The sequence below is a fragment of the Pleuronectes platessa genome, chromosome 11 (assembly GCF_947347685.1).
Source record: "Pleuronectes platessa chromosome 11, fPlePla1.1, whole genome shotgun sequence".
Classification (NCBI taxonomy): Eukaryota; Metazoa; Chordata; class Actinopteri; order Pleuronectiformes; family Pleuronectidae; genus Pleuronectes; species Pleuronectes platessa.
Genome location: NC_070636.1, coordinates 21,741,843 through 21,813,931, shown reverse-complemented (window position 1 = coordinate 21,813,931; position 72,089 = coordinate 21,741,843). Strand labels below are relative to the sequence as shown.

The window sequence follows — 72,089 nt, the reverse complement described above, 5'->3', positions numbered from 1 at the left end:
GTGATGGAAGATTTAGACGAAGATTTAGACTTAGATGAGACCCGTGTTTTTCCAAGGGGGGAAACATTTGAAATACTATCATTGGGTTGAATCTCATCCTCCTGGTCAACATTTGGTTGAATCTCATCCTCCTGAAGTACAGACTCTTTGTCACAATGTGTTTGAGCATCCTTCAACCATTTATACACATCACAAATGAACTTTTCATTTGCTTTAAATTTCTGTTCAAACCATGTTTGCTGCCTTTTCCATTCTTCTTCAGGCAGTGGCATTTCCATCAATGCATCATGAGTTTCAGCAGCAGCATCACACAGTTTATTAAACTCCTTTATAAGATTTTTAACATTGCTCAAAGAATCAGTTGTTATTTTGACAGATAACAGATCATCGATCTGCAACTTGATTTTGGATGCTTGATTCAAGGTTAACTTCCGGTTCTTTTGTAGGTTTTCGATTAGTAATGAAACACCTTTTGCAGTTAATTTTCTCTCTCTTTTTGCAACATCACTTTTTACAGCACGTTCTTCAAGTTTTGCAACATCACTGTTTGCAGTTGCAACATCACTTTTTGCAACACGCTCCTCAAGAATAACATTTTCAACATCAGCATTTTTCTCCATTTCCACACTGTCAATATGTCAACATGTGACGTCAGCAGACAATAGCAGTCATTCACAGGTGATGATCATTTTCCTCCATTTTCCAATTAGCTTTCCATTTTCATTACCTTTTCCATTCATCAACATTCATGACATCCAGTTCCAAAATCCAATGCATCAACACAGTCCAGTTCCATTAAATCACTCAAACAGGCTCAGTTTCTTTGTTCGTGCAGTTTTATTGTCTGCTGTTTCCTTTACCTTTCTCATCTGGCTCTGTCTGGTGAAGAGGGGGAAGGGGTTGCAAGCTCCATGGCCTCCTCTTGATCCACACAGCAGCCTCTTTCCATCCAAGGCAAAGCTCCTTACTTGTCCTCCATCCAGGGCAAACAGTTTTTACTTGTGTGGTGACTATTCAAAAAACAAAACTTGTCACCTGATGGTGGTTTGGGATGGTTCTTAACTCGATTCCAGAGTGAATAAAAAAGAAAGGTTGCGAAGGTTATGATGTCTTTGGGTGAGGTTCCCGTTTATTTCAACAAAAAGAATAAGGCAAGTTGACAAACAAAAAGCTTCTATTGATTCTCTGGCTGTCGTGTAAAAACTGTGTCTCTCCCACCACCACTCAACTCAAACTAATCAGCTCTCCTGATCTCTAACAGCTGGGGCAGATTCTGGGGTAAAAGAAAGGAAAAGAAACAATACTGCACCCTTGTGGAAAAGTAAATACCTACACAACATAAAAAATGGCTCCTACACAGGGTATAGTCGGAAGAGATGTGTTTTTAGTGCGCGGCGGAAGATGCATAAACTTTCTGCTCCGACACAAATCTTCTATTGATATCTATGAGAAATGCCTTCCTCACCTGAAACCTGGATATCTACCTTTTTGTTGTTACTTTATTCCCTTTAGCGTTGGCAACAGATTAATCTTAAGCAAATTTTTTCTTATTCTCTTATGAATCTATATCTCCTTTCATGTACTCATGAAAGGTAAGACTACTTGTCCAGAATGACAGTGAAGGTCGTGTTTGAATTAGTATGGATGGTCAAGTCTGACTGAGATGTGTCTCACCTCCAAAAAGAGTACCCTTCCAAGTGCATGCAGAGATAAGCTGAATGGGTTGGACAGCAACGTCTCACAAGTCTGTCCAGCCAACCAGCACACTGACACCCAAGCCTTTTACACAAGACTCCAAAGCACTTCGCTAGATGTAAAAATAGAACAAAGTCAGAGGGCAAGTATCAATGGGGGTTGAAATTCTCAGAGTAGAAATGCTGACTAAATGTGGGCTTTCATAAAACTTAAACTTTCTAATGCTAAAGTGAGTTAAAGTTCTAAAGAAATAGTCTTGAATATAATGATCCTTCCTGATCCAGTCATAAATCATATCTGTATCTCTCTGCCTCACCATGACTCCCACATTCCCAACACATTCCAGAGAGAAGTCCACTCCTCCATCAGTCATCTCAGCGAGAACTTGGCTGATAGGTTTATCTTGATCGTTGGGATTCACGTAGTCAGTCGCTCCAAACACTTTGGCCAATCCCACAGCTCCCAGGCCAAACACAGCACACGTGGAGCCGGGTTCCACCTAAAGTGACAAAAATTCTGGTAAACATGGTAGCCCTGAATACAGTGGAGCAACATTTTATTAATTCCATTTCCACTGTCATTTGTAATAGTTTGGAAGGATTTCATGTCCATGTTGGCCTGTAAAACCTACACACACCTTAGCAGTATTAACTGCTGCTCCAAATCCTGTGCAGACTCCACATCCAAGGAGCCAGACAATCTCCCGAGGGGCAGCAGGGTCGATCTTAGCCACAGCCACCTGGTTCACCACAGTGTACTCTGAGAAGGTGCTGGTTCAAATAAACTGCAGAATCTTCTTCCCCTTACAGGTAAACCTGGAGTCTTCAACTGCCATCACGTCATGACGACCATTAGCACTGAATAGAGAAATTCTGATTTTGAATTTGTGCCGTGCTTCTGGGACTAAGAAGTTTCTGACTAAATGAGCAATAAGGCAAAAAACAAATGTTCTGTCATCACATAGCATTTTCTGTTGTGCCAACATAATGTGAGAGTGAAAATGTGTTAACATGATTGTTAGTGATGAGCGAGTACACCATAATCTGTATCTGTACCGGACTAAAACCGGAAGTGGTCGGGCGTAAACCGGAAGTTGGTATTTTAAGCCTGACATGGATATGGGTTGATTAGAAGTTGCCATATTTATTGTTTCTTAGAAAACTATTTACAGAACAGCCTTGGATTGAGCTTCAGGTCAAGTTTTTGTTTACAAGAGTAAGAGAACTATTTAGAACAAGTTTTTGATAAACTTCATTGAATAAACACACGCAGTATTTTAAAATGCCTGTGTGTGTGTGTGTGTGTGAAAGAGAGAGGAGCGCCGGGCTTTGTTGAACACATTTTACTCAGATGGTACTCGTGCTCTGTAAAAGTACATTATTCATACTGGATACTCCCTTCATCCGATTATTGGGCGAAACCCTAGCAAATACAGATTTGTGTTACTGCGTAAACAAATGGTTATTATATTTTTGGTTTCTATTATTCTGTTTGCAAAGTTATGCTCACCATCCTTTTACACACTGGTTGGTCTTGGGACTCTTACAGAAGCGACATTCTCTACACTGGGATATGGACAAAGGAATCACCTTGTCTCCTGAAATCAGAAATACATTTGTCATGTCAAATACATTCTAGGTCAGCACACAAAATAAACGAGATGTAAAAATGTTTGTATCCTAATAATGGACATAAATTGATGAAGTATTTTTGAACGTCACTTCATGGACTTTTGAAAATCTAACCGTATTTGTATCAACCAGAAAAAAGGGTTATGTGAAGCATAATACACGTATTTGTACAGGCACAAAAGCTCAAAAAACATTACACAGTGCTGGTGGGTATTCACCGAAGTATTTCATAACGTAGAATCCAATAATCCTTATTTTCGCTATCTAAGCAAAAGTCATTCAAAGAACCCATTGCCTTCAAGACATGACAACCAAAGAGCAAAAAATCCATCTTATTTCTGGGATTTATTATTCATAATTTGTAGCACGCTTAATGCTTTAATCGTAGCATTGCTACTAGTAAGTCGAGCATGTATCGAAACCTGAGTTAGTTACTGTCTGGAATTCAGTCACTCCAGGCCCAACGATGCCAGTGACCTCATGTCCAAGGATGACTGGGAAGCCATCCTTATGCATGCCCTCAAACAGGTGGTAAAGGTCTGAATGGCACGACCCGGTTGTCACAATCTGCACAAAAGAGAATTTACAAAAAAAGGAAACATGCTTCTTTGATTGACCAGAAAATTAATGTTTGTTCTTAATAGATGCCATAGCAATCGAGTTCACATAAGTGTGCATTGGACCTCTGGGGTTTCATACTACTGGACTACTTTGATCTAGGCTAAGTTTATTCTTCAAATAAGGCTCTCTGCTAGAATACTAGTGTATCTGCTGTCTTAGGTTAACTATATTGCTAGTTTGTACTGTTTTGTCTTACTCTGAATTGTATGAGCTAGGATTTTTTTTCACTCAAGTGTTTGAGAGTTAAAGAGAACCAGTTAAAGAGTTAAAGTGCTTGACTTTTATTACAATTCTGTTAAAGACTAAGTTCTAACCCTATAGTACTAGCGTACAGGGCTGCGAACGGATCAGTTCCAGTCTACATCCATGAAATGGTCAAACCTTAAACCCCAGCCCTAAGTGGATATATATGTATATATATAGATAGCACTTTAGTCGCACTTATATGGCACTTACATTTAGCACTTTGTAGTTTAGCTTTCTTGAAGAAAATTGTACTTTCTTGACTCTTGTTGTTCTGGGTTTGTGTGTCGCTTTGGATAAAAGCGTCAGCTAAATGAAATGTAATGTAACATAACTGCTACGCTGAATACAGAGAGGGTGGGATCATATACCAGGTTCAGACCTGGTATTAGCTTAATTACATAAATGCAACACATTGGCATGTTATTTGGGATACACTCTTTTAGCTCTGTGAAAACAAATATGTCCCAGGCACAATGCAGAACCACCTGCTCAGCTGCCATCCTCTGACAGTTTTTACACACACTTGCAACAATGGATCAATCTGTTTAGTGTGATTGGCTAAAAAATAGTTTGATCTTCTTGAACAGAAATTACGTATGTGTTTATTGGCACTTCTAAACATCCCTGTTTGGAATGGATAGACCTCTTGGTCTGTTTTAGTGCTCCGCAGCAAGTTCCAAATTATTCCCTGTTATTTGTGAGTCCTCCTCTAATAGACCTACATGTACTGTCACTTTTTTATTGTTTGGGTCCTGGACATTGTGTGCAGAGCTTTTTATCAGTGTCTGATGCAGAATGCAGTTAGAAAATTTGAGTCCATCCTACCGTGTTCATCTGCAATGAAGATGTTTTCCATCAAATGTATCTCAAATTTCTTTATAACTGTTCACATGTGTGGTTTAAACATACACATTTTTAATGATTATATTTGAATGACGTTATACCTGATGGGGCACTTCAAACTCAGTCACTGCTGTAGGTTATCAGAGGACGTAGAGTGAGACATGTTCAAGTCAGTCCACACAATAACTGTTAACCACCCCTGAAAGATTAATAGTTGGAAAGGAATGTATTCCACATTCATACAGATGTTTGTGGTGACAGGTTCAGACACGTTCAGGATATACAAAGTAGTGTTACCAGACAAGCTTAGAGCTGTACACTTGTAATCGGACAGTAGGTCTGAATACACTCTGGTCTTAGTCCTTCCAAAAGCCCATACGAGTGTTCAAGTGTAAGGAATGTCCAATGAGTATTTATCTGTACGTGTGTCTTAATACTGGATGTTTCTCACCTTGATGCGGACCTCGTCGGCCTGGGGTGGGGCTACCTCTATCTCTTCAATCACCGGAGGCTTGTTGGGCTCCCAGGCCACTGCTGCCTTGCATTTGATGACCTAGAGGACAGTGACCCCGCATAAACTAACGAGCAAATATGCACAGCCTGTCTTAGCCTGTCTATATATAAATTTATCATATCAAGAGAATTGTAGTTAGCATAATATTATATATACACCACCAGTACATTTTACCTTTCTATACCAGTGAAAATAATAATTCTGAGTGGATTTCAATTCAATAATTCATGAATCAGCAAAGAGAACGACATTAAAACACTGCACATGGGAGCACTACATTTTACTCCATTCCAATTAACAGCTTCTGACTTATCACATACACAGAGATAAAAGGCACAGTGACACACTATTCCATAAATGTATGAATGTAAGGTTTGTTGCATTGTTTTCTTATGTTTGGTTTCTTGCCTGACTTGACAATACTGTGAAAACATCACAGTTGAACCTCAAAGTCCCATATAGAATAATGTACCTACCTTGCCAGCTGTGTCCATTTCTGCAAAGAGTGAGAGAGAATTGGTGAAGAGTAAAGACAACTGCAGCCCAGCAGGAGAGACACACTGTGTTATTTGTTAGCTTGGACTTTGAATGTTGCTGATTCTACATCGTTCATGGTCAAAAACCACCAAGACAAATAAGAACCAGCATAATAACAGCTCCTTACACCAAAATCCGGACACCACATGTGAAGAGGTGAGGACAATAAAGACGGGTTTCTTATTCATTAGATAAAAACTATATATATATAATACGTAATAATAAGCTTAGCTAAAAATGAAACAATCATTATGGAGAGGATTTAACTCTTAGTTGTAAATGAAGTGAAATAGGCTGATGAATGATAATTCTTACTAAAACGTTTTATAAGAATACTGCAAACCAAAACTTTTGAAACCGTTCATGCAAAAATACATTGACACAGTGTGTGGGAGATTGTAGTAGAGATTGAGGGGCGCATATTTTCTTATTTGGTTTGCCTCATCAAAAAGAAACGACACAAATGTATTAAACAGTTCATCTACCAAAGCACATTTGAGTACTGAGGAGTATGCTTGTGTAACCCACAGTAGTAATGTTGCATTACTTCCAAGGCCGAGGAGCCTGAACCTTGCCTCCAGCTTATTATTCTATTGACCAACTAGGGTATTGGGGCTTCAGGTTATGTTTTAAAGAGCCTGTCTGTTAATATCTAACAAATTCACCGTACCAGTCCCATTCTGAGTGTAGCTAAACATTAGCAATTCTGTATTGTTATTCATTGGATTTGGAGAAGTTTCTCTCCAGCAACCACAGCCAGTGTTGTCGGAGATTGGGACTTCGTTCGGAAAACACAGAGGAACCTTCCTTAGTGAAATGACCCGGAAAATAAAAATTGAATGGTAACATGTGTCATGTCTTGTGTACAACACAAACACGGGTGCTTTTGAAAGGCTAGCACTTCAAATAAAGAAAACAGAAGGAACATAAATCATTTTCAGAAATGCATATTAATATATCATATATTATATGTCAATTTTTTCCGACCCCAAGAAGGTTATGTATTTGTCAGTTTTACACAGGATTGCACTCAAACTCTTACATGAACTCAAACTTTTGTGGAGGGGTGGAAATCTAAAATGAAGTTCAGACGTACTGCTCTTTCTCACCAAGGTAACCTAAACCAATGTTTAAATATGTACAGTTATTACTTTTCTTGTAGGTAATAATCCTAACATGCATCAGATGTGTAAATGCAAATGTGTGGTGAGTTTTGAAATGTGTAGCTGGTGAATAATTGTCTCTTCCTTACAGCAAACATTTAAATAACAATAAAAAAGCCATACACATGGGTCATTTTAATTACACAAATTACTTTTATTCCAAATAAAAGCCAAAAACAATGGAAAATAAGAAGTTTTGATGATGAGAAACAAGTTAAAGGGAAATCCATGGAATACTGGAACGTGATTTATTTTTGTGCCCCAGAAACACGATGGTCTCATTAGTGAGAAAAACTCAAAACTGTCCGGATGCTGTGGAGCAAAATCAAAACAGACACTTGTTAAATTCTTATTTCTGTGACTAGGAGAATATAGAGGAAAGTATAAACATACCATTTGCCATGCTTCATCAGTTCAATGGCGTCATTGATCTGGTCCAAGGTCATCTTGTGAGTGATAAACTCATCCAGCTTCACCTTCTTGTCCAGGTAGGCTTTAACCATCTCAGGTACACCATCCCTACTCTTGAATCCTGAGCCACAGAGGACACACACTTAATGCATTAAGAACCAATAGAGTCATATGTTAAAAGTCCAGTGTGTAGAATGTAGGAGAATCTATCGGTAGGAACTGAAAATAATGTAAATAAATGCTTCCATAAGTGTAAAATCACCTGGAACTAAGATTCTTTCTGTTTTTGTCCCTTTAGGATGACATTCTTATACCTATAATAGAAGTTGGTCCTATTTCCGCTTTGCTGCACAGTAGTGTCGTGTATTCGTTAGAGTGAAACATGTTGGTATGTGCATAAAACATAATGATAGGCTTATATTTATGATGCCTGCCTTTTGGACTCTCAGACATTCTCAGAGAGTCCTCCAGATGTTTGCCTGGTTTGTTCTCTAACTTTTGAGGATGACCTTTGACTTCGGGTGTTGTCTCCGACCAGCTGGTGGCTGAATGCAGATGGAATGTTTTTGACCAATGCGTCTTCATGTTCGGACACAAAAACGTGCCCTTATTTAGTCAAACGTCCCATAGGGGACGTCATTTACCTGAAGTCAAGGGCGGAACCCATGTCCCTATATAACTGTGTGTAAGACCCCCGCACGTCAGATTTTCACCATTTAGCTGTGTGATGTCTCCGGGTTCTAGATGCATGTCCTGACCTGTGAAACTTCTGCTTAATAAACTTTGTTATACTGAAAGTATTAGGTCCTCGGAGTCCTTCCTTCATCATCAACAACTTCTACAACAACATCTACCTCTCGGCTACATAGAATATACGATAGTAGCTCATGCTTGCCAAAGGCTGTAGGGAGGGCCTTTTGGGTTTTTACGCTACTGAGGGCGACCATAGGAAGCGAGATGATGACAATCTGCAATTTCTTACAACTAGCTGATAGCAACAACAACCACATTACGAAACAACTGTTTGCTTCTTATAAAAAGCTTTTAAATATGGCAAGTGTGTTTGTGCTCAGGGTAGACCAGTGTTTTTTGATCCATGCTGTACTCTATATATCTATATATGTGGGTTCATGTACTTGCTCCTCATGTAAGATAAGTACCACCTTCTTGAGACTGACTACTTGTTCAAAATGACAGTGAAGGACGTGTTTGAATTAGTGTGGATGGTCCTGTCTGACTGAGATGTGTCTCACCTCCAAAAAGAGTACCCTTCCAAGTGCGTCCAGAGATAAGCTGAATGGGTCGGACAGCAACGTCATGCAAGTCAGTCCAGCCAACCAGCACACTGACACCCCAGCCTTTCACACAAGACTCCAAAGCACTTCGCTAGAAAAAAAATTGAACAAAGTCAGAGGGCAAGTATCAATGGGGGTTTAGGGAGTAGAGATGGTGACAAAATATGGGTTTTCATAAAATGAATGCAGTGCTTGAGTTAAAGTTCTAAAGAAATACTCTTGATATAATGATCCTTCCTAATCCAGTTAACATCACATCTGTCTCACCATGACTCCCACACTCCCAACACATTCCAGAGAGAAGTCCACTCCTCCATCAGTCATCTCAGCGAGAACTTGGCTGATAGGTTTATCTTGATCTTTGGGATTCACGCAGTCAGTCGCTCCAAACACTTTGGCCTTCTCGAACTTCTCTGGATTGATGTCAACAGCAAAAATCCTCTTGGCTCCAGCAGCTTTGCAGCCCATGACTGCAGCCAATCCCACAGCTCCCAGGCCAAACACAGCACACGTGGAGCCTGGTTCCACCTAAAGTGACAAAAACTCTGGTAAACATGGTACTTTACACAGCACTTCTTGATATTCCATATAATAATAAACAACAGTTAGCACTGAATACAGTGGAACCACATTTCGTTTTTGTATGTCTTGAGCTACTACGGATGTAATGTCCATTGTGGACTAAATACAAGCTGTTTTCAGACAGGACCTGTGATTAAAGTACGCAGAATAAGCTACAGAGTTTTTGCCTTTGACACATGCACAACGCAGCAGGAGGTGTTCTGCACAGACGCGTTCACAACAGCATCAAATCCTCCGCATTATTTTGGCGTGAGGGGGAGCAGCCAGGTGCAGCAGAGGCAGGAAATGACGTATGGCCTCTGAATCAGACATTCACATTCACCCATGCAGGATCTGCGGAGTTCAATGCATATCTGAAAGCAGCTATACACACACACCTTAGCAGTATTAACTGCTGCTCCAAATCCTGTGCAGACTCCACACCCAAGGAGACAGACTTTGTCCAGAGGGGCAGCAGGGTCGATCTTAGCCACAGCCATCTGGTTCACCACAGTGTACTCTGAGAAGGTGCTGGTTCCCATAAACTGCAGAATCTTCTTCCCCTTACAGGTAAACCTGGAGTCTAGAGATGCCATCACGTCATGACGACCATTAGCCCTGAACAGAGAAATTGTTAAGATGTAAATACAATTACCAAAATTGCACAAATATCTGTAAAACAAGCTAAATGAAAACAAATGAAATGTTCTGTATCATTAGTGTATACTTCATTTCTGTCATTTAACAATAACTTTTATTTTTGTATCAGCTGAGCAAGGGGGCATTGCTCAGGCAGCTCATGGCATTTAAAAAGGGGAGTGATCAGGCTGAGCAGAGAGTTTATGAGGAATATATGAAAGTGTAATGACTTGATCTGTGTTTATTTAAAGGCTCAGTGTGTAAAATCTAGGTGAAAGGAATCAATTGGCATAAATTGAACATAAAATAATCCTAGTGATGTTTTCACGAGTGTGTTTCATCTAAATTCTACAATTTATTGTTTTCTTTACCCAAGAATGGGGCCTTTATAAAAAGATAAATTATATTTACATTGGGAGTGGTCCCTCTCTACGGAGGCCGCCATGTTTTTTACAGTAGCCCAGACTGGACATATGACACATCTTTTGAGTTTTTATGACAACTTAAGGTTACCACAGGTTCTCGTTCATGTTTGGAAGGGGAGGGTGAGGTGAGAGGTATTCAGTTGCAAAATGCAACTTCACCACTAGATGTCACTAAATTCTACACACTGAACCTTTAAGTTTTGAGGAAAATCCAGAATGTGTTGACAGTTTTCTTTATTCTCTCTCACGAACAACACTTATAATATTGAAGAGTATGGCATGGGTCTGTACCTATGGTCTGTGCCTTGATATAAACCGGATGAATAAAACATGAGGAGAAAAGGATAAGCTCACCATCCACTTTCACACTGGTTGGTCTTGGGACTCTTACAAAAGCGACATTCTCTACACTGGGATAAGAATAGAGGAATCACCTTGTCTCCTGAAAATCACAAAACAAATGAATTTGTGAATTGGTTCCCATTGGCTTTTTGGAGTTAACTGTTGATTTTGGATTAAAGTGGAAATCTGAAAGTTTTGATCAGCAATTTAATCTTATATACACTCCTGATCAAAATCTTAAGACCAGTTAAAAAATTGCATGAATTTGCATTTTGCACTGTTGAATCTTAGGAAGGTTCTAAGTAGAGTTTCAAAATGCAAAAAGAAGAAATGGGAACAAGAGCCCAAAAGTTGTGAGCAGGCAATTTATTGAAAACAACAATTTAACTGAAGTAGGCTGTTCATCAGTTGATCAAAAGTTTAAGACCACAGCTAAAAAAATAAAAAAAACTCCTAAAACAGAAATTAAAGACTGACTCAGTAATGAGCAGAGTTGGGCAAGTTACTGAAAATTAGTACTTAGTTACAGTTACTAGTTACTTCTTTTAAAAGTAATTGAATTACTTCACCAGTTACTGTATATCAAAAGTAATTAGTTACTAGGCAAAGTAACTTTTAAGTTACTTCTGTTATTTTATTGTGAAAATGTTTTATTGTGAAAATGTTACATGATTTTATTTTGAAACGGTTCCGGTAGAGTCGCGGACATCCTGTGATGACTACAACGGCGCTACGGAAAAGGTTTATGTTTTTAGCAATCCTCCGAAGAAGCACAATGTCTTACGGTGTCCACGGTTGTTTTAAGGTGTTTCTAAGTTATTCAAAGTTGTATTAAGGTGTACGGTGTTACAAGGACGGCTCAAATAAACGACCAGAACATCAGTTTAAGTCTCGACCATCTTTCGGGGGATCTGCTTCACTTGTCTTCTTGTCTGCAAGTGTTCAGTTTTCTCAAAAGAGAGTAACGCGAGTAACGAACTCATTTAAATTTCAGATATTGTAACTGCGCTACTTGATTAAAAAAAATACTTCGTTACATGCTCGTTACCGCTAAAAGTAGTGGAATTACAGTAACGCGTTACTTTGTAGCGCGTTACTCCCAACACTGGTAATGAGTAGCTCCACCATTATTGTTGATCACTTCAAAAATTCGTTTTGGCATGCTTGATGCAAGTGTTTCCAAAAGGCTAGTGCGAATGTTGCGCCAAGTGGTGAAGATGGCTTCACGAAGGGCATCCACTGTCTGGAACTGAAGTCCATTTGTGTAAACTTCCCTTGCCATCCATCCCCAAATGTTCTCAATTGGATTAAGATCAGGGGAACACGCAGGATGGTCCAAAAGAGTGATGTTATTCTCTTGGAAAAAAGTCTTGGTCAGACGGGCATTGTGAATTGGAGCGTTGTCCTGCTGAAAAACCCAGTCGTTACCACACAGACGAGGGCCCTCAGTCATGAGGGATGCCCGCTGCAACATCTCCACATAGCCAGCTGCTGTTTGACTCCCCTGCACAACCTGGAGCTCCATTGTTCCATTGAAGGAAAAAGCACCCCAGATCATGATGGCGCCCCCTCCACTGTGCCGCGTAGAAAACATCTCAGCTGGCATCTCCTTGTCATGCCAGTAACGTTGGAAGCCATCAGGACCATCAAGGTTAAATTCTTTCTCGTCAGAGAATAAAACTTTCTTCCACCTTTGAATGTTCCATGTTTGGTGCTCCCTTGCAAAGTCTAAACGGGCAATTTTGTGGCGTTGAAGGAGACGTGGCCTTTGAAGACGTTTCTTGTTTTTGAAGCCCTTCCTTCGCAGATGCCGTCTGATGGTTATTGGGCTGCAGTCAGCACCAGTAATGGCCTTAATTTGGGACGAGGATCGTCCCGTGTCTTGACGGACAGCCATTCGGATCCTCCGGCTCAGTGCCGGTGAGATTTTTTGGGTCTACCACTTGATTTTTTTGTTCCATAACCCTGAGGATCTTTTAAGAAATGCAAAATGACTGTCTTACTGCGTCCAACCTCAGCAGCGATGGCACGTTGTGAGAGGCCTTGTTTATGCAGTTCAACAATCCTACCACGTTCAAAGACGGTGAGCTTTTTTGCCTTTGCCATCAAGAGATCTTCACAGTGTGATTATTTGACAGGAAATTACATGGAATCCAAATTTTTGCACAGATTTTGGCTTTTAAAGGCTGTGGTCTTAAACTTTTGATCAGCTGATGAACAGCCTATTTCTAGTTAAATTGTTGTTTCAATAAATTGCCTGCTCACAACTTTTGGTCTCTTGTTCCCATTTCTTAATTTTGCATTTTGAAGCTCTACTTAGAACCTTCCTAAGATCCAACAGTGCAAAATGCAAATTCATGCAATTTTTTAACTGGTCTTAAGATTTTGATCAGGAGTGTATATAAAACCACCAATGGTAAAAAGCTAATGTGATGCTATACAATAAATACACCACTGTCACATGATTTCTGCATCACCACTAATAGTCCAATATGGGATTTGGTGCCTGTCTCTAAGACATGCACTGAATGGAAATTTTCCCTAAGTTTTCCAGAGGGGCTGTACGTGAGACTGACATTTTTTCTTTTCGTTCAAGACCCCCAGCAGGAAAATGTCTGAAAAACTCACAGCAAGCAAGCATATTTTATGACATCTTTAAAATGAAATGAAAGCAAAACTGTAATATGCCAGATTGAAAAGGAGGCCATACATATTGTTGAGATATCTATGTTTCTCTGTATCTTGTGATTATATTTTACCTATATCCTGTGAACAAATATTAGCTGTATAATCCATATAATCAATAATGCTACAACAGTTACTTTTAGTTAGAATGATGTATAATCTTTTTGACTCAGACGCAGGGTCAGGCCCAGAGCACGACCACAGAAAGAGCAGGTGTCAACCTGAATGTCAATCTGACCCAAAATACAATTCGGAGAAAAGTGTGTGATGGAAATTCATCTTGAGATTTGAAATAATGAAAGCACGGATGCTCAGAAAAGAGAGAGGACGTGCCAGAACTAATACAAAAAGGTGCTTCATGAAATATGGTGAGAAAAAGATATGAAATCCTCCGGAAAAGTATTATCTGCTGGGTCTCTCCACTGTGGCAGGCTCCCTGTTTGCCAAGGCCACAGTGGTGGGACACCTGGTCAGTTGAAAGTGATGTGCTTGCAAAAAACTGCACTTTGAGGAAACAGTATACATCTGGCCAATAACTGGCCAGATGAATTCCCTCAAAGAAAAAGAACCGCCTCTGTGCCCACCCTGTGTCTGATTATATATACTGTGGACTTAGGATTGAACGGGGCTTCTTCTCGACATGATCCACTGAACCTGGTGACGTGTCCGGCAGAACCCCAGAGACTCTCTGTAAGTATTTCAGTGAATACAATAAATGTTCAATTTCCAGAACTTCATGTATAAGTGTCTAATTATTCCTTCTCAAATCCTGGATCAACAAACACGCTTGTCCAATCGCCGGAGGCGAGTTCAAGTTTAAAAGCCTGGCGACGACAATATTCAGAAAATGTAAACTTGGAAAGACGATAAGATTCAAGAACTTTTGCTTAGTGTTCAATGCAATCATGTAATTACCACGATGGTATTTATACGACATCTTTCGCCTCCTGCATGATCTTCCTAGCGGCCACTCCTCACCTGAACGCTGCGGACAATCTCCTGCTGCATTCTTCATTTGGCAAAATGTCCAGAAAATCTGGTTTGGCTGGAGTTCATGTTGGAAAACGGCTTTAAATGCAACTTATTTCTGGGGTTTATAACTCATTGCTCTAGCACTCTATATACTTTGATCTAATTCTTGCTACCAATAGGTCGGGGAAAGAAACTCGATTACGCATGCTTCAACTCACCTGGCTGGACTTCAGTCACTCCAAGCCCTACGCTCTCAACAATACCCGCTCCCTCATGTCCAAGGACGATTGGGAAGCCATCTTTATTCATGCCCTCAAACAAGTGGTAAAGGTCCGTGTGGCAAACCGCGGTTGCCACAATCTGCACAAAAGAAAGATTCAGAAAATGCTATTGAAATATAATGTAACAGTTATTCTGAACACTAAGGAATATTGAAGGTGATGTCTCTTGAAGAACGCCAGAACAAAGGAATGGATTAAACTGTGTGTTTATCTGCACTGCCTCCAGGTACAAGGAGTATATATTTTAACATTATTTGAAAAAAGAACGTTTCTCACCTTGATGCGGACCTCATTTGCCTGGGGCGGGGCTACCTCTATCTCCTCTATCACCATAGGCTTGTTGGGCTCCCAGGCCACTGCTGCCTTGCATTTGATAACCTAGAGGACAGTGACCCCACATGAAATACCTGGCATGAAATGTTACACTCCTGCATGCTCTCCCAGGCGAACTTCACTTGTACGGGTTCCTGGTAAAGTCCCAAAGGGCAATTTCCAAAAACCCCTCAAGCTTCTAACCCAGAATTTGATCAATTTCTAATCTCTTTGCATTTTATTCTGTCAATGTATAGTTGAACGGTGGATTTCAAGTCAAACACCTGTTTATGTGTATCATTGATAATAATAATAATGTATAATAGACAGTATTTCATAATGTTATAATAAAATAAATGTAGGCTGGGTATATTTAGTATTGCAGAGTTTTTTCTGGTTCAAAGTGTAAGCAATGAATCCTTGAACCCTTGTCCCCCTTCAACCCCGCTCAGGCGTGCCAATATCCACAGTTGTGTAAAACTGTCTGGAAAGTTTCTGACTGTGTGCCAAGTCAAATCCCAACGAGATATTTCACTGATGCAGAGGGGACAGAAAAAACTAGCTCTAATTTTATCAGAATTTTTACTAAGACTATTATAAATTAATAATAGCAGTAAAAATAATAATTCTAAGCCGATAATTCACATATCGTCAAAGAGAATCACATTAAAACTCTGCATATGAAAGCACCGCAACTGTTTACACCCATCCACACCACAGGAAATTATCCTAATGATGTTAAATGATCCCCGAAGAATCACAGTATAATAAAGTTAAATATATTTATGTGAGTTCTGCTGCATTATTTTCTAATGTTTGTGATCTTACCTTTCTGACTTTACCACACTGTGAAGAATTCATTCAAACAAAAAACTCATACATGATAATTCCATATTGAATAATGCACCTACCTTGCCAGCTGTGGCCATTTCTGCTGCAAAGAGTGAGAGAGAAGTTAACGAAGAGTTAAGACAACTGCAGCCCAGCAAGAGAGACACACTGTGCTGGAGTAAGCTTTATAAGGCTGCAATGAAAAGCAGTTATGTAATCATTCAGATGGGCTGGGACTTAGAATGTAGTTGATTCTATTGGTTCTATATTTTTTTTATGAAATCAAGGACATAATGTTTCGAAAAGGTTTATGATTTCAGACTTCAGCTGTACGGTAGATTCCCTCATATGGTTAGGGAAAAGCTAGTGACTTTAAATTTACATAAACACACTTTTTAAACCTATTAGACCTTGTAAGGGAAATGTAACATGTGACCACAATATGATCATGTTAATTTCCCCCTTTGATTGATCATGATTGAATCTCATACAATGTAACCTTGATCATGCTGTATCCTGTACTACTGAATGAATCTTGGCCTGATTGCTTTAACTAGGCATTGTTGTTTTCATGTCATCAGAAGATCCCAACCTTTGACTTTGTAACAACCCCAACCAGAGTGGGAGGGGTTAGCCAAATGTATAAAGGCAAAGAACTGTTTCCCATCGGTGTGCATATTACAAACTAACCTTTGTCCTATGCATCATGCTCGAGCATTAAAGGTGACAATACTGTAACAGAAATTTGTGTCTCGTTTCCTCGTTGGTAGAGTGGGATTGTAAAAATTGCCATCGTTGTCACGTCTTATCAAGATTCTTTATATTATTTTTTGTGTTTGTTGTCCTACAACCCCATGCCACCACTTCAACAAGTGGAAAAATTCAAAAGTTTGCCATGCTGAGTAATGCTTAACCAGTGAAGAGCAGTGCTGGGGGTGGCCGTAGGGGCGGCTGTGGCTGTGGGCAAGAGCGGTATTCCTCCAACCAGAAGGTTGGCAGTTTGATCCTTAGTCTCCCCATCTGCATGCCGAAGTGTCCTTGGGCAAGATACTGAACCCCTTAATGGCCCCTTATAGATGTTGAATGCACTAATTGTAAGTTGCTTTGGATAAAAGCGTCCGCCAAATGATGTTATGTAATGAAGAGAAAGAAAACCAACTAATAAGTGAAAATAGAAAGCATCATGACCTAATCAAAACACATTCAAACTGTTAGAACTGTGTAAGGCAAACTGTGTGTATTGCTTTAACTTGAGGAAAAAAACCCTGCCCTGTCTTTATGAATTAACGACTTAATTATCGTATAATTAATTTTATTTGTAAAATTATATATTTAGTTATAATAAAAACAATAAAAAAAACACACTCAAAATCCTGCAAGAAGCCGTCACCAGCACAGGAGCTACAGTTGTTGTTGTTGCATATCAGCACAACCCTGATAAGCAACCCTCTGGCAGTGCTGTGCGGTTACAAGTACGGCGTCAACAGAGGTAAGGCACTTAAATAACAGAGGAGCTCCAAACGTCTCACATCCAGAGCAAAATAAAACCGGATTGGACTACACAGGTGGGACATGAGCCTCTTGTTGGATTATACAGTAGACTGTTGTTAATTCAGCTGTTATCTTCTAAATTCAAATGATGTTGTTAGTTCAGAAAAACATCTGTGTTTTTCAAAGTTAACATGCCAATTTTCATCATTACTTCAACAAAAACTGCAGATTTTCTTTTCTCAAGTGAATGCAATACGCTTCCGTCAGTGCAGCATGTGCCGGGTGAGACTGCAGTGAAGTGTTCCCTCTTATGTAGTATTTGTTATTATCCAGCAACAGAATTCTGGATAAGTTTCAACCTCTCAATGGATTTTTTTAAGGAGACCAGTCATAAGTTGCATTGCAGTCTTTTTTTTTATCGAGAAGAAAGCATGAATATTAAAGGGGACATATTATGCCCATTTTACCACAAGCTGATATGGTTCCTTGGGGTCTTAATGAAATGTCTCTAACATATTTTGGTCAAAATACCACAAGGATCATTTAAAACAGCACCTTTTTACCCTGTCTAAAACAGCCCTCCCCAGATCGACCTGTTTTGAGTGCCTGATCCTTTAAAAGCTCATGAGCCAGCAGTTTTGGGGTTGGGAGACACCGCCAGATACCCAATTGAACATATAGAAGCACTCAGCGTTCTGAGGGACAGTTGGCAGGTCAGGGGTGAGTTGGGCGCCACCTAGTGTCTAAACTGAGAAGTACAATACAGTGGGCCATAGTCCATTACATTAAAATTCCTTTAGCTGATGCTTTTATCCACAGCGATTTTCAATCAGTGCTTTCAAGGGTACCCGAGGGTACAAACCCAGAACAACAAGAATCAAGAAAGTACAATTTCTTCCAAAATAGAGCAAAACTACAAAGTGCTATAAGTAAGTGCCCTTTAAGTGCTACTAAATTGTTAGTTTAAATATTTTTTTTTAAATTTAAATTTAAATTATTCTATTTTTTTTCGAGGCGGGCCAATTCAAAATGGATGGCGGGACGCAGATGGCTCGCGGGCTGTAGTTTGGACACCCCTGCCCTAGATGAACCACAGCAGAGGGGCAGAAGGGCAAGGCAGCTCCCTTGTGCAACTCCAGCATTATGTCATGTTTCTCTGACACTCAGGCCCCCAGATGAAGACAAAAACATATTGCTGTAATGTTTGTGCGGAACTAGTTTCATGCGGAACCATTGTGGAATCACCAATCATCTTTGAGAGAGCAGTCTATCTGCTTGATATGGAATACAGGGTGTGAAATGGAAGATTTAGTATGGGCCTATTGTTGCTGAGGTTCAACCAGACTAAAATTGGATTGCACTTCTTCAATAGAGGTTTCACAAGAGCAGAGTTGAAGGCCTTAAGGAAACAAATATTTTCTGGACAGAAGTTTGGGTAGAAAGAGTAGAGAAGGGATCAGGTCAAGACAGCAGGGCAATGGTTTGTTTGGAGTAAAAAGTTCTGTGGTTAAAAAAAGTTGCCTTTTCTTATGGTTTCATAAGAAAGGTTGGAATCAGGGGGCTTCTGACAGGCTCCAGTGGTATTTACTATTTTGAACCCGAGGGAGAAGCATACTACCTACCCTCACTTGGCTGGTCTCTGGACGGCCACCAGCAATATAAAAAATGAGGTCCTTAAGCAAAACTAAAATTTCAAGACAGACTGGAGCATGAATTTAGCAATCGACAGAGAACTCCCCATCTCCAACGAGCTGAGCACATGTTTCCCACTCGGCACTTCGCTGCAACTCCAAAGAGCTGCCACAATACCCACCCTCTGGAAAACTGCAACAATAATACCAGTGCCCAAAACATTCAGATCAACTGAACTTCATTATAACCGCTCCCTCCCCCTCACATCCACAATAATGAAGTTCCTGGAGAAACTGCTGCAACAAACCATCCTGCCATATCTCAAACCTCCTGGACCCCCTCCATCTTGTCTATAATGCCAAAAGAAGACCAGAGGATGCTGTGGCCTCCCTGCTGCACCTCTCCTCCTCCTACTTCAGCCAGGATCCTCTGCTTTTAACACTACACAAAGCCACATGCTGATCAGGAAGCTCCCCTCAGCTGATTCCTATCCTGCCCAACTTCCTCATGAACAGGCAAAAAGCAGTTTGGGTAGGCACCATACCCTCATGAGCACTGCCGGGTTGTGTGCTATGTCCATTACTTTCCATGCTTGAATACTGAAATTCTGTCTCTCATCACGAACAACAGCTCCATATTGGACTATCCCATTATTATTATTCTCTCCACTTGGAGAGACAATAATTACCTCCACATAATGGCGATAGGGAGCCAATCAGAACCCTATCCGCATCAACATGGGAACTGTTTAAACGTTTGACAGCTTCAACTACCTTGGACTCACACAAAACAGGAAACAGCTTTGAGCAGTACACAAAGGAAATACAAAAAAAGGAGCCACCAAAGACTAACTGTCACCCACAAAGGTAAAAAAGGCTCACACATCATCTTCTGCTGTTGTACAAAAGTATCATCCAGCACATTCCGCTTCACTGCTCAACGTCTTCCTTCAACCTGCTTAGTTAGTCGGACAACACTAACACATGTAACCCCAAACTACTCCCAATAGAACAGGCTCTCCCACACCCAACCTGTCCGAGCTCAATGCCATCAAGACACAGGAGCTGGTTGATAAGTTGCTGCTGTAACCTGTAGCCATAGTAGTGCTTGTCTTTGTTACTGCTGCTGTTTAATGATGTGGACTGCTTTTTATTTGTTGCAAGGGATGTGGCATGTGGGGATCAATGTGCGCTGGTTGTGATTTTATTGCGTGGCTTAGTCGTACAGTCGAAAACAGATTCCTGGAGATTTTTTTTTAGATATTCTGTCATGATTTTAGAAAAAAATCTGAACTTCTCCACTACCAGACCCTCTTCGTTTTTCTGGCGGAGACTTGAACTGACCAGAAGTCGATTGGAGCATACGATGACATGCTGTCGCGCTGATGGCTAATTTTGAATTGTGTAAAATAAATTGTCAGAGTATGAAAGTGTTAAGCCACAGCCCAGGTGCTCTGTGACCTATACACCTGTCGTTTTATGGGTGTAAAAGTCTAAACTAAAAGACGATTAAGTGCAGACGTCGCACCCACGCTCAAGTCTTACATAAAAGAAAACACTCCCTGATAGAGTCGCCCACTCCCGTTCTCTACTTTAAATACTCATTCTACAAAAATGAACCATTAACAGACCCGTTAAGAAACCCCATACCATTATTCAAGTTAATTTGACATTTTTTAGATGAAACAGTTGTCACTCCTCCGCTTGAGAAGTCCAAACATTTTCGAAAGTCCATAGTTGAAGCTACAGGCTTGAACTCAAATGTGATAAAGAAGTTGAAAGGGGAACTGTACTATAAGACTGAAAAGGTTAAAGGTGTAAAAAGGGAAGGAAGTCTTTTATCAATGAGTTGTTTCTTGTGTCCCTGTTTGGTATCATGTCTGTCAACTGACAATCTGCATTGATTCATTACTGTGAGACGATGGAAACCAGTTGCTTCCTCGTCCATTGAGCAGAAGATAAAACTCACGTCCAACTTATCAGGCTGTCAGGGGCCGAGCAGGTAGACCAGAAAGGCCCAGGTAGGTTTTTTTAAAAGTGTTTTTGTTTTTATTAACATAAAGGCAAAACTAAACTTGGGTACCAAGTCAACAGCACAAACTAACACATCGGGGAAACATATAGTGACTGATCAGGCCACTCAAACACAAAGGGGGATAGACATTCTAACATTTAAACGAATTACAGCAGCCATAAAACATGCCAGTATTATTCAGTCTAATATTAACTAAGGAACGTTTTTTATATCAAACAATATCAAAACAGTAGTCAGAAATTAACCAACTTAAAATCTAAATAACCAAACAATGTCCCTCCCCATGAACATGGTGCAGTCCAACTACTTACCAAGATCATTTAAGTCTGTCTGCTGCAGCTGGACCTCCAGGCCAGACCACTCCAGCAGCAGCCACCCCCAGGAACTTAGAACTAGCAGAACTCAAGGCACTTCAGTCACTCACTAAATAAATAACTTGTGGTTGAAACCAAAATATATGTGTCTAGTTACTTATCTGTTGCTTGTGTGTGTGTGTTAGCAAAAATAAAAATTAAACCGATGAAAGAAAGGTTCCCCCCATAGTGCCGAGGTTTAGTGTGCGGCCATCGCACAGGTCATGAATAAACAGTTTTTAGACTAAAGATCTGGTTTTCATTTCTGATAAACCCAACTGCTTTTTAACTGGTTTTACTTTCATTGTTACTGTATTTCATAATGTCATCTTTATTCTTCTCACATCTATTTTAGTATTTTTTTATTTTGCTTACTGGCATTTAGCACAATATATATTTATATATTTCTTATATGAGAATCAGTCCTTGACAGACAACATTGAAAGTGTTAAACAGTTGATCATCATATTTACTTGAGTTGAGAAGGATGCCAACAAATTTGAAGATAATGCAACACAGTTTTGTTTTTATTCTTTTAATGATTTACCATCATTAACATGGGTGACACTTGACAAACAGTATTTATTATTATTTTTTCACAATTATTATTTGCTGATATGTTGCAAATAGTGCGTTTTCTATGATCAAATGCATCGCCATTAGTCAACACAGAACACACCCAGCGCTAATAACAAGCACAGTTGTATTAAAAGAAACCAATAAGACTAAAAGATGAACAATCCAAGTAAATGACACTTACTCTCGTCTGAATTCTTAGAAAATCATTGGCATCAAAAGGCACTGTATCAGAAATAATCATCTCTGACTTGTGATAATACGCCGATGGAATAATTGCCGCCATTATTGGCACGGCTCCAGTACTTTTGAAAAATGCTGCCTGTAATAGTGGCGACCATTTTTCTCTGGTGACTTAATAGTAAACAAAAAATTGTCATCAACCCTAACCCGTGGAAACAAAATAAACTTCGTACAAAATAGTGGGGCCCTCTTCCACTGCTCTCTTTCAACAACAAAGCTCACAGATCATAAAAAAAAAAAGGCAGGAAGGTTAATCTGCTCCGTTTAATTCAGACCAATGTGGCTTAATTGTTAAGATAACCGGGGAACATGCCTTGGATTTAAAGTGTCACAACATCTTCTTATTGTTTGTACAAGAACTAATAATCATGAAGGATTCTCTGAATTATATCTAAATCTGCTTCATTAATCAGACATGAGGCCTTGAAGTTTGGCGACTTAACAAATAATGTAAATGTCATTTTGATATACAAATATGTTGTGAATGGCTGCTATCCTCAGAATAACATCGTCACTCTTTGCTTCGAGCAGAATAACACTGACACAAGCACCACTGTAACAGTGACAGATCGAAATCAATTTGAAATAAAACAAAATCAACCTTCCTGGACCCAAACACACACGTTAACGCAAACCTTCTCTGACACTAAGCAGATTTTTATCACAACATTCAGAAAAAGTCATATCATAGCAGAAGTGTGTATATACCAGTATCTGGCTGTGGTGTGGAGCAGCTGTACATGCATCGATACATGGAACAAGTGCTCACATGATATTTGCAAAGTCGCACAAGTGCAAGAGTAATTGTATGTATGTGGGACCTTTTTTTTTTTATGTGTATTTATGTATTTCTTTACAGCTGCCTTCTTTAAGGAGTTTAAAATCTCCATAGCACATTGTAAAGATAACTCGAGAGTTCAAAAGACAGACGGCTTTGTACAAGAAAAAGCAAGAGACACACACACGCACACAATTTAAAGTTATCCATGACGTTTGAGTCACAGCAGAAAGATAACACTTGGTTTTGCAAGGCATTTTAACAATATCACAAAGCAGCAAGGTCAGTACTAATAAGCACCTAGTACGGAGGCCCTTAAGTCCCAAATGGTGATATTCACACAAGATAAATAACTTGTCTGCACACAATACATTGCTTTCAAATGCGTCTTTCCTGGCTTCAGATACACACAGCCACTTGATGGAGAGTACTCAGCTCATCGTGTTCTATTTTCACTTATGTCATACAATGAAACTACTGCAGCTGTAAAAAGCTTTGAAGCTACTTCCCTGTGGTTTTCAATACATGCAGACTGGACTATACAATTACTAACTTTTACCACAAGGTTATCTTGTGCAAACAGGATTTTGACCACGTGGGAATGAGTCAATATCTTGCATTAAAACATAATAAATTAGGTCACGTTACAAAATCCACAAAGTGTTTTTAAAACTCGGACTAGGCATAAAATCCGTTTCAAAACGGAAGATATAATACGTTTGATGTGTAAAACCAAAGCTGAAATAGGAAAATTAAAACCCAAATAGAATCAGGGAAGGCTTCACAACACCTAGTCGGCACCAAGATATGTATCTATACAAGTTATCTTGTGGGCACAAAAACCACACAAAAATATATAAAAATCACCTGTCAGGAAATTAGCGGCTCCGTACCAAAAAAATGAAGTGGAAATGCAGGGTATTTTTATCAATGCTGAATTCCACCCAGATCACTCTAGTCCTCTTAGTATTCTCCTGTCAGGCCTGGAGATATGACGATATAAATATAATATCTTTTTTGCCTCCATTCCTCAAAATGACTTAACTGACCTTCAACACTTAAGTGGAGAACAGCTTACACTTGCATGAGCCTTTCAATCAAAAACAAATTAAAGTAAAAGGCTATTGTTACAGTAACAACTCCGCCTTTGAATTGTGTGAAATTAAAAACTGAACAAACAAACAAAAACAAATCCCCTGGATACACACGATGCCAGTGATGATGACATGTAACAGTAGTGGTGAAAAGAGGCTGACAACATTAATGAGCATCTAGGATACAATTTCATTTCTTACCATTTTCAATGGCAGCAGTTTAAGGGTCTGAATAAAAGTTTTACTCTTTTAGTTGATCCTTTATAAAAACTGGTGTTTTTTTTTAGTCTATAAAAAATCTAATTTTTAATAAAGTGTAGCCACTGAGAGCAAGTTAAAACTTAACTTTAACTGACTGATATAAATTTGGATAGATATAAACTGTAATCCTGTTGGATGAACCCACAAAATGTGATTATTATTATTCTTAGTTAAACTGTCAGTGACAAGGCAACTCAACGATCATTATTTCTAACTTGAAGGCGACAAACCACACTGTTTGGAACAGGGACTGTAGATTTGTCGGTGTTTAGCTTTTTCCATTTACAATGGAATCAGACATAATCAATGAGGGGTGTGCAGCAGACTTTGGTTCAATCTACTGCACATTTTGACTTTGTGTGGTGTGTTTGTTATAGAATCAAAAGTTACAAATTACAATTGAAAGGCTCAAGCTTCATTTCAACTGTAAAAGCTTGAGAGTATTGATTTGGGAACTTTGGGAACAAAGGAGATATGTCTATTTCCTGAAAGGTTTGTATTCCAAAATCTATTAATTGAAGTCATCTTCTGTTCAGCACCTAATATTTGGCAATTGTTTTTGTATACAACATTAATTGTCAGGAATTCCAGACATGGAAGTGATGTGTCATTTTATGTTGTAACTTGTATGTAATTTTGATTAAGGAACAATAGGAACAACATCCCCATTTGGAAAGCTCACATCTGTCCACCTCACATACGTGGCCATAAGGTTTAACGTGACGAATGCTACAGGCACTGCAGACGCACACACAAACACACATAAACCAACCCCCTGAAAAAAATTCTTAGATGCACACTTATAAAAGAGAAATAAAAAGTTCACAAACAAAAGCAGAGGTGCGCTTTTTCAGTGAGTTTTCCACAGGGTTTGCATGTTTACGTAAGGCAAAGTAGAATTAGTTCTAAATGTGTTCCCTCTTGTTGGGGTGGGGAGGGGTACGTTATGGCAAGCTAGTGACAAGGGGCACCTGTGCACATCTCTCTCCTTGTGGAAGACTTGTGATCTGTCTCGACCCATTCTGTATTTCCCTGGGGCTGCGGAGGCCCAGGCCATTTCCCGAGGGGAGTCAGTCGTCAATGTCCTGGTACATGTTGTCGTCAGAAGGCCGCCCAAACGAAGGCTGTATTCTGTGCCGGGAGTACTTGAGCTGAAGCAGGTCTCCTACCTCGTTGATGACACACAGAGCCTGTCGAGACATTCACACGAGAAGAAAAGCTGACAACGTGAAGGGCGATATGTGGCAAAAGGCATGTAGCAAACATAAAGATACACCAAGCAGGATTTTAACAGAACTGTCTCCTAAGATTAAAGCACAAACAGAAAAGACTTCCATCTCTAAAGCTGCAAATGGATGGAATATTTTGGTCCTACTGTGAAGGTGAAGCAGTGTTTGTTCTGGCTGAAACTCAGAGTTATAGTTTATTCAGAGTTAAATTCAAACTTCTCTACATTTGAAGCTGGTAATAATAAAATGACACGGGATGACAAATTTGACGTCACATCCGTCTTTTGACTTAAAGCTGCATTTATAGTGTTTTGGCCACTTGGGGGCAGTGCAACAAGTTGGCAACACAACAGGCATGTACAATCACATTTTAAAGCTGATATGGTGAATGTGACAAGATCAATACTGTAGGCTACTTGATTTGTATCATGTTTGCACAGACATTAGCATTGACTGCAATACTAGCACCACCAAAAACAACACAGCTGGTGTTGTTGGGAGAGAAAATGGCAGTGACAGTGACACATTGACAGGTAAACACTTCTTGCTACAAAGATCCCTAACTGCACCTGGGTTGACTTTCTGAGACTTCCACCACTGGTCATGTAATGATTTGTAACCTCATGGAGAAGTCCTGCTCATTTACGTGCACAACCAACATCCCTAGGGAATGAAGGGGATGCAAGGGAGCCAGAATGTGCAAGAGAATGTGTCACCAAATCAGGTAAATGGGTGACCATGGTTTATTGTATCTGACTTACTAGTTTATCTATACTCTATAACTCTACCTTCAGCTCTGCTTTAATATTTACCAACTCCTGCTAAAAAAGGTTCACAGGCATGTTTCTAACAGTGTCTGTCTGTGGCTGTGTGGTGCTACACAGGTAGTGAACCGTGGTTCTCACCGAGGACACTGAGAAGAGTGGTGGAAATGAACCAAAACAGTTGTGGGCTATAAAACGCAAAGAATAAACTGATCGCAGAGTCTGGTGATTATTCTCCCTCTCCTTTCTCCTCACACATTAGAGCCATTAATTCCATTGCCAGAAGTGATTAGTGCAACTGGAAGGAGACGCATCTTTAAATGAGTTTGCAGCAAATGTGTCTATTCGTCTCCATCCTCGTCTGTCCATTATCTTTGTGTGCATTAATGCATCTGAATGGCGGCGGCACGGAGGCCACAGAGTGATCTCAATTGAGTCCTCATGTCTCTGATCTTATGGTGCGTTCATGTGGTATAATAAGAAAAACTGAGAATTCACAATGCCATCTCAAGTTTAGCAGCTTTTCCACCTAGAGATAAATTCCCCAAACCCAGATCTGAATTAATGGGTAGTTACTCGAAAAATATACTTAAGTACAGTAACAAGGTGTGGGATTTGTTGGGTGTTTGAAACTTGAATATAAATGGACACAAATAAAATGAGTGTGGAGAAGAAAAACAAAAGTTACAATGACATATCAAAGTGTGAGAGAGTGACAGGAAGGAAGGGTTAGTTATTAACAGAGAGGTTTTAGCACCAGGACAGACACAACCCTCCTCCGGTCTGCAACTTATTTAATTTTACTTTTCCGTTCAAGAAGAGGAACAGGAGCTGATTACTAGACAGCACTTCAGGGAAAGTTCAGCCGCTGCGTGAGATGATCTATATTTATGTCTGAGTAAGAAAAGGACTGAGGAGAATCTTAGTTTGAGATGGTGAGTGGAAAAGGAAGAGCGGTCAGCCCTGCGGTGAGCTCATAACAGTAAAGTAGAGTGGCCTTTTTGAGAAGTGTCACAACATCTTCTTATGTTTTGTACAAGAACTAACAATTCTGAAGGATTTAATTTATTTAAAGCTGCTTCATCAATCAGACATGAGGCCTTGAAGTTTGGGGACCTAACAAATAATGTAAATGGCATTTTGATATACAAATATGTGGTGAATGCCTGCTAAACTCAGAAAAACATCATCACTCTGCTTCGAGCAGAATAACAAACTAATCCATTTTACCACAAGGTTATCTTGTGCAAACAGGGTATTGACCACGCGGGAACGAAAAAGGAAGAGCGGTCAGCTCTGCGGTGACCTCATATCAGTAAAGTAGAGCGGCCCTTGTTGAGAGGAGTGGGCAGCTATTGTGATGTGATGCCTGGCCAATCAAAGATCTGCCCTTTTGTGGAGCAGCACAATGAGTTTATTCATTCCAACTCATCTTCTCCTAAATCTCAGGTCTTACAGGGCCTCCCTTATAATGATGTCAGAGTCAAAGAGGCGGCAGCGAATCAGTGTGTCTGGAGCTACGCGAAGAATTCTGCAGATCTTTAAACAAGACTCAGCCTGACAGAGGAATATTATAGAACACGTAGTACATATTACTGTGTCGCTCAGCATTGAGAAGTAATATTTACCCTGTCGAGTATCTCTTTTGTGTGGGAGGCTGAGATGCAGAAGCGTGCCCGGGACTCAATGATGGGCGTGGCTGGGAAGCCCACCACCACCACCCCGATGTTCCTCTTCAGCATCTCCCTCCCGAATGCTCTGGTTGGACAAACATGGAGGAGATGAAAAAATAAGGGAGTTACAGTGGGTTGTACAGAGTGGAGGACTTTAACAGCAGGGGACTGTTATTTGTATTGTTAATAATTTTTTCCAGCAGGGAAGGGTTTTATACTCAAGATTGTGTTTTTTCAAAATACTGTTACGTCAAACTCAACTTTCACCCTTAAAGATAAAAAATACACAGATATATATATATATATACATATATATATATATACATAAACTTAATGTAGACATTTCTAATGAATACCTGTCTTCTAGATTTCATGAGATGGTCTTTTATTTGAATCTATGTAATGTGATATAATTGAAACTGTACATAATGCAATCGGTTTTTTAATCTACTGGAAATTATGATTTCTTTTTAATACATTTCACAACTGAAAGTAGCAGCTATGAGCAACAATCAAATTAAATCAAAGTGGCATCTGAAGAAATGAAATTAATTTGGAAAGCGTCACTACTGACATTTCACTCAAACTAATTATCTTTTAGAGTCGACATGATTTTTCAAAAGGCACAGCTTCCTACCTGTCATATTACTACTCTTTCAGAGAAATGAATTATCTGATGGTGATAATTACTTCATCACTCTGACTATGCTGTTATCAAAGACATTCAAAATAAATGTGCAGTATCCAGTTATATATTAATCACTGTGTATTGATTTAAACTGTCCAGAGGGAGTGGGGAGTGGGCAGACCAACCCCCCCCCCCCCCACACACTCTCTGGGCAGCAGCCAGTTAAAAGCTCCAGGCTCACCCTATCTTTGCAGGCATGTAGAGCATCATGGGTATGACAGGAGAGTCGATGTTGCCGTAGATGATGAAGCCCATTGCTTCAAGCCTCTCGCGGAAATAGACTGTGTTTTCTGCCAGCTTCCGAACACGATCACAGCCTACAGATGATAAGAAGAACACATACTGTAATTGTGAGATATACTGTGTGTGTGTAATTAATTAGAAGTGTGCTGACCAATAGTTTAAATAGCAGGAATGCACGATAATATCAGATAAAGGGAAAAATATCAAGTCAAGTCATCAGAAAAGTTTTCTTAGCCTCCTGAAGACTCACAATTGATACGTTTGTGTATGTTTGACCCTTTAATTTTCTCCACAGGTAATAATAAAGTATCCACCCATCCATCCATCCATCCATATGAACAGTCAGAGCCAAAACCCAGGCCGGGAGTTGTAATGGTTCAGATTCATTCAGGTTTTATACAGAAATGATCTGGGTCAGGTGCTTGGGTTGGGTAAGTGAGGCACAGGTCTGGGTCCCAGCTTTCACATGAGGGACGGGTTCCTGTTAGGTTTGGGTAGAGCATATGCCGGTCTTTTTGTGGAGGACTCTAAGCTTTAATATTACATGGTCACGTTCAAATTCAATACAGAGTTTTGTTTTACCACTGACACATGGACCTCTGCCATTAGCTAGCATCCTCGGTTAAATGTATCTCAGTGGCTGGATACAGACATGAGGTCATTTCTGTTAAGGAATTCTTGACCATCCTCACACATTACTGTATGCCTCTATATACTGTATATCATATTATATCTGTGCAGGAGAATAGTGCCTGTCTAATTCCACAGATATTCCCTTCCCTCTAAGCAGTACCCAAGGTCAGGTTATAGATAAAGGGCCAACCAACAGTACATTGTAGTGTCTACGCTCAGAGACTTTCAAATCTAAACCAGATGTGCGCATCATTAGTCATCTGTAATAAAGTTTCAGTCAGATGTTTCAGTTTAAATAAAACTAAAAAGATCCATATAACAAGAAGCGCAAGAGTTAAAAATGACCCTTACAAACATGCTTTCTTTATCAGATTTAATATTTCTGGTTCTAAAATGAAAGGAAATCGCTCAGAGCTCGGCTGATGCTGATGCTTTGAAAAGAAGAAAATTGACAAGCAGCAGAAAACACATTCATGAGACGAGTGTGAGAAAACATGATCCACCAGCAGCCAGGCACCATGGGGGGATACAGTTCTGAGCTTCACTGTATTGTTTTTCTTCTCCCACAGCAGATATCTACACTGCGTTCTTTGAAAAGCGACGGTTGCATCGAACACAAGGCACCAATCTCTTGTTTAGTGTGCACACACATTACTTCCCTGACTACACACAGAACTATTACATGCTGACTGTTGCAACCAGGTGAGAACAGATGACAAAGTGCTGACAGAAAAATCTGCTTCAAAAACTGAAAACCATTTTGGGAATAAAAGAATATTCTTACCTAACTAACATTTATCTGGATGAGCTTTGCCACAGTGCAGCGGAGTGGAAAAACTCAAACAATCAAAGTCCAGGTTATAACGTTTCACCCACTCACAATAAATAATCAGTGGGTTAACTTTAGGTTTAAATTATAGCTGTTGAGACGTTATCAGGACTGTCCTTACAACGACATATTGCCATGGCTGACTTTCAGTTCAGCAAGTGAAGGAGATTGACTTGTGCACAGCCGGGGGGGGGATCAGATCGAGAGAATAAGACTGCCAAATAGTAATTGATAAGAATGGTCTATATTACTTATCCATTAATATCCACTGAAAATCGCATTTCAGTAGACGTGCATTTACCCATTTACACACACACACACACACTCAGAAAGCATTTCTGTATACAGCGCTTTTTCTACCACATCCTTCATACACTGTGGACACAGCCGTCAGGAGCAATTACGAGTTCATTGTGTTGTCCAAGGCCACTTTGAAATGCAGACAGGAGGAGCTGGGGATCGAGCTATCCATCTGCTAAGTGGACCACCCTCTTCACCTCCCTAGACACCCGCAAAATATAATGTTGGACCCTCTGGTCATCGAGTGTTTCGGGTGGCCAGCAAACCATGACATGGATTAAACAATAGCTTCATCAGCATTCAAAATAAAGAACCTACTTATGTCAAAAGTGGCATCTAAGCTTAAAGAGACGAGTGGAGGTTTTTTTACGTTTTCCACACAGAGCAAACTACAGATTTTGTCTTACTCTGTCCCTAGCAAGCCCAGTTATTGCTTGGAGGCCACCCTGCACCGTCGCCAAAACCAGCATGTGGACAACAGGTGCCAGTGGAGCACGTCCCTAGAACTTGTAGGCTATGAGAAGATTTCAAGAGACAGGCCAGGTTTAAATAATACGTTGATATAATACCAACACCTTCCAAAAAAGGTAGATCAAATCCCTGAAGCTGTTAGTAAGAAAATCTGAGGTAACAAGAGCATGATTCAAATAAACCCTCGATTAACTAAGTTTACTGCAGGTTGGAGTTGGATAATATGAGATTTACTTCCTCTCCCCTGTTTGCTGAATAGCTGATAAAAGATGAGGTAATAGAGGTCAATGTGGAATTTGACTGGTTTGCACTGACACCTGGTGGCATATGATGAGAATTGCAGCTAGGATAAAATTCCAGCTAAAATTAATAAATTTAAATCTTTAAATGAGTCATAAATGCATCTTTGAAAATTGAATGGTTAAATTAGCTTTTTGAGTTCAGCGTTTGAAAAAACTCATGTCAATAACTTTATTAGGCATGACAGCTTTCTATTGTGAACACATCAAAGGGCTCATCTTCTTGTTGTGGCAGGAAAACAGCAAAAGCTTGTTTCTTCTTATTTCCCCAAGATTTGACTGTCTTGACATTGTCTTTTAGAATCTGTCAGAACTGGCTCAATACTTTATGTCACTAACATCTCCACGGTTATCTTACAAACTCAAATAGAGCTGCTCTTAACCACAGAATCCTGCGGTAAATCAGAGTGCTTAGAAACCATTTTTAAAGAGTGGAAAATTAGGACTAGTGTAATAAAAGATAGAGGACATTAGATCCAGTTAATGGTGCTTCAGAGATTAAATGATTTTACACATTATGTGAACATCTTTTTTTATTGGACTTACCTATTGTTGTGCCATCCTCTCCCATAATGCACTTCATAGAAGTGATGATTTGCTCCGCCACAGGAGGAGACATGGAGGCGGCGTAGACTGCACTGTGGGAATGGGAGCGCAGGTACTCAATAAGATCCTAAAGCCAGCAAATACACAGGAGGTTTGAGTAAATATTCATGAACAAAACTGTTTATATTACTCTACACTCTGAACCCTGAGCACAGGGTTCTTTACATGTACTGCTTTACCCGTATTTCCTACTGGTTGAGAATATGCTTGTCGTATGCTATGATTTACAGATTTTCCCTAAACAGCTGCTCACAGACTCTAGTTTCAACTCAGTTACTACAGTGCATACATACAGCACAGACATTTCTTTGTCAATTAATGAGTTAGTTTGAACTAAGGCCTTCTGATTTACCAAAACTGAATGATTTGATCTATTTTTATCAATTTACACACCTACATTTTCTTAACATGAGTCCAAGGTTGAAAAATTTCCCTTTAATCTACCTCGGAATCTATATGGTGTGAAACAGATTGTAAGAATATAAAAAGCTCAGACATTCAATGCAAACTTTTATGCAGTAAAGTTGAGGAAATGTAGATCTGAAAAAAAGCTATAAAAAAATGACTCCTCAGATGTTTGTCCTTCCAAATCCAGGTTATTTGCTCCTTGTTGTCAGCTACATCCTACAGTTTGATGACACCTTCCTACACTAAACACTCATGCATTATGTCAGCTTTCAGAAAAAGGAAAAATAATAACTGAGAGACTGCCGTGAAGATGGTAAGAGGAGCTGACAAGACGCCATTTCACATTTTCATTTGTTTTAGAGTCAGCTACACATGTGCACCTGCTCACATCTCGTTGAGGAACGTTTGAGATCTGAGTGTCTCAATCTGTTCAGCATTTCACTGGGACCTCGTCTTGAAAAGCTGCTGTCACTCAGCGATGTGACATGGAAGAGGGCTAATGCAGCGTGGAAGAACAGAATGGCTGTAAATGCACATTAATGACTGTCACTCGACACTAACTTTTGCACCTAAAGCCCTTTTGGTAAAAAGCAGTACTGTAAAAGCACTGTTCAACACGAGTATTCGATTTACACTGGGTCATTAAACTGTTAACAGTAAATACTGTGACTTGCTGACCGGAGTTTAGCTGATGCTACTGAATAATGCCTCATCTTAGAGAACACATGCCCCAAAAATAATAGCCCACAATCCTTCATCCTCACCCGTTTCCCTGCAATGTATCCCCCTGCAGCACCAAAGCTCTTGGTAAATGTGCCCATCATGACATCCACATCGCTGGGATCCAGGCCAAAGTAATCGACCACACCTCTCCCTCTCAGCCCCAGGGCCCCGATGCTGTGGGCTTCGTCGACGTAAAGGTAAGCCTGGTAGCGCTTCTTGAGGGCGATCACCTCTGGCAGGCGGACTATACTGCCCTCCATGCTGCGGGGCGGAAAAGGCAAAGTCTTACAGTCAGTGTCACACAAATGTCCTGATGTGTTCATGTTCATTGTTTCCTAAAATGTGAGCTCAAGGAAGCACTTTATGTCGCTGAATAAACTTGATCGGTATGAGCAACACATAACTCCAGTGTCATCTTCCTACTAATTACACAAAGGTCTGTCTGTCCATGGAACACATATCTGATGGACTGTTGAGCAATTGCATGAGGAAGTGCAACGTTGACATGCCATAAGTTTAATCGCAGTAGAATGTGAATAAACAGGTGATCAGTGCTCTGTAGCGCTCTAACATGGTGGTTTTGACAGTTGGCAGATATGAAGCTGTTTCAATTCTCTTGTAGCTAATTTGCTACTGCATCTGTTTGTTAAGTCTTATAAGCCCATTTTGGTGCTTGACACCTATAAAAAAAAGGAGACCTTTAAAGCATCTTATAAGGAGACTGGATGAATTACCTGAAAATGCCCTCCACCACTATGAGGATCTTCTTCCATGGTCTGTGAGTCCTGGGCTGCCCGTGAACTATGGCTTCTCTCAGCAGTTTCTCAAGCTTCTGCATATCTAACAGGAGTCAAGAGGCATTCAAAAATGAAAGTTGTGGTATCAACAGAGTTGGCCGACAGGACAAGCTACATTTGACAAGTTACCGAACTGACTAAGGAGTAGAAATTGACACAAAATTGGTGCCAAACGGAGGGGTGTGATTTATTAGCTGGAAGTTAATGGCTGAAAATGTTGCTAACCATCAACTGCTAATAACACAAATATAAGTAATTAAATTTAAACAGTAAAGATAAATACAAAATTACTCTAGTTTCATAGATCCTAATCCAGCTGGATTTTCACAAAATGACGCCAAAAATGTTGTCCGTTAAAAAAAATAGGCAAAGGTTAGCTGGGTAATATAGCCCACATAATATAATGATATGATTTTAGCTTTATTTATTATAGTATAAAATAGTGGCCAATAATTTCTTTACATCTAATAATACACACAATCATATATACTCATAATGTTAGTGTCTCACGTGCCATAGGAACAAGATCTACCCTTATGAGCAAGTGTCAGGATAAACCACAGACTGTATATGAAGATGGACGATATGACTGCTCCCCAAATGGAAAGCCAAGTATCTAAAAACCTCCTCCATATTAATTGATGGGACGTGGACCAAATTAAAAAGTAAAAGCACACATTCAATAATTTTTTCTCAAAGATGGATTTTGTTATCTTGCGTAGTTGTTATCACACTGATGGATGTCCAAAGGCAAGCAAAGTGATAGACTGAAATGTCATGATTGACACCTGAGACTGACTTGCACGTGCACCTTTTCCAGCTATCTAACTATTTTTCTGCATCTGATGTGCATTTACAGATAATGTTGATGTGTGACCATCAACGTTTGTGATAATATACAGAAAGATGACATGTTGTACTGAGTGTCAAGATGACTGTCAAAATGACTTATATTTGGGAAAGTACAGGTGTTTCAGTAAAGCACGACAGTTTGACTAGGAGCCAGCATGTCAAAATACCAGGTTCCTGAAAATGAAGACGCTATTCACTAATTTCTCAGCATTTATGCATTTCACACATTGTCATGTAAAAAACATCTTCAAGTTATATAGATCTAATGCTTAATATAAAGTACTAAAGTACATCAGTATGTAATAAACATTTTGGCTGACCTCTAAAATGAAATAATGATCTGAGAGCCATAGAATTCACAGTTAGCTTCTCAGCAGTGACAGTGACATTATAATGGGACTTACTTTACTCTGTATAAATGAATGTGATGAGAACAACAGTGACATACAGCATTTGGAGGGCTACGTTAAATAACAACATCATTACTCGAGGTGTATCGATGAACTGGGACGATAAAAGTAATGAGAGAAAGATGCAGTTGGTGAAGATAAAATCAAAGCACTTGAGCCGAGGAACTGAAATAGACACAAGACTGCTGCTGGACCGAGAAAATAAATGGAGCTATAAATGTAATTTATAGTCAGACAGAGTCGGACCTGTTTGTAAGCACAGACTCACTGTTGTGTTTGAAGACTCGAATGGTGGACCCAGAGAGTCTGGCTCCCAGGACCAGTGACGCATGGTTCAGTTCATCACTCAGGATCAGACAGCCCTGCAGGGAACAACACCAACATCAAATCACATAAATTATTTATATATATATTTTTACATGCTTTTATAAGCACACAGTGTTTTTATAAGCACATAATGTTACACATGTTGACCTACTTAAAAATCTTGCTTGGTAAAAATCATTTTATGCTTGGTTTGATATTTAAGGTGAGCCGCTGAGCGACTATGTGCAATTATCACCAGCAGTTTTGCATATTTTCAAAGCAGCAGTCTGGCACTCTCAGTAGAAAGTAGGAGTGCTTTACCAAACAACACCAACTAGGTGTTGACAGTATCTACCTGCCAAACAACATCAGCAGCAATGTGACAAAACAGACAAGGTGAGAAATAACAAAGCCCTCACACCAAATACACAATTGATCTAATCACGACTTCAAACACAGAGTTTCCTCTTGATATGATGCCAGGCTGTGGTCTTGTGTCTCTGTGTATTTAGTGCTGCTGGTGACCTGTTATGGAATGTTTTTTACAGATTGTATTTAACACTTTACGAACCAGAGTTGTAAACATATTTCAAACTTAAATCCACTAAATTTAAAGAAAGGAGTGATAGTGAAAGTGCTGCAAAAAACATACAGGACATCTGGTTGGGAAATAAAAAGGAAGCCGAAGAGTGGAGATAAGAAATAGGTGCTGCAAGAATAAATCCCAGCTCTGCAAAGGAACCACCTGCGCTCTTACCTTGCCCACCAGTGCTGGTATGTTCATGGAGTTGGTCGCAAACCCCATCCCAAACACCATAGCTGACTCCACGCCAAGGAACTCCGCCATCAACTTCTCCATCTCCTCGTGACAGTCCAGGTTGCCTGAGATACAGAGACATGGGAGGTCACCAAGAGCACAAACCAATAAGCAGGGTGGAACAAAGTTCAGTTACTTCATTACTGTACTTCATGCATTTGTACTTCATTTGAGTAGATTTATATTTTAGGAGTTCTGTCACTGATCTGGATCAAGGGGTGGATCCAGGAATTTCTTAAATTTTCTTTAACAGTGCAATTTTTTAACATTTTTGTTGATTTCTTAGAGAGAGTGAGAGACGGTGTGTGCAACATGGTGTTAATCCAAATAAAAATCTGGATCTAGTGAATTTAAATGTAGTTTTATGGTAAATGGTCTGTATTTATATAGCACTTTTATAGTCTTGATGACCACTCAAAGCGTTTACAGCACAGTTTATTGCCATTCACTCATTCACACACATATGAAAGGTTCAGTGTGAAAGAGGTGAAGGGAATCTATTGGCAGAAATTGAATAAAAGATAATCCCAGTGATGTTTTCACCAATGTGTTTCATCCAAATTGTTTTCTTTACCCTATAATGGGCTCTTTTTTAAATACTTTATATTTACATCTCCACGGAGGCCGCCATGTTTTTTACAGTCGTCTAAAGGTGACGTGAGGTTAGGTGGGGGGTATTCAGCTGCAACATGCAACTTCAACACTAGATGTCACTAAGTTCTACACACTGAACATTTAATACAGTGCATCTATGAGTAGCACTTTTTCTTCTATAAGGGGCAATTAGGGGTTAATTATCTTGCCCAAGGACACTTCGGCTGGAGATGAGGAAGACTGGGACCAAATGCCTGAAGGTCACAAGTGCTCTACCCCCTCAGCCACGGGCACCCTCTCATGACGGCAATGTTGGGCCTTAGCTGACGTACGGACTCTACTGAGTGCCGTTCTAGTTGAATATATTTCGAAAAGTAATCAATAACGAGAGGGGAATTGGGTTAAGGGTAAGATCCACTGATCCAATCAGAGTTGGCAGATAACATTAGACCCCGCCTCTTGCAGCAGCGTCACTGAAATTGGTTCAGAAGAGGCCACCACAGTCATGATGATGAAGTAGACACATACACAGTACTTTTAGTACTTCAAGCATATTTAAACGCAAATACTTACTTTGACTCAAGAAGTGAAGGGGTACTTTTATCATACTACAGTTTTGTCTATTCATATGTGCTTTTACTCAATAAAAACGTTTGAATACTTCCTCTGCACTGCTAATAAGAACCTCTGAAGACCAGTGGCTTCAGAAAGTACATTTAGGAAATAAAAAAAAAACAGAAAACTAAACAAAGTACTCACTGAGTAAATTACAGCTACATAATGCCAGACAGCTGCAATCTTTCATGTATCATAAACTCAATCTGTCTCTCAGTGTTATACTATATGTCATTTCCTGTACAGTCAACTTCTGATATTTCCAGCTGACAGCTCTTATGGAGCGAGCGCATGCACGCACGCACGCACTATGGCACTATGGCACTATGGCACTATGGCACTATCAAAATGTGGACAGGCTTCCTCTCTGGGTAAACAGAGAAGCATCACTGGTTATACACTTTGAGTAAATATCTGCAAACCAGATGGTGGACTTCACTTCGTCCAAGCTCGTCCGGAGCTTATCTGACCTGCTCTTCCTGACATACATTTTTAAGTAAATACAAACCACTGTAGAGACCTCAGTCCTTCTTTACAAGTTCTTAAAGCTACATTCTCTGATTAATCTCTGGGTGTTTAAGACAAATCCATTACATGGGATTCTTTGATTAACATAATCACATTTTTAAATAACAGCATCTTTTTATTTCACTTATAAATGTAAATCTTGTTCTAATAATACTTTTTTTTTCCTGTAAAATTTTTTTTAATCAGAACCCATAGAGGACAACTGATCATCTGACCTTTGCTAAATGTAAATAAATATTTAGGGTTAACAATACACTTTTGAGCCTTTGCCAGAGAAGCTGCGGAGCAACAATTCTTATGAGTGGGCCTCCATTTTGTTTGTATTGTGCACATGCAGGAGACAGTGAAGAGGGACACTGGTAGTTTGCAGAAAAGAAGGGAAAGATGCTCAATTTGAAATTGCAAAAATGTTTTAGCAAGTTAATGCAATGTATTTAGAGCTGATCAGGATGCCTCTGGGTACGATGGATGGTAACTGGTGGCCCACTGGCAAAGATATCTGGCCAATATAATTGTGAGTATCTTGTTGTTGTTTGTAAAAATTAGCATATTTTATTTTGAAAAGTTGTTGGAAGCAAGATTACCCACAAATAACTGAATGTATTTCCATGAAACTTGGTAGAGGGTATGGGTCAGGACAAAAGACACACTTTTAGTGCAGATCCAGAAATGTATTTACCCTTTCTTTAACATTGACACCATTTGCATAGACAATAATGAATGGCACTGACTTTACTCACATAATTCATAGATTCTTACAAGCCTCCAAAGGCTTTGTCAGAAAAAACGTTTGTTGTGCAGCAGAAATCAAGCATTGAACAGATGCTAAAATTCTAATCTGTCCATGGCAGCAGGAAGAGTGGGTGTGTTTTGGTGTGTGTTTGTACCAATCTCCTGCCTGGAGCTTGCAACTCCGACGCCGTACTTCATGGTGACTTCTGCCGCCGAGTCAACACACGGACCTGTGTTCTCTGCAAAGCCCAGGTAATTGTACGAGCCCAAGTTAATCACATCCGGCAATGACCGACCTGTGTACCTGGGAGAGAGAATCACACAGAGGTAACAATCAATGTGGGGAAACCAATGTTTTTTCAAGCAGACTGCTGGTACCAAAGAAATAATTGAAATGGATTGAAAAGCTGGATTGCATCAAAGTGCCCTTTGTTTTTCCAATCTTTCTGGTCTCATAGAGGATCTGACATAATGTGAGATGCAGCTGTCCCCTCTTTCTCTGACATAGACCACATGATCTCACATTTGTGCTTTTCCTCCTTTCTTGCCATAGATTGTGGGGTCTGACCACATCTTCCTCCGCGGCTGCTCCTCAGACCAGTGAGGAGTCGTGATGACAAAACAGAAGGTTCTCGCTGTCACAAGTTACATTGTGCATCAGTATAGTGAACTACATAGGAAATTGAGCCAAAGCAGAAGGAAATGATGCAAGTGGAGCTCTATCTGAAATGTTGACCACTGCAGGCGGTCATGTGTCAGAGAAGTAGATTCAGCTCATTTCAGTCCAGCCATTTAGGGAAGAAGAGATGTGGATATGCATTTCAAACTACATACAACTATGATCTCATCTAATCTGCACTTCAGGTATGGTTGAGATGTTTGAGAATATACCTGGCTCATAGAAGATCTGGATCACTTGCATGAGAATAATATGAAACCAATTGATTCTGTGTGTGTGAATGTCAAGTGAAAGTAACAAAGTGACTAATATCAATGACTACATGCAAAGGTGGACAAGGTACAGACAAAACCTGTTCTATACAATTCAATACAGAGGGTATTCAATACGATTCTACCCAACAGATAGTAATTCTACTATATTCCTGAATATATAGCCAGGCTATTAATGTTTTTTATCTGGATTATTATTATTAACCTCATTATTTCTTCAATCACCTCCTTCTGTTTTTAAACCATTTGTTTTCTTGTTGTGCGGAATTTGTACTTTTATGTTGAAAAGTGCTGTATAAATAAAGTTATTTTTATCATTGTAATAGATCTGCAATAAAACGATATGTTAAACATACAGTATGATGTTTTTTTTGTTACGAGTGTGTCCAAGGGGAGTAGATGGCCATGTCTGAAGTCAGATTCTGTGTCATAAAAATTTTTATTCTACAGATTTATCTGATCTCGTCTTTCTCCCTCGCATAGCAGGTATAAGGTGTGAATAAGAGTGTGTGCAGGGTTTACAGATGTATAATGTGTCATCGTTCTGAAACTCATTTATGAGGCAAACAATCCAAAGGTTACAATGTGAAGACCTGCTGCTTCTGAGGTTTTATAACCTTGTAGATTTATGTCTATGAAAAATGGTTTAACAAAATAAGAGCATCAGTTTCACTGCTTTCTCATTTGTTAATGACTTAATGATTTGAGTTATAAAATAGGGATACAGATTTATCGATTATGTCTACTAATGCTGGAACAATTATTGCTTTCTCGATGAGCTGATAGACAAAAAAAATTCTCCCACGTTTAATAATATCACATCATAATATTGACTGGTTCTGGAAAACTGCTGAACTTTTCAAAATTGTTTTCTGATATGAAATCTGATATAACAATGTTTAGGTTGATATAATAATTACTATAATTATGTACCAGTAGAATTAGCCCGTACCCAGTTCTTTCTCTAAAATGAAACATGTCAGTTTCAATTTGTAAAGTAACGCATGGTACAGACACGAATAAAAGGTGAAAGGCTTTCTCACTCAAACGTCCAGTTGTAGTCTCTGGACGTTCTTTCCATCAGTTCCATTTTGGCCCCAGGGGCACCGCATATGGGCCTGCTACAGTTGTCTCTGATCCGCATGTAGAGGTTCCTGGTGTAGAAGTTCTCAAAATCCTGGTAGAGGGGCACAAAGTCCTGGACATGGGCAAGTAAAGAGAACAGAGTCAGTGGGAGTCTAGAGGCTCGTGACCCGAGCGGCAGAGTGTTGGAATTTCTATTCTATTTCTAGTTTCTTTATGGAGTATAAAAACTAGAAGTTCCATAAAAAAGACATGCCTCTCATACCTTTTGAAAGCTTAGCTGGAAGGAATTTAATCTCTGGAAATATAATCTTTAACATTTAAACACATGACTGGGAGAGGTGATTTTCCTCGCTTCTTGGAGGGAACATCTGTGGGATAACCTCGGGGTGATTTAATGACTTCCCTGCGTCTGTTCCACGAGCTTCCTTTCCCCAACATAACCAAACACTTAAAACAATGGGCTTCTCTATCAAACATTACATAACTCAGGAAAAACAATCTCAGCAGTGGGGGACACATTCCAAATGAGCCGATAACTCCACCACTGGATGTGTGTTGACACAAATGCTATCTTAAACTTTCAAAACATTGCACATGATTGTGAAGAAAAGCACCTCAGAGAGGGTATTTCAAATATTACTATCAACCTCACTGAGTTTGCATGTGAGGCTTACAGATCTTTCTGAATTGTCCTGACTTCTCTCACCATATTTCCCGTTTGGGATATTATCACAGCTGATGAGATTTAATGTTCACTTCTTTGGTAGACTTCATTAAAAAAAATTCCAGAAGCGTCTGTGTCTGTGTCTGTATGTGGAACATAAACTGATCAAACTGTTCATCTAATCGACTTCACCCTTGTCATATGTGATGTTAATTCCCATTGGATGTGCAGTGTCAACTTTGGTGCCATTCGGACACTTGATACTTTAATATTAATAAAAATCAACATAACAAGCAACCCGTGCTCTCTAGCAGTCAGTAAAGATATCTCCCTCTACATCCGCAGATGAAAAAAAGAAAGATCTGTCCAACAGATTATTTTGATGATTTGATTACATTTTTTATTTTACCATAACTTACAGACATTTATGGATATCACGGCTGCTGATCTCCATCATGGCAACAACATTCATAGGATAAATTTCCCTCTTAAGCAATTTGTCTTCAAATTAAAAGTACAGCAGTTGTTTTGTTGCTGTCAAACTTTATATTGAGTTGAATTGCAAAGCTTTTATTTTGAAAAGTTGTGAGCGTGTGTCTGAAAATTTTGTTGATTTCTGAAATAGCCATCATGCAGTGTATAGAAAAACATAACAGCAGTTAAGTAAATCATTCAAAGTTGACTTTGAATGATTTACTTGTTCTAACTGTTCTAACCTCACTTTTCTCCATACTGTTTATAAAAAAGTCTGCAGACAATGTCCAGCACACAGACAATAAAAAGTGAAAGTTTATTGTTGATCAGTTTGATGAGGACTCACTAATAAGCTTCCAATGTTTGGAAGCTTTGCAGTATGTGATACTTTTGGTTAAGTCAGGTTAATGCAAATTACAAATGGATCAGGTTTAATTGTCTGTGTGACCAGGCCCTGAGTGACTGCTGTTTTTTGTCTTCTTTTTTTGTTTAAACAACTGACTAATGACAGGACTGTGGCACTTCTGGGGCCAGTGCCCCCCTTGCCTCACCCCTGGTATAACTCCTAACAATTTTGGAATATAATCACAGTGTGTAAAGATGCACATACCACCAGGGTCAGTCAAACCACTTAGGACTGTTCACATGTTCTTATGAACCAGGCAACATGTAATTAGACCTCCATCCAACAAATTATTAGATTTATTCCCTCAACAGCCTGAAATGCACCCTGCCTCCTCTTTTCTGCAACTTTGCTCACAGCGTCGTCCCTTCTCAACCAAAACAATGAGTTTCTAGTCATAATTAAAAGCACAGTTTGCCTCCTGCAACATGTCACATGTCTGCTTTTTAAAATCTGCTCAACTTCAATTATCATAAAAGGAAAACAGTTTCCAAGACCCATTTTCTGTGTGTGGAAAAAAAGAACACTCCCAGGGTAGTTACATGTGTGATGATTGATAAGTGCAAAGCTGCTTATATCAGTAAAAGCTTTTCCACACTTGCCTGATATATTTCCTCTCATTCCTATCTTTGTTTGTCTTCCTGTAACTGAACACGTTGCTTCTGGGGCTTATCTCACCTTTTGCTCCTCCCTCTCGCTGGCGACGTTGCACTTCTCGATCTTCCAGTGACGGAGGAAGTCGCGGAGGTACCCGAAGATGGTCAGGATGCCGTAGCCCATGTAGGTGAACACCGCCACCAGCATGGGCGTCTCCTCAAACGTCTCGATAAAGGGCTGATTGTACAGGCTGCCATCATGGGAGGATGTTCGGACCTAAACAACATGGAAAACAGTCAAATCTACTGAAACAAAAGAAAAGGAACACACTACGGATGTTGAACAACGGTGATGAAGACGAGAGGATTATTGAGCTAATTGCTTTGGATGTTTATACTCGTTTATCTTAGTTACTCCTTATTTGAAATAGTTTTATCATAGTGTTTCAAAGAAATAACATTTTAGTCCATCTTTTTTGCAGTTTGCTATAAAGTTTTTCAAAATTGTCATAATATTCTGAGAATAAAATTGTATGCAATCATAACAGGGTATCCTTGCTGCTTTGTTTTTTTTCTCAAACTATTGTGACTTTTTTCAAATTAAATTTCAACTTTATTTCCTCCACCAATGGAGGTTATGTTTGTTTCTTTGGTAGTTAGCAGGATTACAAACACTACCCAGCTGATTTACATGAACATTTGTTAAGGGCTGAGGCATGACCCAACGAATTCAATTCTGGAGCAGATCCAGGGTTTTTATTTCACTTACTTTAACATGGGGAGAGAGAGAATTTTTGCCTTGGCGGAAGTACACGCTCTCCACTGTTATTCAATTATTTAACTCTCATAGTGCATAACCTTATTCTTGAAATATCAGATTATTATTTAATTGATATAAATATATTACAAGGTGTAATCAAGAAGGAGCAAAATACAGTTAAACTCATCAACAAATTATACAGCAGGCAAATTGCACACAGTTACCTAATGTATACTGGCTAAAACACATTCTCCCAACTAATGCTTTACATGTTATATGCTAAATAAAAGTGCACTTTGATCTGATGGGACTCCCTCTACACTTTGTCTGTTGTTGTAGTTGCCTGAGGTTTGTGTAATTCACTCAGAGGTGACTCATAGCATGTTCAGCCAAATTGTAAGCAGGATGAAGATAAAGGAAACCGCATTGAGTTCTTCAGCTATCGAGGGAAGAAAGCACTGAGGTCTGACTGCATAATAAGGGAAGAGCTGGCTGCATTGGTGGCGATCTGTGCGCTCTGTGATCTATAATGCAATAATACACTTTACATGCATCTAACTTTCACACGGAAAAATCAGCTTTGCATGTCGGTTTTCTCCATTTCGACAAGTGGATGGACAGAAACCTGTGACTCACACAGACAGTGCAAGTTGCCTTCCCATCATCCTCCCCTCTGTGCTCATGGCTATTAGGCGCTACATGTGACCGGTCATGCCTCTCTCTCAAATACCTTATAGAGCAGTCGCGCTGACATCTGCATGAACTATTATCAGCTGAGGTTCAGTCACCAGGCGCTCACTTTCTGAGCCGGTGTCGACACAGGTGATGACAACCTGTCCACTCCCAGTCTCTCCCTTTATTTTACATAAGAATTTCAAACTTGAGATGACTATTATTACCTCACTTCTGCTGACAGCTCGCCAACTGAGTTGTCATTATCACTCTCTGACTGACGGTCACGGAAACTGTTTTTTGCCTTTGTGATGGAGAAGAAAACTGACTCAAATGAAGTTTTGAAGATTGAAGAATTCTACTGTTCAACCTTCACTCCACTCCGCTTTGCTTTTAATTTTGCTTACCAGACTCAAACTACTGTACCACAACATGTCTAAGAGTGTGACACCCATGTGTGCGACAGTATCTACACATGTATTCAGAAAGGGACCTGTTAACTAGGACGGGCACAGAGGGTGCACCCGTGGGTGGAAATTTCATTAGGGTCTTGGGAAACTGCTGTTTTACTGCAAGCATGCGGTCTCAGTAGAGGCGCCTCTGACTGATCATGAGCACCAGCTCAGTGTCTCCATAATCACTCACTCGTCACAGCTCCAGCCTTCTGATGTAAAGGCAGTCAACCACTTCAAGAAACAAACAAAAGACAGCCCAGCCAGTTTTATTACTGAGCCTTGTGGTATGCGCATCATTGCACACTCTCTGAACTAGTTAAGAGTTAAACCAGGGGTGAGGCACCCATCTGACAGCTGATTGGCCCCAGAAGTGCCCCTGTCCTGTCAGTAGTTAAAAAAGACGGGTCACAAGCACAAAGACGTGTCAGTAGTAAACCTTCGCCCCCTTGTTAACCTACAACATTTGCGAGCGAGCAGGCGGATAAAACATTTGCTTCCTGTGCCAAGAAAAAGAAAGCCATGGGGCGAGTGCCAATCGAACACCGATCAGGGGCTTTTGTCTGCGACTTGCAAGAGGCGACTGGCAAAGTGGGCTGAGAATTGTGTGGACTGAACAAGGCTTCACCAGTAATAAACAGGAGAATTTGCCGGAAATCTTCATTTCCTTGAAGTACACAATGGGCTCCGACAGGGAACAATTTTCCAAAATATCCAATAATCTAATAATTAAGGAGGTGTGGCCTCGCTCAAAACTATAGAGCTAAAAGTAAACAAGGAATAACTATAATGTGCAGCTTAGGTAATCAGGAGTCCTGCTAAGCAAAGTATTATTGACTAAACAGGTTTTCTCATATTGTGAAATGTCAACTTTCCCAGTTGTCACATCGACCTTCCACTTGTGAAACGACTGGGGTGACGGTGTGTAGCGCAGTAAAAACCCATTCATAAAGTTGAGATTTCGTTGCGTTGCAATACTGCTCTGAAAACAACAACTAGGCCGAACTGAAGAGCGTCTCGACATGATTCAGAGAGACACTTTGAGTCATGCTGCGGGGGAGAATAGAAACCAGCAGTGAGCGGGAACTCTTAAATCCAACGTGTTTGAAAAGGGGTTTGGTGCCGTGTCTCGATCACAAACTAACGGATGCCATCTGCATGAGCAGAGCATTAAAATCGTTGATCGCGTTACATCTCGTTAACGACTGAGTTGTCACGAAGACAACAAGATGTCAGCCGGCGGCAGTAGCGGGTTTCGCACCGTGGATGCTCCCCCGGCTCCGGCCGCCTCTCCTCCCCGTCCTATCCCGGGCCTCACCTCCTCCTCCTCGGGGTGGCAGTGGCGCTTGTGCTGGCGCTCACGGGAGCGGTGGAGGCTCCTCACGAAGCCGTTCCTCTCGGGCTTCAGTCCGTTCTTCACCCGTTGACACCCTTCCCCGGCGGCCGGCTGGGTGGCGGGGCTCTCAGTCATCGCTGGCGGACGGGTGGAAGAGCCGCGACTGGAACTCGCATGAAGCGAACACGGAGCTGTGGCCGCGGTGCGAGGCGGTGACAGCACCCGAGCTGCGGACGATTCCAGGCGCGCAAAAAACTCTCAGGCACCGTCACACTCACACACGCCACTCACACATGCGACTCTCACTCACGCACACACGCGCCACACACGCACACGGTCACCCACCCACGCACTTTAAATTCTGATAATATAACCATCCAAGACCGGAAGTCACGCCCACAAATCACACCGTAGGCTGGGTGAGTGGGCGGGGCCACACCCTTCACACGAGACAGAGGGCGCGGCTCAGTGAACATTAACTTTATTTACATTTTACGTTTACATTCAAACGTTAAAACATTCGCTGTGAAAAACAAAAACACATCTAAAGACACGCACTGTTTTTATTGTTGTATATTCTTGATCAAATTCGTGGGTGTGCCACTTGGAGCATATTGCGTTTGCTTTTATTTAATTCATTATTTTATTTAAGAATTAATATGACTTGCTATGGAGAGATTTATATCACTGTGTGTTTTATACATATAAGTGAATTATTATTGAGTTTTGTGTAAGCATGAAGGCGGTGCTGCCAAGTCAAAACCGATCATCTTCATTAGTGTGGAATGAAAGTAAGGACATTTTTTCTGTCTCGGTCTCAGAATCACGTGGTGGAAGTTTCTCACTCGAGTCGACTCTTGGCTCTGCTGTACAAGACACATATACAGCAAATAAACTTAACTGTGGTACGGAGTCTTAACTCAACCCTCATCCATCTTTATAATAATTCGAATAAAAAAAACCTGTTCTTGTGATAACATTGCAGTTACAGCGGAACTCGTCATTTCTGGTTTAAGATCCAGTTTGGCTGCTCCCTCTAGTGGCTTGACGGTGCACCGGCATATGTCGAGAGGGATATCATGTGAGGTGTAATTACTGATAGTCATTAACTGAACTGACCTGCAGACCTTTCACCCCCAGAACACACGATAAAGGGCAGCCGCGAGGGGACCAGTGAAACCAGTACAATTGTTTATCAATTACCCATGTCATGTAGAACTATTGGCTGAATATTACAATCCAGTATCTCTCACAAGGACACTTCAAAATGCAGATTGGAGAAAGTCAAGGCTGCGCTCCTTATACCTGAGTATGTATATAGTTCCCTATATTGTATGCTATATCACTATACAGCTTTATTGGCTTAACAGTGTAAATCTGTAAGAAATGTAGAAACGTGAAATTTACGAGCTGGACGTGAATGTCGTGTAGAAGGTCAATTAATTTACAAACTGTCCAAACTGTCCTTCAAGAGCACATTTCTTTCCTTTCCCTGAGGTCACTCTTAAATAAATTAATATTCACAGCCATGACGTCCCTCCTCAGCTGTAAATGGTGAGAAGACATCATCACCATCCTCCCTGTACGACTTCCTTCCTTGAATAAGGCTTTTGGAAATCATGGTAGGGCCTGAAAAACAAACCAAAACTTGAGATGAAATGAAAACTGAAATGTGAAAAACCAAGCTGTCCACTGTTGAATAATTTAACTACATGTTCCCACAGAGTCGAGCCAGGAAAGCTTCGTTCCAGTCCCGAGAGGCCTGGGCCCATCTCTTACAGCAGCTTACATTTACATTGAAAGCTGGAGGAGGAAGCAGCGGTCAAAGTGTTTCCTGATACGTGGAGAGGAAACACGTGTTGTGTCATGACCACTGTCAAAACCACACTCCAAGCTTTCTATTCTCTATATCTCAATGGAACATCAGCTACACAGACTTGCACACAGACATTTTTGGGGGCAGGGGCTCAAGTGAGAAAAAACGGCACTTCTCATAACTATCTATATTAAAGAAATGTTTTAAAACAAAAGTTAGATATAGTATCACATCTCTGACTAGATTAACAACATTTATTTGAATAACCACACACAATAGTTAACTAATAAACAGTAGGAGAATGAATAGTTATTAGATGAGGAGCCTACAATCATGATTATAAAGTTTAAGGCAGGACACTCAGGCAAAAAATAGCTTTTTCATGTAGTGATCAGTTTTGAGTTTTTTTGTTTATTTGCTTCAATGTCGTATTCTTTCACTCTAATGGAAAGAAAACTACAGAAAATACACATTTAAATGCTGTATGTTACACTCTGTCTGTTTGCTAGCAAGACACACGTTAACTATATTTGCTTTTGTCTTTAGGCTAATTAGCTGTAAGCTGGAGGCACTGGTAGCATAGTCGTTTGTTTATCACCACTTAGCTCCACACAAGAAAAGAAGAACCACCACAACTTGGCCAGGAGCTGTGAGGTGGGAGGCGCTTCCTGTCTGACATGACTGTGTGCTCACTACTGCACTTTCACTAGCCTCACAATTCAATAAGGATTCAGCAGTCAACAATTTAAATGCACAACAATGCATCCCGATGCATTTCAATGTATCACATCCACAATTTCCTATATTACTGCACATGGCTGCTTTTCATCAGTTAATATCAGATTATAAAATCAGTTGGACAAAATATGAACTCCCTTTTTGTTTAGAAAGTGATTTAAAAAGTATTATAGGATGTTGGTGTTATTATAATTGTGCTGTAATTAACAAAATAAGAATTTCAATTCAAAATCTGACTACAACAGTAAGTCTATATGACAGTGGTCAGTGCTCTCCATACTGATTTGAAATACATTTGCTTTAGACCTGTGAGCTGCATCTGGCACTTGCACATATAGACATAAGGCTTGAGCCCCTGCACTTTTTCTTCCTTGAGACAAATTAATCAATGTTCCTTACTGTTTTAGTTTTTTTTTTCAAAACATTGTTTAGCTGTCCCACTTTATCAAATATTATTGATAATGTGAGACAGCCTGCTCTGGCTAATCTGGGGCAGTCACTTAAGTTCTCTTAATAGGGGAAATATGCATTATGATATGCAGCTGTCACACAGGAGTTAAATGCAATTATTCCCTATGTCTGTTCTAACCGATTTGGTTAGTTAACCAGGGACAAGAGAGTGAACACCGTCAAATAAATGAAACAACACGTAGCTTTAATGTTCTAGTGTTGTTGGAACAAGTAAGAGGACAGAGATGAATATAATCACATGGAGCAGTTCAGCTCCATGAAGGAAACAAGTTGTTTCATTTGTTTTACTGTTGTGTCGACAGCTTCTTGCCATTGGAATTGAACAACCGTGTCATGATGGTGATGATTATTAGTAAAGCTGAAATCACTAAAATACACTCTTCATAAAATGCGCCTTTACCCACCAGTCCCTGACCACACAGAACCAAATGTAAATTTACCAGTAGCCTATTTTATTTGAGGAAACTCTCTCTGATTTACTGCATTACTTGCCTGTACACTCCAAAGTTGTCATCCTTCTGACCACTGGATACAGATATGAGAACCTTTTTCTTTGTGAGCAGGAGGGCTTTGGCTTCTTGTGGATTTGCAACAACGTTTGCTATAATCAATAGCTGAGTCACTGGATGTCCACATGAGCCTTTGGGAATTTCTTTGTTTGTTTTGAATATTACTTTATATGTAGACCCAGTCCAACCTCAAGGACTTTGAGGCAGTTTCCAGCAAGTCAGTGAAGGCATGGGCCCGTCCGACTGTGAAACTGTGTAGTGCCTCAGGGATCTCGTGCAGAGTTCCTGAGCCCTTTATGCACACTTTCCATAAGTCAGACTTTCTGCAGACTTTGCCAAAGGGAGTTACCCAAAGTTTATAGCGTTGTGGGGTAAACAAAACCAAATGGCAATGTAACAATAAACTAACACGCATGGAACCACTCTTTTCATTGACGTTACAAGAACATTTTTTTGTAATCTAAGTGTAAACACAAAGCTCTGTGCTGATTCATAACCAGAATATGTGTGATGACATTTAAAAGAAAGTAAATCAATTATTTAAAAAGTGACCTCCCTCATCTGTTTTGTGTTACAAGAACCTGGAACATGTGGACATTTTCCTGTCACCCACCATCCCTACATTGTCTGCACACTATGGGGTTCAGTATCTTTCCCAAGGACACTTTGGAATTCAGACTGTAGGTGCTGGGGAACAAACCACTGACCTGCTGGCATTATCCCATTGCCTTTTGTTAAAGGTAGTTTAATGATATATTTGCTAAGGGGGATAGGAAAGGAAGCGTTCAAGTGCCTTTCCTTAGTATTGGACCAGTTTCTACCAGGCTGCCACTTCCTGGTAATTTCACTCAGCGCCCATATCGCTGTTGGATGAGGAGCAGTCGCAGGCATATTAAACTCGGGTCGAGAACATAATTGGGGACATTAGGAAACAGCTGTCGAGGCAAGCGAGAGGCCAGAGGGTCTGTTTGTGGATTTAGCAACAGGTGAGTGGAACACGAGAAGTTGCTGAGCCCACATGTTCCCACAGACACTGAGAGGAGCACATCCTAAATTCTTCATCTTTAAAAAATGGTCGCATCATTTGTTCGAATCCATATCTTTACTTCTCAGTCGGCTGTAGGAGTTCCAGTGGGCCATCACATATTCTCACTCATTTCTATGATATACTCTCACATAGTCTTCAGGTATAGCAGTCGCTAAAGCAAGTGCAAATTCTCCAAATGTCACAAAAAGCAGTGGCAAATGTAAAGGAGTTGTGTGTGTGTGTGTGTGTGTGTGTGTGTGTGTGTGTGTGTGTGTGTGTGTGTGTGTGTGTGTGTGTAAGAGAGAGAGAGATCCAGACTGAACTGGCAGGTCCCATATTTTACACTTTTCCATGATTTATTGGAATCTATCCATAAGAGGATATTTGGGGTTTTAAGAACCACAAACTCATCTTTGTGTTCTTTTTACACCCCCCCTCTCGTGCTTCACTCTGGAGCTCTAGCATGCCTGGCCCATAGGAGATGATACAGTGGACATTAGCAATCAGTCCAATACCAGAAAAGACATTTTGAGCATGCTCGGTGAGCTTAGTCTCCTTTAGCAGTAGTAACTTCAAACCCCAAAGAATAGTAGCTCATATATCATACACATACATCTCTGCTAATAATTATTATTAATCTATTTTGTCACTTTATCCACTACCTCTCTGGCATATGGCCCAAAATGCCATCGGTTCCCAAACACTCACGCTTTCAGAAAAATGAATGTTAAGGGGACTTAAAACACTGTTTGTGGAAGAGAGGCCCAAAGTTAAATACCATGTATAGCAAAGTCAGTCATTTGTCTCTTAACATGCTGTCATTTCCCATTCTTTTCACATGTTTTTGATTTACTATGTAGTCCTGAATTGTGATGTTTGAACGTTTTGACAGCATTCCTGGTTCCTGTTTTGGAGAGTCTGAAAAGGGGACAGCAGATCGTCATCATAAACTTGTGTCGCAGTCTGTAATTTCTAGTAACATAAAAGCTCCACAAGATGGCAGCAGCAACATTTCAAGTGCTACATGCAGATCTTCAGTCAGGGAGTTTAACACAAATCGTTCCTCTCTCATGTTCCAAAATAAGAGCCTTGTGTCTTAAAAAGGATTGTTTCTGTATTCTAATTTTAATTTGAAACGGCTAAAGGAAGAGGCAGGTTTGCATCAAGAGCATTTTGTAGAAACTTTAACAAGGCAAAGCGGAGCTGATCAAAACAAGACTAAGTTCTTGGACAAATCTGCTTTACACAATTTGAGGAAGTATTTTCATCATCATCATCGCCTACTACCCCTTCTGGGGCTTAGGCCGCAAACAAGAGTTCTCCATGCATCCCGGTCCTGGGCCAACATCTCAAGCTGTCCCCAGGTGTAGCCCATTTTCTTGGCGTCTGCCTCCAAGTCTCTACGCCAGGTGTTTCGCGGCCGACCTCTCTTTCTTTTCCCTTGGGGATTCAACTTGAGGGACTGTCTTGTGGTGTTTGTGGCTGGTTTACGGAGAGTATGGCCTATCCATCTCCAACGTCGTTGGAGGATCTCTTCGTCCGCTGGCTTTTGGCTGGTACGTTCCCACAGTTCTTTGTTGCTGATGGTGTTAGGCCAGTGGATCTGGAGGATTCGTCGCAGACAGGTATTGATGAATGACTGGATTTTATTTGTTGTATTCCCCGTAGTCCTCCATGTCACAGCACCGTAGAGTAGGACTGACTTCACATTGCTGTTAAAGATCTTGATCTTTGTTGTGATGGCCAGGTCTTTTGCGCTCCAGATGTTTTTTAGTTGGAGGTACGCAACTCTGGCCTTGCCAATCCTGACTCTCACATCTGCATCTGTTCCACCCTGCTTGTTGACAATGCTGCCAAGGTAGGTGAACTCCTCAATCTCCTCCAGAGCTTCGCCTTCCAGCATGATGGGTGCAGTGTTGGCAGAGTTGACTCTCATGACTTTGCTCTTCCCTCTGTGGATGTTGAGACCGAGGCGAGCAGAGTTGGTTGCGATGGTGCTGGTCTTTTCCTGCATCTGCTGCTGGGTATGAGAGAGAAGGGCCAAGTCATCTGCAAAGTCCAGGTCATCGAGCTGCGCCCACATTGTCCACTGTATGCCGTTTTTTCTTCCTGCTGTGGATTGCTTCGTTACCCAATCCATTGCCAGCAGGAACAGGAATGGCGATAGTAGGCACCCCTGTCTCACTCCAGTTTGTACACTGAAGGCGTCGGTAGGTTGTCCCTCGTGGATCACTCTGCAGGTCATTCCCTCATAGGTGTTTCTGATGATGTTAGTTAATTTCTCTGGCACTCCATAGTGCCTGAGAAGCTTCCAGAGGGTCTCCCTGTCCACACTGTCGAAGGCCTTCTCGTAGTCGATGAAGTTGATGAATAGCTGTGAATTCCACTCGAGTGACTGTTCCAGGATGATGCGCAGTGTAGCAATCTGGTCTGTACACGATCTGTCTTTGCGGAAGCCAGCCTGCTGGTCTCTAAGCTGGGGGTCAATCACATCCTTCATCCTGTCCAGTAAGATCCTGTAGAAGACCTTTCCTGGGATGGAGAGTAGCATGATCCCCCTATAATTTCCACAGTTGCTCAGGTCCCCTTTCTTTGGCATCTTCACAAGATAGCCCTCCTTCCATTCGCATGGGATGTTTTCCTCTTCCCACATCTTCTTGAAGAGAGGGTGGAGCATCTCTCCCATGGTCTCTGCGTTTGTCTTCAGTGCCTCGGCCGGGATGCTATCTGGTCCTGCAGCCTTGCGGTTTCTAAGTTTTTTAATGGCTTTCCTGATCTCCTCCCTTCTTGGTACGCTGAGGTCTATTGGCAGATCCCTGTCTGCTTGTTGGATGTGTGGTGGGTCTTGTTGGGCTGGTCTATTGAGAAGTTCCTTGAAATGCTCCAACCATCTTTTCTTCTGTCCTTCCTCCCCCATTATTGGCTTTCCCTCTTTGTCCTTTACTGGTCTTTGAGGTTTACTGGTCTTTCCTGCCAGCTTTTTGGTGGTGTCATACAGGTCCTTCAGATTCCCATGTCTGGCTGCTTCTTCTGCTGCTTCTAATGCAAGGGCCTCTATATAGTTCCTCTTGTCGGTCTTCAAGCTTTTTTTCACGTTCTTATTTGCTTCCCTGTACTCTGTTTGTGCCTTTACTTTCTCTGCTCTTGTACGACTGCTGTTTAGAGCTGCCTTCTTTTCTTTCCTCTCCTTCACCTTCTTAATTGACTCTGCTGATATCCAAGCCTTGTGGTTATCTTTCTGTGGTCCCAGTGCTACATTGCAGGTTGTAATTACGGCTTCCTTTACTACCTTCCACATCCCATCTATGTTTCTTTCCTCACCTTCTTCATCTAGCTCTTGCAGGGCATGAAACTTGTTCTTTAGTTAGAGGAAGTATTTTAGCATGATTAAAACATATTGCCCTACTCCTCGAGTTGAGAACGTTTTTCCTCCCAGCAGATTTAATTTTATTATTGTATATCTTATATTTAATTTTATTGTATTTTAATTAAAATTATTCTACATTCTATCTTGTTTAATCTTTAAACTTTTACTCTGATGTATTGCATGTTACTGTTTTATTGTACCTTATACGCGTGAAGCAATTATGTCAACAAATTTGCGATATAATTACAATTGACGTCAACATTGTCATTGACCTGCTCCCTGGCGCCCCCTACCAATCCAACGTCTCCCGTCCTGAGAGACAGTCCATGAAGAAATGTTATTAACTCGCTGGCAGCAGGTTTCATTCCTTCTTCTTCCTCACCTCTAGGTACAGGCTTTTTCTTTGTGGCCAAGGACAAAACACTTTGCCCATGCATTGATTTTAGGAAACTAAATGCCCTCTCCCAGGGGCAGACTGGGACAATAATTCAGGCCGGGAATTCGACTCTTTTCCAGGCCACACTTCACGCAAAGGAAAAGACCTCTAATGTTGTGGGCTAACCCTTTTTGGATTATATCACTGCCCTCTGCCATCTTTTCAGTGATGTCATCTTTACCACATGCCTTTAGAATTTCTGTTGCTACAACCAAAAGAGTGAAAATATGATATTTCCAAGCGCTTTTACGTAAAAGTGAAATTAGACCGTTAAACAGGTAGTTTCTCAATGTTTGTCATACTCACAAAATGGTAATCAGAAATTTAAATAGTTTTGTGTGACTTCTTTAAAATGAAACATTTATTTAGAAAAATATAACAATGCATCAAAAACATTAAAGTCTAACAATTGCTCCGCAGGCTCATGTGTCAGATGCCTCGAAGGAGACTCAGCAGTGCTCACTGAGAGAGGAAGAAGTGGAGGCTCAGGAGGAAGAGGAGGAGGAGGAGGAAGAGGAAGAGGAAAACAATCCTCCAATTCTCATGAGGACCAGGCTAAGGAAGCAAGGTGTGAGGGAGCGAGAGAGGAAGAGAGAGAAAAGGATGCCAGAAACGATCAGTGTTTCTGGCGGAGAGGAAGACGTCGGCCATCCGTCCCAGTGTAAAGTACAACAAGTGTTTTCTTATATTAACTCTCTGTCAGGTACTGATGTGGCTTCAGCTCTACTTAGTCACTAAGGATATTGAATATTGCTGGTGGTTACAATTTTCTTGTTTTGTGTCTATTTTCCATGCATTTCATTCACCTGCAGTGTGTTGAGGTTTCAAGGCTTTTGTAAAATATAGCATCATATGAGTAAAAATGTTTACCTATACCCATTTTTGCGACAACCCTTAACAATCAAGTCCCTTCATATATCAAAGTGCTCATAACCCCATATTATCCAAATAGATCACTTCACTCCCAAATCCCAGGCTCTGTTGTGGTTCCAAGAATCTGTGAGAGTCGATTGGGAGGTGGAGCCTTCAGCTACCGGGCTCCTCTCCTGTGGAACCAGCTCTCACTCTGGGTTTGGGAGTCAGACACCATCTCTACACTTAAGGTTAGATTTGAAATGTTCTGAGTGAACAAAGATACACAAAAGATGCTGTGAAATCTTAAAGGTTTACAAAATAGATGTTTGCCTAATGTCGTGATTTTTACATCTGTCATCAGCAAACATTTAAAATTAATATGAAATCTAACTGACGACAAGGTTATTTTTTGTTGTTATTATTGTCATAATTAATATAAACGTTTTTTTAAACTTCAAACTTTATTTATAAAATCCTTTTTGGATCCCCATTAGTTGCCACAAAGTTAAACTTATTTAATGAGAGCTATCTAGACATACTGAGGATGTCGTGTGTGTCTATTTTATGAAGAGTTTTTGACTGACCTGCTGCTCCCTTACTGGCGAACAATTTTATTGTATTTAGCTGCTTCTGCAGCCAAGACTTTTCTTTTTCTCATCCTCTCTCTCTCTCTGCTTCACCTTTCCTCTTCTGCTCCTGACTGCGGACGGCTCGCGCTGAGATCTCCGTTGGGTTCAGTGCACATGTGCGTGGAGCTTCTGTTGACTTATGTGTGTAAAATATGCTCTCAAATGTCAATATTTGCTTTCTGTTTCTAATTCTCAGTGCAAGTAGGTGATGTGTAAATGGTTTTGTGTTTATAGAGCGCTTTTCTAGTCTTGATGACCACTCAAAGCGCTTTACACTACAGTTTTACATTCACCCATTCACACACACATTCATACAGTGCATCTTCTCGCAGCACTTTGTTATTCTATGGGGGTCATTCAGGGTTCAGCATCTTGCCCAAGGACACTTCGGCATACAAATGGGTCAGACTGGGGATCGAACTGCCGACCTTCAGGTTGGAGGACGATCACCCTCAGCCATCGCCCCAGCCACATGTGTGATGACTGATGACAGCCACTAAGAGACACTGTAAATGGCATGTGATCTGTGTGTTTGTTTTGTGTTTTTCCTGGTCTAGCACTTGGTGTGCACGAAGAACTACGGAGGCAATATAGCTGTGCTAACACTTTCCACTACAGGGTGCGGCGGAGGTTCATGCAGCACCGCTGTGCTCTGAACACTGGGATCGGGCCTTGTTGATGCACCCCGCAACCAAGCTGCCGTTGTGGTGGAGGTGGATGCCTCTGATACTGGGGTAGGGGCAGTCCTCTCCTGGCGCTCTCCCAAAGACCACAAACTACACCCCTGTGCCTATTTCTCCCGTCATTTCTCCCCTGCAAGGAGAAACTATGATGTAGGAAACCAGGAACTCCTGGCGGTGGTTTTGGATCTGGAGGAGCGGCGACATTGACTGGAGGGAGCTGAGCAGCCATTCATTGTATGGACCAACCACAAGAACCTCTCCTACCGGCCCTCCGCTAAATGGCTGAACTCTCAGAAGGTCCGCTGGGCCCTGTTTCTAGGCCCTTTAAACTTCAAAATCACCTATCGTCCCAGAACCTGCAACACCAAGCCTCACGCTTTCTCGCGCCACACTGCTCTTGAAAGTTTTAACACTGAGCCAGAGACCATTCTTCCTCCCTCCTGTATGGTTGCAGCTGCCACATGGAAGGTTGAGACTCTGCTACAGGAGGCCCAACGCTTAAACCCTAACCCAGGTAATGGACCAACTAACACTCTCTTTGTGCTAGAGTAAGCCAGGTCCCAGGTCCTCCAGTGGAGGCACTACTCCAAACTCTCCTGTAACCGAGAGATTCTGGTGGCCGTCCATGTCTCAGAACACCTGTGCATTTGTGTCCACCTGCTCCATGTTTGCCCGCAGCAAGGCTTCCCATCAGCCCCCGTCCGGTCTACTGCGCCCCCTACCTATACCCAGCAGGCCCTGGTCTCACATAGCTGTGGAAGTCTGTAACTGGTCTGCCACCTTCACAAGGTGACACCACTATATTAACCATTGTTGACCAGTTCTCCAAGGCTGTCCACTTCGTCCATCCCCCTAAGTTGCTCTCAGCATAAGTATGGAATGCTTTTTGTCGGACTCCGGGGGCTATGGTTAGTCTCTCCTTGGGATATCACCCATGGACCAAGGGTCAGACTGAGCAGGCCAACCAGGATCTCGAGACAGCCCTTGGTTGTGTCTGCGCTCGCAACCCTGTCTCCTGGAGCATTCAGCTGCACTGGGTGGAATATGCACCCAATTCCCTCACCAATTCGGCCACAGGTATGTCCCCATTCCTCGCCCAGAGCCAACCTGCCTGCCTTATCTCCAGCTCACATAGGATCACCGGCTCAGTCTCAGCCAACCACCAACTTGTTAACTGTCTGCCTCAGCGCTTCATTAATGAGACTCTTTGTTCACTCACAAACTAATGATTCTCTGTGTCTGCTTTCAGGTCCGTTTCAAAAACAAAACCGAATAAATACATTTACAAATTAGTTAAATTTAAGACGTTTTTAAGCAAAGAGGGGAACTTTGTCATGACAAAACTTTTGAATAAATACATTTAAAAAAACAAAAAAGTTTGAGTTGCTGCAATAAGCTGCCGGAGTTAATTTAGATTTGGCTCAAACACTGGATAAGGTCCGGCCACTCCACCCTGCAACGTTTCCATCCTCTTCTCAAACAAAAGGTTCAGTATTTATCACCCTCTGTGCTGTGCAGTAAAGGAGCAGTTTGCCGTTTTATCTTTTAGCTGGATGCTATAAATCATGGATGGATCTCACCTCTTCCTCACCTCGTCACCTGAGCCCCCAGAATCCATGCGCCACACTAGACGGCCTTATGGGATGGATGTGGAGATGCTGTGTGTTTTATCAGCAGTTGCAGAGAAAATGGAAGAGAAAAAGAAAACACATTAGTGTTTTTGTAAAGTGGCCTTGACCGGAGCTGTGAGGTCAAGTTATAATTACTTCTCAGGGGGATGAAGCTTCTCTCCGACTGTCTGCTGGTTCTGTCTCCCTCCTTACTCTCCTCCAGTGTGCCTCTCTCTATCTCTGCCCCTTCATTCAAACCCTCTTCCTCTCTTCTCCACTGCCCCTTGCTGTCTCTCTTTTCCCGTCTCTGGGTCAGAGGTGTGAGTTCTTTGCTTCGGGAGCGTTTTGTTACCTGACAACACAAGAGGGAATAGATAAGAGGGGATGTGATAACCGCTGAATTAGAATAAATTAATTGTTGAAATCTGAAGAGAAGAGTCAACAGAAAAAGAAATGCAGGTAAAGAAAATCAAAACTAGGTTAAGTTAAAGTCTGACGTTTTTTGAGGGGATTATTTTATGCTGCCACAAGATGGCAGTCCGGTATAACTAATAAGTCACAGATTCAGCTATGAGGCTTTGGAAACGAATAAAATGGGACAGGTTTTAAAATCGGCCCAATATTGAACAAAATATGAAGACATAATCCAGCAGCTGATTTTGGACCATCATTGTGCTCCTCCGACATAACAACCAGGGCCTTGAAAGCACAGTTAAAACAATGAGGCTACATAATCATGGTTACATTATAATGATAAATAACCCTTCTTCCATTTGGAAAATTATTAAATAACCTAGGATTGTAAGGAAAGAAAGGAATCACAAACCAAAATATTTTATAGATTATGTGGTTGATAAAAACCTGTTGGTCTGTCATTGATTGAGAAGCTTATACATACATACAGATTGAATTTGAATTCCAAAAGAATACTCTTCTTTAAATGACATATGGATGCTTCCTGAGTTTATCTCTAAAGAGACTTTAGGGATAAAAATGGGCTGTAGGCCTTTATCACAGCTGATGAATTTCCACCATTGTTAAGAGGAACATTCACACTTTCTATGATAACACAAATCCTGGTCCTTTTCTCAGTAATCAATATAAATTCTGATTCAGCATGACTTCGCTGTTGCTGATGGGAAACATCTGGAATAGACAAAGTGTTCAGGTTAGACATACAGTGCCTTGCATAAGTATTCATCCCCCCTTGGACTTTTTCCCATTATGTACTGTTACTAACTGGAATTCAAATAGACTTAAATAAACTTTTTCCCGTTTGATCAACAAAACATGCATAGTACTTTGGAGGTGCAAAATAAATTTTATTGTGACACAAACAATAATGAGAACAAAAAAGTTGACATCTGTTGGGTGCATAAGTATTCACCCCCCTGTGTCAATACTTGGTAGAACCCCCTTTCGCTGCAATTACAGCTGCAAGTCTTTTGGGGTATGTCTCTACCAGCTTTGCACATCTAGAGATGGAAAGGTTTGTCCATTCTTCTTGGCAAAAAAGATGAAGCTCAGTCAGATTGGATGGAGACCGTCTGTGAACCGCAATCTTCAAGTCTTGCCATAGATTCTCTATTGGATTGAGGTCTGGGCTTTGACTGGGCCATTTTAAGACATTAACATTCTTTAATCCAAACCATTCCTTTGTAGCTCTGGCTGTATGTTTAGGGTCATTGTCCTGCTGGAAGATGAACCTCCGCCCCAGTCTCAAGTCTTTTGCAGACTGCATCAGATTTTCTTCAAGGATTTCCCTGTATTTGGCTCCATCCATCTTTCCCTCTATTCTGACCAGTTTCCCTGTACCTGCTGAAGAGAAGCATCCCCACAGCATGATGCTACCACCACCATGTTTCACTGTTGGGATGGTGTGCTCAGGGTGATGGGCAGTGTTGGGTTTTCTCCACACATAGCGTTTTGCATTGAGGCCAAAAAGTTCAATTTTGGTCTCATCTGACCAGAGCACCTTCTTCCACATGTTTGCTGTGTCTCCCACATGGCTTCTGGCAAACTCCAAACGGGATTTTTTATGGATCCCTTTCAACAATGGCTTTCTTCTTGCCACTCTTCCATAAAGGCCAGATTTGTGGAGTAGACGACTAATAGTTGTCCTGTGGACAGATTCTCCCACCTCAGCTGTGGATCTCTGCAACTCCTCCAGAGTAACCATGGGCCTCCTGGTTGCTTCTCTGATTCATTTTCTCCTTGTCCGACTCTTCAGTTTGGGTGGACGGCCTCCTCTTGGTAGGTTTGTGGTTGTGCCATATTCTTTCCATTTTCTTATGATGGATTTTATGGTGCTCAGAGAGATGTTCAAAGCTCTGGATATTTTTTTATAACCTAACCCTGCTTCATATTTCTCCACAACTTTATCCCTGACCTGTTTGGTGAGCTCCTTGGTCTTCATGATGCTGTTTGTTCAGTAATGATCTCCAACAAACTCTGAGTCCGTCACAGAACAGGTGTATTTATACTGAGATTAAATTGCAGAAAGGTGGACCCTATTTACTAATTATGTGACTTGCAAATGTGACTTGTGAATGCAATTGGTCGCACCAGATCTTTGTTAGGGGTTTCACAGTAAAGGGGGTGAATACATATGCACTCAACACTTTTCAGATTTTTATTTGTAAATAATTGTGAAATCCATGTAATATTTCCCCCCACTTCCAAATGATGCACTATTTTGTGTTGGTCCATTACATAAACTCACGATGAAATAAATTTTAATCTGTGGTTATACCATGACAAAATGTAGAAAAGTCCAAAGGGTGTGAATACTTATGCAAGGCACTGTATGAGGGGAAACTCAGTGGAGGCCACCAGTGGACAGGAGAGGAACAATAGAAACAGGACAATTCCACAGTTGAGTCTGAAGCTTTGTTTAAATTTGTTAGTGTGTCGTGTACAAAAAGTAAGCATATAAAAATGATGAGATTTTCACCGTTAGATAATAGAAAAATGATCACAAAGAGCTGTCTCGTTATTTCTGAATCAAGTTTTCTCTCCAATTCAGTCCTCCTCTTTCTCCCTTTTCATCGACCTCTCTCCTTCCCTGCCTTTTCCTCCAGATCCCCTCAACTCGCTGATAATGCCAGGCTCTTAATCCCGCAATCCCCTTTCAATGATAGATTGCATTGGTAACTTTAATCAGTTTTAATAGTCAGAAGTTTATTGAAATGAATGCACGGATCCCTGCACCTATAGCAACTTTAGCTGTTTTAGAGGAAAGCAGTGATGTATAGAAAGTATAAGGCCTTTTTTCACTGTGCCAATCCATCTTCTGCTCTTTTTACACTATATCAAGGATATTACATTTAATATAACCTAGTAGATTCCCAGGCAGCTCAGGTCAACCTTTGTACAGTAAAACCTCCAGCATAACCCCCCTTCTGGGTATTACTCTAAGGATATGCAGGCTTGTCCCTGGATGGTATAAACCCCTGCCCCCTCAGAATGACCCTTTTGGATACTAAATCCGCTTTATTCAGGCATGTTTTAGGACAGCCTGTGTATGGCCCCTGCAGCGATTATTGTTATGGTCGCTAATTACAGTTAGGCAAGTCTCAAAGGCAGATCATGTTTGCCGAGATGACCAGTGTGGCTCTTAAACTAAATATAATCGGGCATGTCCAAGGGCAGCCTTTTAATGACCATGTCAAGATATGGTTCAAGGTACACTAGTTTTATTCAGCTGTGAGGGACAGTAAACAGCTCTGTGCTGAGGTCCCCAGGGCCACCAAAGGCCCCACAGGATAGTACATGATCCAAATACAAGCACATCCCCTGGTAGCCTCTTTATATATATATAAATTTATATCAATATATATTTATATAATAGCACCTTTTAAGTATTAATACCAGGGCACCATGACATTGACTTTGTGGAATAATATGGAAATTGTGTCCCAGACAGGGAAGGTCAGGAAACTTGATAATGTCACAAAGGATCTAGAAGGGCACTTAGCAGTGAACATATACCACCGCCAAGGTCAAACTATTCTACGTTCGTATTCAAGCTCCTAAAATAGAACAAAAAGGAGGAAACCCTAACCCAGGTATACATTTTTGAAGAAAGGATGAACATGTCTCAAAATGTTAAAGATAAAAAAATGAACTGCCAAAGGTGAAATTTTAACGCTACTTGGTGTAGATAATTAAGATAATCTTTAAATGTTCTACTACCCCTTTTTATACTACATAGCCATTTCCAGGTCAAATCGATTAGAAACCAGTGTTTTTAAACTTTTCAAACTCAAGCTAAATTAACAGAAGAGGAAATGATTACATTTTAAGCAGCACACTCTGAGAATTCGTGAATTTTATATCGTGGCCACATTGGGATTTAGTAATAACTGATTTGTGTTTGGAGAGAAAACTTCTTACACTTTTTTGGCATCAGACCAGCATCACTTCTTAGTTTTCCCACAGAGCCCCTGAGGGAATGTCAAGGTAGCGGAGTTGTCATTCTTCACTTTGCTAAGCGAGGGACAAGAGATGTGATGCAGGGGGAGAAAGCGGCAGTGACAGTAATGGGGGGGGGGGAAGAGAAGGGAACATGAAACCCGGTCGTAGAATTGTGAAGGGGGGGACAAGAAAGAAAGAAGATCTAATAACCGTCTACCTTCTCTACTTCATCACGGCAACTGTATCATTAAAGCCAGCAGATAAAACAGTTATGTGTGTATATATGTGTATATATACACTAACATATGTTGTGTTAACTTTTTAATATATATTGCTGCAGCTATCGCGAAGGAGCGGATTGGAGGCATTTTCTGTTTGTTTTGTTTACATTAGAAGAAATGGTCGCCATTTCAATCAATTTGTCTGCAGCACTGTTTACCCCTAAACTTATTTATAGCCGACTATGGTGACTTAAGGCCTGTGAAGAGTAGATGTTGCAGCAGCCTCAGCCTCTGCAGCACCATAGGAGCTGTCCGAGTTACTAAATCCACTTTGCACCAATTGGAATAATTTGGTGGCAGCCAGGGATTCTCAGCCAATGACAGAGCCTGTTTAATAACCATTAACATCTGGTAACATGGTGAAACAGCTTCTTTCTCCTCCTGTAAATCATTGGCTCGTTCCACAGTGACAGAAACAGAGCGTGCCCATAACCAAAGCGAGTCACTTACATGTGCACACAGTGTGAGAGGAGAGAGAAGGACTGAGAGAACGGCCTGAAACACTCACTGCTGCAGGCTGCTGCTGTTCGGCTGGGCTGCTCTGTATGTCTGGCCGTGCGCTGTCCTTTGCACATTGACTTCATCAGTTGTTTGTTTTTCTCTATGTGAAAGTCCTCAGGGAGTCGATACCAGATTTTATATCACTTTCTAACAATTGCAAGATTGGGCATTTTTTATTGATTTCTCAGGGAATTACTCTGAGGGATTTTGATGAAAGAAATCAGGCATGTTAAGGGGACTGATGTTTACGGGGAGAAGCGGTGGACTAGTGGCAGAAAGTGCCAGAAAGTTGGACTGTGGGCAGAAAATCCAACAGTGGTCTCTGGTTCGAATCCACGGAGTGACAACAAAAACCACATACCTGGATGGACAACACCTGGACAACACCTGGATCTGTTCCACACTGTCAAAGTGCCTACCCCATCCCACTTTCTAAGTGCCCCTGAGCAAGGCACCCTACTCCCCTAAAACCTGCTCCCCGGGGGGCCGTGCATGGCTGCCCACTGCTCTGTGTGTCCTCCTGTGTACACCAGATGGGTCATAGCAAAAAACAAATTTCCCCCCTTGCATGTCGTGCGTGTGTGCATGTGTGTTGGACAATAAATGTATCTTGTATGTTGTATGAGCAATTGTCTGCAATCTTGTGAATCTAAATGTGATTTGTAGAGGGGACTCTCTTGTGTCAGTTCCTGAAGATTGTAAAAGGAGCATTGATAGGCTGCTAAAATGTAACCAAATTCAAATCTTTTTTGAGTTTGGCGCTCATTTCTCCGGCGCCTATGAATGCTTACATTCAGGTTAGTTCACCACAATATACGGAGCAGGTTATTTTTTAGATAAAGGATCAACCCATAGAAAAGCACTGCCTACTGACCAATCAATTCTCTTGGAAAATAGAAACACTATTCGTAGAGGGTCCTGTGGAGCCCGATGTGTGGATTGTGAGAGGTCTCTTAGGATGGCAAAAGTTTTCAGACACCAGCAACCCCCTTTTGACTTCCTGACCATTTCTTTATATGAACTGCCCTCATTATTGGAGAGGGCCAGCAGGTGCAGCAGTGCTCTCTTGTGTAAAGAGGCTCCCTCCTGTCTTCATTCCTTTTTTATCCTGTTGGCTGCAGCAACGTCAAAGACATGTCATTGTGCTTTTGTACAGAGACCTCATCCTGCAACAGAGACCGATAGGAACACTAAAGCCTTGTTCACGTTGACCTGATACAATATTTGCTCATGTACAGTTGAAGCTGAAAAGTTGAAAATTACATACATGGTCATACACAGCTGTTTCTCCTGCATTTGTCATTTTTTCCTGGATTATGTTTAACTTGTCCGTAACTGTACCTGTTTCAGAGTAAAAGCACCTCAGTGTTTCTTTTGACTGAATCCATTTATTCATTTTAACAAGGTTTTCGTTATTAAAGCAGGACCAGAAGATGCAGAGCTTCATACCGTCGAGTCCTGGCATTTAGTTGACTGCATTTAATGGAGATAACACGGTAGCAGACACGCAGCAGACATGCTATTTCAGCATGGTTAGGGTTGTTAAGCTTGGTGAATCCAGTTAATGAAAAAGATATCCTGGCGTGTTGAACTGGATTTTTAGTACAGACCTGATGTGAACATCTTTACAACATCACAGAGTTCAAACATATATAATAAGATTAACACTTCTAACAGGCTTTGAAGGTGGTGGATGCCGTGTGTCATGCCCTATATCCTCACACCATGCATTACACTCCATACTCTAAATTTCTGAAATCTTGAAACTAGCTGAGAAAGCCCCTGCATGATTAATTTGAGTTCCTTCAGTTCACTGCACCTACGACACTAATCTGCATTTAATGCACTGGACAGTTTTATATATTGACAAAACATGTCATTAAACAAGAAGCTGCTGCTCATGTCTCATTTATTTCATCCTACACTATAAGGCCCATGAAGACAGCCCTCCACTCATACTTCTGTGTAGTTTGTGTCTTGGTTCTACTTCAGCTGAAAGGAAATCGTATTGCTACATAGTGGTTTATTAGACTATACTGCTCTTCCGAGTCCCAGCAGTTTCTCGTATCTGTTTCAACATGACAAAGCATCCGTAAAACAAAACAAAGCTATTATGAGAAGTGGTTTGAGTTTTTTTATGAAGGAAGTTGAGCGGCCTGCACAGAGCTCCAACGCCTCTGGAATGAAACGGATCGTTGACAGTTGGCCAGGCCTTATCAGCAAACACCAGGGCTGACCTAATTAGTACTCCTGTGGCTGAACTGGATCAACTCCCTGAAGCCTGGCTGTAAAAGTTTTGTGTTCCAAAAACAGTGGATATGGCGGCATGTATAGATGAAATGTTTTTGTGTGTCATGAGACAACTCTTTAACTTAATATTAGAGCTCCAGCTGGACTGAATCCATTGTAACAATCTCCCTCTCTGTCCGACTCATTTCCTTTTGTGCTTCCCTTGCCTCATCCCCCCCCCTCCTCTGCATTGCCCTCCCTCTGTCCCACTTTCTTTCATTCCTTTTCAAGGAGACACCCTCCCCCACTTTGATCCTGCATTCTCAGCTTTTATTTTTCTTCAAAATTAAAATCAGTCTCTCTGAAACCTGCCTCTTTTTAAGTGATACTGTTAATTGCCTGGAGAAGGGAAACATGTGCTAACCTCCCTCCAATGGGAGGCCGTACGGAGGTCAACAACAGCAACAAACAGCAGTGCATGAAACGGAAGGGAGCTCTTCAGCATGTCCAGATGTGTGCCAAATTTTTTGTGATTCAACTTTTTGAAGAATAGCATCTCAAAAAGAGGGGAAGGCGGTATCATCCTGATGATGTACACAAACACATGCAGGGCTCCAGACTAAATTTTTTAAATCGCTTGCACCGACGCGCCTCGATATTCATTTAGTTGCACCAGAACAGAATTTAGGTGTACCCGACATTTTTCACAGCACCTCTTGGCATTGCAGGGATACACATACAGTTTAGGTCTGAATGACGTGTGATTAGTGTTGGTGTTTATAGTCAAAGTGTAAAGTGAGCACAGGTCAGCAGAGGTGTGGAGGGAGGACACTCAGACAGAGACTCTGACACGTTACAAACCAACCGCTGCTTCTGCTCCGATCCTGAAACAGCAGCGCTAATCTTTTTTCAGCGTTGGTCCGTAACTCTGTATTCACAAATTTTGTTTCCACTGTTCACCATACATCGCCACGTTCACCTCCTTTTCTCTATCATCTTCATGTTTATCAGGGTGTGAGTAAGTGGGGGCGGGGCCGGGGGGGGGGGGGGGGGGGGGGGGGGGGGGCTGTGTGTGTGAGTGTAAATTCCAAGGAGGAGATGAGATGTGGAAGTGACAGGACTCAATCGATTTCAGAGACACGTCAGATAAATGTTGGGCGACATGTGGGACCAAGCAACATTTTTAGTCGCACTCTGGATCCCTGACATGCATTTGTACCGTGACTGAAACTGATTAAAAACATTATATGTATGTATATAATTATTCGATTGAAGATTATCAGTGAACTAAAAGGAGTGCACGAATGGGCTTTACAAAGTAAAGAAAAAGCAGGGTGAAAAGTGGAGGAATAATGAAGGTGTTAGACGAAATCAGTGGTTTTAAGGCAACTAGGGGGGGGCACGAAGTCAATCGCCTATCAAGCACCGGTTCCTTCATGGCAGGTACATACGAACCGGACAGATTCATCGTGCAGATTTTAGTTCCTCATTTTCAGTTCCTTAGGTCTGTTCTGAAATATTTGCCCTGCTTAGCAACATTAAACATCATGTGTCTAGTTAACATCACACTTCACGTTTAGCCTCCGCCAAAGGATTCCAACACTGGGATGTGCTGCAAATGTTTGAAAACAATTCTGTGTCAAGGGAGGAACCACGAAAACTTGAGATTGAATTACTGCTACCCAGCGCACTATATTTACTGCTTGCCATTTTTATTTCAAAAAACCATGTGAAACAGCCACATGTATATTTAATCAGGAACAGTTGTTCACCTGCTTATCCGTGCTGTAATCCAATCAACCAATCATGTGGCAGTTCTGTGGAAGGAAATACACTGTTAGTGAGAGAAAAATGGTCCGACTGGTTGCAGCAGATTTAATGAGCTCTAGTTACTCAGATAACCACCCATACTTTAGGGATCAGAAAAACAACGTGTTGAGCTTTGAAGTTGACGGTTATAGGACAGCAGTGACCACGTCAGGTTCCCAAGGACATGTGAGGCTGGGGGTTAGGCTGACGCTTCCCCCGCTTCCACCATAGATGTAAAGAACTCTATAGAAAACGCTGAACAGCATGAATCCATTTAGCCAACCTGCCTCATGTAAACTGCTTAGAACACTTTTGCCCCCAAACAAAAATATCTAATAAATAATACACAAAAAAAAAAGTAATATGCCAGCTGTCATTATATTTCAGAATACAATAACTTTAAAATACTTTAGAGGCATATTCATTTGTAGTTATTCATGTTTATTATCAATGAATATACTGGCCTATCCCTGTCTGCTGTAGGTTCCCTTAGAAAAGGTTAACTGTGTGTACAGCAGACAGATTCAAAGCAGACTGCAGACAGTTGGTTCAGCTTTGTGCCTCAGTGTATTCACCATGATAAAGAGCCATACTACCCCTCTTTCCTCTGTTTAATGAATATTAACCAATTTAACACTCCTGATGACTACCCAAACCTAACATTGGGCTTCATCCTTTGTATCCATTGTATCCGGGAGTTTCAATCTGTTTTAAATATTTAAGGGGTGTAAAAATAAAGGGGATACAAACAGCTCAATAAAATGAATCCACTTGACATCCTGTAGTTTAAACTTTATGGTTGTTAGTGGAAGAGATGTGTTGTGTCTGCACACATGCACGTGTGTGTGTGTGTGTGCAAGTGAATCTGAGGGTGAGTGTTTGCAGTTCTTTTGTTAAAGCCTGCATCCAATCTTCTGTGTATATATGTGTGTTTTTTCTAGTTTGTTGATGATTGTGCAATATGTGTATGCTATGAATATTTGATGCACTGCACAGTATCCTTTAGACTGAACGATAAAGAGAGGATGAGGTAGAGATGTGAGGGAAAAGAGGAGACTCAAATCATTACTGTGATCATAACCATGTTCTCCTTTAATGTGACCATAGATACATTGGTACAAGAAACACCGAGGCAGGAAAAGTTTTTCTTCGCTTAGATTTCCACTAGTTTTAAAAGATGAGCATTTGAAGAACAGGATGATCACACTATTGGGATTTCACCTTAACTGCTATTATGAATATTTAAAGTATGACATAGAAACACATGACAGAATTAAACGGCTGTTTCTGTCACTTGCTGTAAATCACCAGAAAGAAGAGGATTCACCCTCTGGGACCATAAATGTCTGCGAAGTTTAATGGTAACTTCAGGATTTGAAACAAACTTCCTCTGCTTCGAAGTAAAAAAATAGAAAAGAACAGAAGAGCCTATGGGGGCACAAGACAATGGATCAAATATTGCGATAGTGGTAGCCACTGTATCACCATGCCGTCTTTGACACATGAGTTCTCTAAATTGCAAGTTGTTGTGCTGAAAAGGGAAAAAACTAGGGATGTGAAAGTTGCACCACGATCACAAGTTTTACTGACATTCTGTTCTTAAAAAGCCACAACATTCAGTGTAACTAATGATCAAAGAGACCAGATAATGTGCTGCTCTACTGAGAGGCCTTCCTCCTTTGCGTCTGCAATTTTTTTTCTCTGGTGTCTTCTCCTCTTAGAAGAGCAGCTCCTGCCTCCTCACAGCCACCTGGAAGGTTCCCTGGCCTTTTTTTCTTCTCCTGCGATGTATCTGTGCTGTGCATGCCTCCATGATTTACCGTGTTCTTGTTTAAGGTCAGGGTTGACCGATGCTAAGGTCCACTTCCTTGCTTGCTTTTGCCCTTTGCAGTACCTGCAGTACATTTCGTTGTCTTCAAAAATGAGCCATGCGATAGTTCTCTGCCACACTACTAGACATCTTATTTTCTAGTAGGGGTTGAGGATGAACTCGTATCACTTCTGGGGTCTTCAGTCAACATTAGTCTCTTACTTGTCATCTCATTCTCTTCCATTTCCACCTCAGCGTTGACTGTTTCAGTCGAAACCTCAGTTTCTGTGGTATTTTTGTAGCCTGACGTTGTCATACTCTAGTCAGAATATGAGTCTGATACCGCTCCATTGGGCTGTGATTATAGGGCGTGTTTCAACCGAACCAGGAAAAAAAATGCCTCTTCGCTCAACTGGATAGACCTACAACCAATCAGAGCAATGTAGTATGTGACGTATGTTAAGCGACGCATAGTTGTTGTCAACAGAACTTAACTGCACGACATTGTAAGTTATTTACTGAGTCAGACAGTCAGTACTTTCTCTTATCATTTGTAAGTTAGATGAACTTCATCCACGACGACACCTATTACGTTGGTGTTGTGCAATAGTAGGGGGACTCGACGTTGGCTAATTATCAATAATCATGGAATATGATTATTGAAACAATAAAGATTATTTATTAAACAAAATAATTAGATTATTAATTGAAGATGATCAGTAATCAAATAACAATAAAACCATTAATGAGTAAATAAGGAAGTTCAACAATTAAGAATTATTAAATCACTAATTTGAGAATGATAAAGTTTATTGATTAAGAATAATTAAATAATTAATGTAAACTTTAAGAATAATCAATCAATGAATAACAACTACTAATGAAAAACAAGTAATTATCAATTTAGAAAGTACAAGCTATCAATTAATAATGATAAGGTTATCAACCAAGAATAATGAAATAATTAGTCACAACAATAAAATCGTCAATTTAAGAATGCTACTATCTATATTAATACTCGAGAAGGGGCACCACCCTGGTTACAGGGACCAACGAATGAGTCTATAAGTATCAGTCTCATCTGATAAAGTTAAATTAATAATCTCAATAGTTAATATTAGGGATTATATAATAAACGATGAAGGGTTTGAGTTCAAGCACTGGCTATCGTTATCCAACTGTGTTCACATAAATATGCACCAATAATCACAAGATTCGAATACTTTAAGTATAAAAGGGGTTTATTAAAAAGATATAAAAGTCAAAGTTGTTCCAAATGATTCTTCATTTAACACAATCCGCTATATCCAATACAGTCGCAGCACATTTAGCACAATTGATCACACTGCCATCCTTCTGATAGGGCTGTGTGTGTGTTCGTGTGTGTGTGTGTGAGTGGGGGGAAGTGTATGTGTGTGTGAGAGAGAGAGGGAAAAAGGGGGGTCGATGACTCACGAAGTTTAAGAGGGCCGGCTTAACCCTGGGGGTTTGACTACAAAATTGGTGATGTAATATACACCAGGACTACAACTCAAAATGGCGGAGTCGCCTAAGGAATTTAGAGTCCGAATGGAGGGCGGGCCTCGATGTGTATTGCAATCAATGGTCGAAGGACCACGTAACTTAGAGTCAAGATGGTCAAAGATGGCCGACTTAAACACACGTGGGACAAAGGTCGAGGGAGGACAAAGGGATTCTTTGTCTTAGCTTAGCTTAGCTTTAGCGCCGAATGGCGTCGAGGTGCGTTCAGGCCCTCCTTGATATCAGAATGACTATATGTAATGCGACTATGTGTGTGTGCGTGGGCGAGGATGTGTGTGTCGGCGGATGTGAGAGAATACAATAGAGAGAAAGAGAGAAAGATATAGTAACACAGATCGGAGATGATCTTAAAAACGCCGTCAGAGGCGATCACACAGTGAGGCCGGCAATCCAGCTACGTAAGAGGTGTCTTTTAACAGATGCACGTCTTCTGTGAGATCGGCCTGACGGAAACACGAATCAAACAGGAAGCGCCGGATCGTCACCGCGCTTTTCACAATAAGATCGACACGGCGGTCTTTCTATAAAAGTACAATCATATACAAAAACACGCTAATTATTAAACTAGACTCTGCCCAGACATATGTCTCTTACTTCGTGTTGCTTCGCGGGGTTTCGTGCACGACCGGAGTAGCGCGAATCCCGGAAGGAGGAAGTGGATGATGTCCTGGCCTCGGGCCGCTGATCGCGGAGCCGCTGGGGGCGACGGCGAGATTGCGCTGGGCCGAATCGGAGAGGATTCTTCTCGTTCTCCTTGGCAAGGTCTTTGCCCGTCTCGGAGAGAATGCTTCTCGTTCTCCTTGGCAAGGTCTTTGCCCGTCTGCAGGAAGGAACAACCGTCGCCGGATTGTCCGTGGATAGCGGGGAAAGTGTCTCTGTTCTCGGCCAGCGAGTGAGGGGGAGTTTCTGCCGCGCGCTATTCAGATTAAAAGCTTTAAGTAAAAATAGGAAAAATAAGCTTACGATGTACTAAAAAAGGATAA

The 72,089-nt window shown here is 40.9% G+C and overlaps 3 protein-coding genes across 7 annotated transcripts in view; all 3 read right to left on the bottom strand.

Annotated features, from left to right (window-relative positions):
* Window positions 1-6,180, bottom strand: part of LOC128450434 (alcohol dehydrogenase 1) — a 16,374-nt gene extending 10,194 nt beyond the window's left edge. For 2 of the 5 annotated variants that reach the window (XM_053433875.1, XM_053433870.1), the window contains exon 1: window positions 1,675-1,807. Coding sequence is in view for 3 of the 5 variants with exons in the window: in XM_053433871.1 (XP_053289846.1) it covers window positions 2,113-2,194; window positions 2,333-2,434; window positions 3,205-3,292; window positions 3,749-3,893; window positions 5,488-5,589; window positions 6,027-6,044 (537 nt within the window). In the remaining 2 variants the exon portion in view is untranslated. Of the gene's footprint in view, window positions 1-1,674; window positions 1,808-2,011; window positions 2,195-2,332; window positions 2,553-2,587; window positions 3,118-3,204; window positions 3,293-3,748; window positions 3,894-5,487; window positions 5,590-6,026 lie in introns of those variants that run through there. The other 3 variants (XM_053433871.1, XM_053433873.1, XM_053433874.1) reach the window with 3 other exon arrangements.
* A 1,200-nt stretch (window positions 6,181-7,380) lies between these two features.
* Window positions 7,381-16,234, bottom strand: LOC128450433 (alcohol dehydrogenase 1). The gene is made up of 9 exons (XM_053433869.1): window positions 16,085-16,234; window positions 15,138-15,239; window positions 14,799-14,940; window positions 10,936-11,023; window positions 9,916-10,135; window positions 9,224-9,484; window positions 8,915-9,047; window positions 7,644-7,782; window positions 7,381-7,562 (listed from the first exon to the last, which is right to left on the bottom strand). Exons 1-9 carry the CDS (start codon window positions 16,100-16,102, stop codon window positions 7,532-7,534), a joined length of 1,134 nt encoding a protein of 377 aa, XP_053289844.1. The 5' UTR covers window positions 16,103-16,234; the 3' UTR covers window positions 7,381-7,531.
* A 5,799-nt stretch (window positions 16,235-22,033) lies between these two features.
* LOC128450449 (serine palmitoyltransferase 2) lies at window positions 22,034-46,686 on the bottom strand. Its single transcript, XM_053433902.1, has 12 exons — window positions 46,360-46,686; window positions 43,240-43,434; window positions 40,978-41,132; window positions 39,139-39,287; window positions 36,455-36,579; window positions 35,660-35,753; window positions 34,067-34,172; window positions 33,374-33,593; window positions 32,142-32,268; window positions 29,002-29,137; window positions 28,088-28,217; window positions 22,034-25,656 (listed from the first exon to the last, which is right to left on the bottom strand). Exons 1-12 carry the CDS (start codon window positions 46,510-46,512, stop codon window positions 25,537-25,539), a joined length of 1,710 nt encoding a protein of 569 aa, XP_053289877.1. The 5' UTR covers window positions 46,513-46,686; the 3' UTR covers window positions 22,034-25,536.
* Between the last annotated feature and the right edge of the window lie 25,403 nt (window positions 46,687-72,089).

Bases quoted from the DNA above. Each gene is read 5' to 3' on its own strand.
- LOC128450433 (XM_053433869.1), bottom strand. The intron at 11,024-14,798 runs GTGAGTTGAAGC...TGTGATTTTCAG, and splicing joins AGTGACTGAAGTCCAGCCAG to GAGACAAGGTGATTCCTCTA. The intron at 10,136-10,935 runs GTGAGCTTATCC...TTCTCTGTTCAG, and splicing joins AACCAGTGTGAAAGTGGATG to GGCTAATGGTCGTCATGACG.
- LOC128450449 (XM_053433902.1), bottom strand. From the start codon at position 46,512: ATGACTGAGAGCCCCGCCACCCAGCCGGCCGCCGGGGAAGGGTGTCAA. The intron at 36,580-39,138 runs GTACAAACACAC...TCTGTATCTCAG, and splicing joins AAGCTCCAGGCAGGAGATTG to GCAACCTGGACTGTCACGAG. The intron at 35,754-36,454 runs GTAAGAGCGCAG...TGTTCCCTGCAG, and splicing joins TACCAGCACTGGTGGGCAAG to GGCTGTCTGATCCTGAGTGA.